Genomic DNA, 72089 nt, shown 5'->3' with positions numbered 1-72089 from the left:
TAAATGTCAGCGTCCTTTTGTGAGGATTACAGACATTCATTCCCACATCAGGGCTGGGCTGATTGTTCCATAAGGAATCGTGGGAGTAGAATAGAGCGTTTGATTTCAGATAATGTTGAACGAGACAAATGCCACTGGACTGGCAGGAGCCCTTTGTCTAAGCCTGGCTGGAGTTGGGAGACCTGAATCTGAGACAGTGTCAGTGTCAGCGAGTGCTTGAAGAGAAGAAAAATGGCAGCGCAGTGTGGAGTTCACTGACTGTTATAATACCGTTTGTCAGGTTTTATGATGTTTGTGACAGCTGGAATTCATCCCCTTAACCTTTTGAATTCCATCTCATTTACCATGCAAAGCCACCTAAGATCTTCATTTTTAATCATTCATCAGGCCAAGTTCCCTTCTTAGGAAAACTCTGTAGTTATAGTATAATTCCTCTGTGGTTGCACAAAAATTACAATCATGACTGATACAAAGCACAAATAAAAAATGTAGCTTGAGAATATGCCGGTCTTTTCACCTGTTCCACTTCTTCCTTGATTTTACACCATCAAAGATGCTCCCTCCAATCCTCCAACACAAAACCAAACGACTGCTAGATCCAGAGAGGAAATATAAACTACAGAGTAAGCTCTACAATGGCCTTATCTAATATTTTCAAGAGGATTTTCAAACAGCAATCTGTGTAGCGATCTCTGTGGCTAACCAGCGTATGGATCGGAGTTTGGTTGCTGGTCGTTTGTAAGATCACATAGAATACAACATATTAGCATTATGTACAGTTGAGGACGGAAGTTTACATACACCTTAGCCAAATACATTTAAACTCAGTTTTTCACAATTCCTGACATTTAATCCTAGTAAAAATTAGTTAGGATCACCACTTTATTTTAAGAATGTGAAATGTCAGAATAATAGTGGAGAGAATGATTTATTCCAGATTTTATTTCTTTCATCACAGTCCCAGTGGGTCAGAAGTTTACATACAGTCAATTAGTATTTGGTAGCATTGCCTTTAAATTGTTTAACTTGGGTCAAATGTTTTGGATAGCCTTCCACATGCTTCCCACAATAATTTGGGTGAATTTTGGCTCATTCCTCCTGACAGAGCTGGTGTAACTGAGTCAGGTTTGTAGGCCTCCTTGCTCACACACGCTTTTTCAGTTCAGCCCACACATTTTCTATAGGATTGAGGTCAGGGCTTTGTGGTGGCCACTCCAATCCCTTGACGTTGTTGTCCTTAAGCCATTTTGCCACAACTTTGGAAGTATGCTTGGGATCATGGTCCATTTGGAAGACCCATTTGCGACCAAGCTTTAACTTCCTGACTGATGTCTTGAGATGTTGCTTCAATATATCCACATAATTTTCCTGCCTCATGATGCCATCTATTTTGTGAAGTGCACCAGTCCCTCCTGCAGCAAAGCACCCCCACAACATGATGCTGCCACCCCCATGATTCACGGTTGGGATGGTGTTCTTCGGCTTGCAAGCCTCCCCTTTTTCCTCCAAACATAACAATGGTCATTATGGCCAAACTGTTCTATTTTTGTTTCATCAGAACAGAGGACATTTCTCCAAAAAGCACAATCTTTGTCCCCATGTGCAGTTGCAAACCGTAGTCTGCCTTTTTTTATGGCGGTTTTGGAGCAGTGGCTTCTTCCTTGCTGAGCGGCCTTTCAGGTTATGTCGATATAGGACTCGTTTTACTATGGATATAGATACTTCTGTACCTGTTTCCTCCAGCATGTTCACAAGGTCCTTTTCTGTTATTCTGCGATTGATTAGCACTTTTCGCACCAAAGTACGTTCATCTCTAGGAGATAGAACATGTCTCCTTCCTGAGCGGTATGACGACTGTGGTGGTCCCATGGTGTTTATACTTGCGTACTATTGTTTGTGCAGTTGACCGTGGTACCTTCAGCTGTTTGGAAATTGCTCCCAAGGATGAACCAGACTTGTGGAGGTCTACAATTGTTTTTCTGAGGTCTTGGCTGATTTCTTTAGCTTTTCATGATGTCGAGCAGAGGCACTGAGTTTGAAGGTAGGCGTTGAAATACATCCACAGGTACACCTCCAATTGACTCAAATTGTGGCAATTAGCCTATCAGAAGCCTCTAAAGCCATGACATCATTTTGGGGAATTTTCCAAGCTGTTTAAAGGCACAGTTAACTTAGTGTATGTAAACTTCTGACCCGCTGGAATTGTGATACAGTGAATTATAAGCTAAATAATCTGTCTGTAAACAATTGTTGGAAAATGACTTGTGTCATGCACAAAGTAGATGTCCTAACCAACTTTCTAAAACTATAGTTTGTTAACAAGAAATTTGTGGAGTGGTTGAAAAACAAGTTTTAATGACGCCAACCTAAGAGTATGTAAACTTCCGACTTCAACTGTACATCAGTACAAGGCATGTGCAGCATAAAAGATGGCTTGAAGAGATCCTGCATAACTGTGTTTTCAGTCACCAAGTTCAATAACTTCTTCAGTAATCGGTATATTGATTGTTAATGTCATCATGTGTTAGAAAAGAACCAGTCATGTGGCAGGCGGAACAATTCAAGAGCCTCATTGTTCATTCATCAGCACCCCTGATTGGGCTCATGTCTTGGTTAGCTGCAGGCCAGCAAGATAAAGATCACTAGATGATTGGGCACACACATTCTTAACATGGCTGACCCGTGACATCTCAGAGGCAGGCGGGAGCCTGTCATTATGTGTACAATGCACTGCTTTCTTCCCTCTTATCTTTACCGATGACATTGAGAGTTTTCGCATTAACTCATTAACGACAAGACTCATCATTAAAGGCATCAAGGGGACCATAGGCGTGGTGCAGAGACGGTGACACTGCAGTGAGGAATTTGACCAAAACCCTCCTGCACCATGATGGAGACTTCAATAATCCCTGAGTTGCAGTTACAGGTGTTGTTGGTCTGTCGCTGTCAACTCAGCCATTTTCATGTCATCAGACACTGGTCCACACCTCAGCATAGTAATAAACCTTCTCCAAAACACATGAATCACATTTTTTGTTTTGGATTACCACACATGTTACAGAACCATTACTGTTGCCAACCCCTTTAATGCTGACCATGCAAAATATAATGTTCTCTATCCCTTAGAGATCCTTACATCTTGGATTCCAAAGGCCAAAGTTCCTGTCCTTTATTTGAAGTTGGTCATATAGAGGCCTCAACACCTTGCTCTCTATTATTGATAGGCTATCTGGTTCCACTCTACGATGCAAGCACTGTACATAATAAAAAGGAATACCATCCTTTCCACAGATCTGTGAAAGCAGACTTTTCCCGGTGTTGTTTGTGGTTTTGTCACCGCAATTACACCAAGGAGGGAAAAGGTGTCTGTGAAAGATTGATAGCATTGCTCTTTTGTTCAATTGTAAATTAGAATGCAAGTCCCTCTGGGATACAAGGGCTCTATTTGTGATTAAGAAAAAGGCTCCATAATAGTCTGATTGTGAACAAGTTTGCTCCCTCTTACAAACAGGCAATTAGCTTGATGAAATGGCCCCTACCTTTTAGTGTCTTGGATATATAAACCGATATTATAATGACGTGTCTCTAGTTTATGCTAATTTTTCACCTTGAGCCGTACAGGAAGTGGTGTTATAGTTTATTGGGGCTTTGTCCTGCATTGTAGCATTGGCTGACACCAGCTCATGCCATGCACAGTCAATGCACAATGCTAATTGAAACAGAGAAAGAAAAAAAGCAGATGCTATTATGATGCTGGTGCTGCTGGCAACTACTGTGTAGGTGCAGATTGCCAAAGTGACAAAGAACTTTTAACAGCCTTGTGTAAGAAATGCTGAGTCCTGGCATAATTTTAGAAAAAGTCTTCATTGGTTGTTAACGAAGCATTGTTAGTAATATTTGACACAGGACTCACAAACAAAACGTAACTATTTTGTAATAAGAGCTGTCCCATTGCTGCAAGGTTTCTACATTGATGTAGAAAATATTGACAAACAACCATTTGTGATGTTGGTAGGGGTTCTAATAAGGTTGCGACACTACGCCCTTCCTTCAGAAAATGCTTCATTTGCGCAAGTACCTCACTTACTGGTTTTCCAGCTGCGCCATCCCACTTCTGACAACAATGTAGCTAATTCAGCCGTAGCCCGACTGGGACTCAAACCTGGGTGTCTGTGATTGTCAGTCCAACACCTTAGCCATTACAACAAAGATGAATGACTTAGTGAAAGTCAGATAAGGTTATCCCCTCCAGATACGGACCTAACTCTAGCTGTATTTATGGAGAACACCTAACATTGGATCATCTCCAGAATGTGTCTGTTCTGCTGTTGGTAAGCAAGAGTAAAGGGAACAATGCTGTACCCTGAGGTACCTCTTGTCAACAGGTGGAATTGGATAGAAGGATTGTAAACAAATCATAACACAAGTATGTATTTAGATATCAAAGGGGATGTGCTTGCAAGAAGGGTAGAGTGGGGTCTAATATGGAAGCAATTACATGAGTGAGGGTGACTCATTGCACAGGAATTCTGTACAACGTTTTTTTTTGTTCATCTACAGGTCAATGTAATTTACGCAATTGCAGAATACCACTGCTATGTCAGAATGGGTATTGTACACATTGTGCTTGACCAAGGTCAGCATGTCTCTTTGTTTAAAGACATTTTTCAAATATCCTAAGTCTATGAGGAGTAAAACCCTGTAATAAATCCTATATGCATACTGTTGGTATTCCTATTCATGGCCTTAATTTACATTAGTCATTGACACTAAATTCATAAAAAATGGAAGCTGACAAAGTCAAAATGAGTGATTATTAAATAAATATGCAAACACACATTGATAATAAGGTCATTGAGCTGTTTTGATGAGAATGACTTTGACTGTGTTCATTATGTAGAGTGAGATTTCATTAGAGAAAACCAATCTGACTTGTAATTTGAGTCAGGGATTAACATGGAGGGAAATATTGAGGCATTTCTCACAGCAGTTTGTGTTTGACTTTGCATGATCTGCAAATTGACACAAGGATCAATGGGAGCAAGAGGGCCATAGTCTGTTTGTGCTGAGACCTAAGCATGCGGGTATCAAAAGCACTAACTTTCTGTCAGGAGCTGTGCCCTTCTCCCAGGGATATATCCACAGCCACACCCTTCTCAGCAGTCAGCTCTGCTAATGTTTCATTCATAAAGGAAAGTCTAGACCATAGAGGGCCAAGTGGTGGTATTAGTTAACACTCTTGAACAGTCTACTGATCTTGTGAAAAGATTTTGAAAAAGCCTCATCCGACATAAATTGCATAAGGGATTATTTCATGCACAATAAGCAAATGGCTTGGACAAAAGCTATGCAATCTGCTGCTACTCATGTGTTCCCCAGTGGTAACATTTACAAATGTTACAACATGAATAGCGTACAACCTGAAGGATTAGCCAGTACATGACCTGATAAGAAGAGTTGTATAAACAAAAAGGTGTCTTCCTGGTCATTCACTACTTTGGTTTAGCCTGAAGGGTCTCACTGAATAATTCTAAGCCTGATGGGCCGTGGTGTAACAGATTCATTCAGATGATTATCTTGATAGCGCTACCATATAGAACAATGTGTGTGGAACTTTCAAGGATGGCTAGACAGCTAAAAAGACTCTTCTTTTGTAGCTTTACCTTTATATACATTTAGTTATACAGGCACAATACATTATCTTTCCAATGCATGGTACAATACATTTTTTACATTTATTTTATATAACTAAGCAAGTAATTTAAGAATAAATTCTTATTTACAATGACGGCCTACCAAGAGGCAAACGCCTCCTGTGGGAACGGGGGCTGGGATAAAAAAGTGTTATTTATATATATATATATATATATATATATATATATATATATATATATATATATATATATATATATATGTGTATATGACAAAACACACATCAAGACAAGAGAGACAACACAACACTACATAAAGAGAGACCTAAGATAACAACAAAGCAAGGCAGCAACACATGACAACACAGCATGGTAGCAACACAACATTACAACAACAGTGTAGCAACACAACATGGTAGCAGCAAAAAAACATTTTTGGGCACAGACAACAGTCGAAAGCGCAAGAAGGTAGAGACAACAATACATCACACAAAGCAGCCACAACTGTCAGTAAGAGTGTCCACGATTGAGTCTTTGAATAAATGATTTAGGTATTCAGCTTCATCCTATTTTTGTCCACATTTCTGCTAATTCAACTGGTCTAGGTGATATTTATGACGTGTTAAGCCAAGATTTTAGCCAACAACTGTGTTGAGGAAAGTTCTGTGGCATGCATATCTGGCAACGTCACAATCATTCTTTGCTCTGGTTACACAAATCTACCTAGTATTTAGTATATTACATCATCACACCCATAAAGGTTGGATGTCTAAAACTATCCCTAATGTTATCTCAAATAGCTAGCAAGGAGAAACATACAGTAGTTACTGCTAATTTAGCAATGAAATATAATAGCCAAAGCTGCTAGCATGCTAGCTAATGATTAGTCTAGCCAACAACAAACAATGTAAAATTGTTCATCTGAAGTTCAAGAAGTTTGAAAACGTTGTACTGTGTAGGCATGAGAAATTGAGAGAACTGATCTAAGAGAAACAAACCACTGGCCTCTCAAATAGATGAAAGAAGAATTCACATGGCGCATGGTTGGTCCTATCGATGGTCTGGTTACTGCAGCTGCTCTGTTTTGGAGGGATCATATAAACATTACACTACAATTGATCCCAAATCTTGTTTGACAATGTTTTTCCATTGCAGACACTTCACATGCTTCCTGAACATAGCTGAGGCTTTTTGACAGTGTTGCAAATACCACAACACAGAACTTATTACATTTTGTGTTGAGTGTGTGAGGTTTCCTGTCTTTAGTGCAGTCTGATCACACTCTAAATGCAATCGCCACACATGCAATAATGATGATTCATGGCTCATCCACACAAATATGGGTTTCCCCCTTTCTCTAGATAGAAGTTGGTTTACTTTTGAAGGATTATTTTCCATGTTGGCTTTATTGAAATTAACATATTAATTGAATTGATGAGCAAAAGGCAAAAGGGGGACCTCTGTGATGAGGTGGATCCTGAAAAAGCATTATGGTCTTCTTCTGGAAGTGAAGGTGAGCATTTTCTTGTGTCATGACTGAAAAGTGTTGTATACTGCAAGCCAATGACCTCAATTGTCCGTTGACACAATAATATGTTGCCTTAACATCCTAAACTCCCAGACTTTGGTACGGAATATATTTGGATTCTGGAAAGTTGTGTGTAGTTTAAGTTATGAAATGTCAAATCTACCAAACTAGGTATAACTCACTATGTGGCCTGGGTAGGAAAAAGGCAAGAGGCAGACAGGTATTTAACAACCTGTTAAAAGACTGTCCGGGGACACCACAAACCAAACATCAGCCCATGTCTCCAAGCAGCACTCATTAGAAAACAAGCTGCTTCCAATTACAGTACAATTCAATGGCCAAATCAATCTCTCTCCTGCCCTCACTCTTTGATTACTTCAGAAAATATTTATATTTCCTAATAACTTGAGTTTAGTCCAATGGCTCATGATTAAGTCCAGACTGAGACAATAAATGCAGAGAGAGAGAGAGGTAGTGTGTGGGAAATATTTTATTTTTTCTATGTGCTCCACATTTGCTTTGTGGAAAACTTGCAATTGTACACTATGAAAATGTCAGTCTCAGCTGTGTAACAAATACAGATTTAAAGCTTTGCACAATCAGTTTTTTAAATAATTTACACCATTGTTTCATGTTAAAGTTAAATATAAAGCATGCACGTTGACATGACAAAATAAGAAATTGCTAATTGTTTGCTAATGTAGCCAATTTCATCTAGCTGTCACAACGGACATGAGAATGAGAATCAATTGTTATTAAATTCAACATTATGAGATAAAATGAGACAAATACAGCTGAAGTTACTTTGTAGATTTTATTAATGTCTTAAATTTGTGCTCTAGAATCAAAGATAGTATTATTCATTAAGTAAGTGTCAATCTATACATTCTGCAACAAAGTAATTTATAATGCTTTTACAAATCTGTATATCCTCATCCATTATCTTTGATATACAGTACCAGTCAAGTATGAACACAACTACACATTCAAGAGTTTTTCTTTATTTTTTGTATTTTCTCTATTGTAGAATCATAGTGAAGACATCAACACTATGAAATAACACATATGGAGTCATTTAGTAACCAAAAAAGTGTTAAACAAATCAAAATATAGTTGAGATTTTAGATTCATCAAAGTAGCCACCCTTTGCCTTGATGACAGCTTTGCACACTCTTGGCATTCTCTCAACCAGCTTCACCTGGAGTGCTTTTCCAACAGTCTTGAAGGAGTTCTCACATATGCTGAGCATTTGTTGGCTGCTTTTCCTTCACTCTGTGGTCCAACTCCTCCCAACCATCTCAATTGGATCCCGAGTGGTGCAGCGGTCTAAAACACTGCATCTCAGTACTAGAGGTGTCACTACAGACCCTGGATTGATTCCAGGCTGTACCACAACAGGCCGTGATTGGGAGTCCCATAGGGCGGCAGACAATTGGCCCAGCGTCATCAGGGTTTGGCCGGGGTAAGCCATCATTGTAAATAAGAATTTGTTCTTAACTGACTTGGCTAGTTAAATAAAGGTTAAATAAAAAAATAAAAAATGTTTTAAAAAATTGGGTTGAGGTCGGGTGATAGTGGAGGCCAGGTCATCTGATACAGCACTCCATCACTATCCTCCTTGGTCAATTTGCCCTTACACAGTCTGGAGGTGTGTTGGGTCATTGTCCTGTTGAAATACAAATGATAGTCCCTATAAGCACAAACCAGACGGGATGGCGTATTGCTGCAGAATGCTGTGGCAGCCATGCTGGTTAAGGGTGCCTTGAATTCTACATAAATCACTGATAGTGTCACCAGCAAAGCACCCCCACAACATCACACCTCCTCCTCCATGCTTCACGTTGGGAACCACACATGCGGTGATCATCCGTTAACCTACTCTGCGTCTCACAAAGACACGGCGGTTGAAACCAAAAATCTAAAATTTGGACTCATCAGACCAAATAATAGATTTCCACAGGTCTAATGTCCATTGCTTGTGTTTCTAGGCCCAAGCAAGTCTCTTCTAATTATTGATGTCCTTTAGTAGTGGTATCTTTGCAGAAATTCGAACGTGAAGGCCTGATTCACGCCATCTACTCTGAACAGTTGATGTTGAGATGTGTCTGTTACTTAAACTCTGTGAAGCAATTATTTGGGCTGCAATTTCTGAGGCTGGTAACTCCAATGAACTTATCCTCCGTAGCAGAGGTAACTCTGGGTCTTTCTCATGAGGACCGACACAGGAAAGAGACAGTTTCATCATAGCGCTTGATGGTTTTTGTGACTGCACTTGAAGAAACTTTCAAAGTTCTTGAAATTTTCCGTACTGACTGACCTTCATGTCTTAAAGTAATGATGGACTGTCGTTTCTCTTTGCTTATTTGAGCTGTTCTTGCCATAATATGGACTTGATCTTTTACTAAATAGGGCTATCTTTTGTATACTTTTCACAACACAACTGATTGGCTCAAACGCATTAAGGAGGAATGATATTCCACAAATTAACCTTTTAACAAGGCACACCTGTTAATTTAAATGCATTCCAGGTGACTACCTCATGAAGCTCATTGAGAGAATGCCAAGAGTGTGCAAAGCTGTCATCAAGGCAAAGGGTGGCTACTTTGAAGATTCTAAAATATATTTCGATTTTTTGAAACTGTTTTTTGGTTACTACATGATTCTATTTGTGTTATTTCATACTTTTGATGTCTTCACTATTATTCTTCAATAAAGAAAAATCCTTGTATGTATTGTATGTGTGTCCAAACTTTTGACTGGTATTGCAATTGTTTTGCTTAAGGTCATCAAATGTATGACATTTACACCAAGATTTGTGTAGAATCATTCTGTGAGGTTCACTAATGAACATGATTTTCAGAATTTATTTTAGTCAATATTTGTTCAATGGCATAATCGGGCCTTTAAATAAAGACTTGACTGTATTCTATCTCTTTTGTCAGGAAGTGAATGTACATCAAAGCACCCTTTTCCCAACACTGGCAAATCATCTTCTCCATCACATTTCAGTAGGTGGCCACATCCCTACCATGTGTCTGACACCAGTAGTGTCTACTGTCTGCTGGAGGTCATCACTGTATGGTACAGCAGTTCTGGAAGCCTTTTACGCCTGGTGGGGTGTGTGTGTCGGGGTAAATTTGATGCTTATATTTGGATAGAGAAAGATGCATTCTGGTATTATTAATACACAGTAATATATGTGCGATAGCAGCATGGTCATACTATGGACAAAGAGCATAGCTGGTTGTTGGCTTCCAAAGACACTAACAACACTGGAACAGGTTAACTATTTTCCATTCTATACATCATAATCATCATGTACAGGAAATGTAGTGGATAGGAAAGAAAGCACCCTGGCAATCAGCCTAACTAGAGATCGTTGAAACAAATTAATCCTTTGCCGTTTAAATTGACACTATAATCCATCATTGGCAAATCGAACTCTGTGAGCTATCTTGAAACTGCCGCCTTCTTAGATTGCCCCTTGGGGCGAACAGACACAGAGGGCAAAGAGAGTAATCTAAGCTGCTAAATGAAATCCATAACCCCCCCCCCCCCCCCCAACACACACACACACACACACACACAATCATACACATGTACTGTACTTTACACACACAGTTTATTGAGCAGACCTTTAAAAACTATAATGTATTACTTCGGAGTCAATCAGTAGTGATATACAGTACTTGTTAATTGATTAAAAATGTGTTATACAAAACATCACATACCATGAAGCAACTATGTGTGTGCTGCTGTTGGTAAACACACCAAGGGGTTGAGATTTTCCCCTTTCATTATATTATATATACTACAACTGTGTTTTTATTACTTACCCCAAAGGAGATAAAACCATACCTACAATTTAATGTAAAGCCATTACTGTTCTGATTTCTTATACCACCAACGAATGCTCTCCTTCAAACAGTGTGTGATTATCCTCAGTATTTCAATTGGCCTGTGTACTAGGTTATTTACCTTTATTTTACCCAGTTCTTTGCCATTTTGGCATGTGTTTTACCCCCAGTCTCCTCCTCCACCTAAAACCAACAGACTATTCTACTTTTAATCTGATTTGTCCTAATAAAGATGAAGAAATCATCTGCCGACTATTAAACAATGGATATCCAAGTATCAACAATGGATTCATTGTAATGAACACTGCTTTAATGCTGAATTCACGAAATCAGTAATGTTTAAGATGTTTGCGTAGATAAGACATTGCTATACACACAGAGTGCCTCAACAAAGTACACATATTCACTATCAGTGTAATAAAATGTATCATTTGTAATCTCTTGATGCTTAATGTAGAAAAACATAGCCCTACCGATTATAAAAATCCTGACCTATACAATGAGAGTAGATTTTGTATCTCAAATATGCAGAGTCAATAAGTGTTCAATTTTTATGAACAATTGAAGTCAGATAGCATTGTGAGACATTGCAACTTTGTATGAATTCATGATAGCCATTTAATAGTTTGTTAGTGACAAACTTTACCTTAAATACTACAATAAGCTTCAGTTCTACAGTCGGCCTACGTAAAAGTCACACTAAGAATCCCTGAAAGTAATTATTTTGTAACTACTCAAAAGCCTATAATATCAGTTACAACCAGATGTAATAATTATGTTTTTATCCTCACAGAAGTCTGACTTGATTCCCAAATATGTTGTAATTTGTTCTACATAACTTTCAGCGTTAAGACAACACTGTTGCCTTGGGAATTGTGGACGGAGCAGTTTTTCACAGAACAATGTGCTCTCACAGGATGCACTCTACAGGAAAGCTTCAGGATTTCATGTTTCATGTTTTCATCTACAAAGTTACATTTCTGAAAAAGAGTCTGAGAAACATGAATATAACCATAACTTCACACTTGAATGGTCCACTATACACTGTATAATATGCATAGTGTGATTAGAATCCGATGTAAAACTATGACTATATGTTTCTGAAGAGAACATAAAGAAATGTTAATGTTGTTTTTTAAGGACAGTTGACATGTCACTCAAGGAAGACCAATAAAGGGCAGGGACGACTAGAGCTCTTTTACCCTGTCACAGATTAGTGGATGGAGCTCATTTGTGAGTGCTGTCTGTCTGTCTACCTGTCCATCAAACGGCTTCACTGAAGAGAGCCATGAAATCAATGTCAATTCTGTAGGAGGCAAATGTAGGTGTAAAATAAAAAAGTTATACCCCAGGCCAAATTACATTACAACACAGTTCATGACACTAGGAATATGCTCAGAAATTAGGTGAAAATAACATAAGTAACTATGCTATCTTCCCCAAAAATATTACTTGTTTCCATAGTACCTTAATTAATAACTTACACTTAAATACTTCACCACTAATATAATTGTTGAGGAGATTCAACAGGACATTTGTTTATGCAACTTCATGGATTGCTGATATAGATTAAAGAGTGAGATTCACACAGGCTAAAGTGTTGCCAGTGGTTGGCCTCTGGCTGTTTTTGGGGAGGATAGTTGTTTCCCCCTTGACATCTAACTCAATCAGCCTCTTCAAGTTGATTAGCCTGGTTAACCTTTGCACCCAGCTGGGTCTGGATGGGTTAATCAGGCCGGGATCTCAGAGGCCTTCAGGTCAGTATCCCTCTATCTCCCGCTTGAAGGACTTGGTGAAGGCAGAGATAAGATTAAAGTGAACTTTCATCCTTGCCTTGCAGCCTCACCCAAACACATAGAGGCTCACCTGCCACTGCCTGATCCCAGTATTGCCTACTCCTTTAATAAGCATGCATTTAACCATAGACATAATTTTTCAGAATATATCTCCTTTATCTATCAAATATGGCTATAGTAAGGAAGTAATGCATATTAGGTATTGTGTTTGAGTACCACTGTCAACAAGTAGGCCGATTCTTTAGGCTGCATATTTTCCCAAATGCTATTTTCTGGTCACCGAAAATGAGGTAGCCCTAGCTAATTATTGATAAATTAAAGCTAGAATCTTTAATTGAAAAAATAAGAGACCAGCACCCTGCCTGTGTTTTGGTAAAAAGCTGAGGGATGGACCTGGCGAAATGTAGCCACGCTCAAATTCATAAACAGAGCTATGAATGCACGGATTGATCATTAATGATATCCGAAGTATAGTTTTAAGCAGGGTTGTTTGTTTACATTTACAGTGTTTACAAACAGTGGAATAAAACATGATATGGTACTACAGTTGAACTAGGCTCATTATTCTTTAAAATCAATGGGTATATGATTCATTTATAAGTCCAAAATACATGTAGCAACTAAGGTTTCCAGCTTTAAGATCACGTTGTCAATTCATTTGATGACTAAACATAATTTTAGTGAACAAAGGTTGTACTGTTTCTTCATTTTTTAGCTTAACCTGTTACATGAGTGAAGTCTTTTTCAAAGCACGACCCTGAAATCAACCACTGACTTGGCCATTCACTGTCTATCGATTCACCTAACTGCGCTCATCTCGATCAGGGCACATCTTAAAGCCCTGTGTCCCAGAGTGCGCGCTTTGCTTTACAAACAATAATAAAGTGATTTACAGCTTTTCGGTGGACTGAGAATGGAAAATCGTTAAAGATCCTGAAAATTGTGTGTGATCAGTAAATATTTAGTGTGGCGACATCCTCGAGTCTCGTCCTAATCGATGTAGGTCCCGATGGGGGTGCGCTATTGTGTATGGAGGCTTGCTGTGCCCTATAGCCCATGCTTTTAGATTCTGTCTTGAGAGGGTCATTTTAGCCAAGAAATGCACCACCTAAAATAAAAGAAAATGTATTTTGTAACTGTAGGCTACTTTTATCATTGATTCATCATAGACATAAGTTTATCCAGAGAATGTGAAAAAGTATAGGACAAATCTGTTACTTTTCAACTGACGAAACTGCCCATATAGGCCTATTGCTGTCATTAGTTGTTATTCATTACTTGTCATCTCTATAGCTTTCGTTGTCCACACATAAATCTATAGGCCTATCGTGGCTAATCTACAAAAGTAGGCTAACGGTTTAAATGCGAATGTCTGGAAGGCTCTTAAAGGCCATATGAAAATATATACTTCACCCCCTGAACTTCACAAAGGACCAAAAACTGTGAATATATTCAACCGTATAGTCTCTCTCTCTCTCTCAGTACAGAGGTCAGGTCAAATCACACTCTCTCCCCCCTCTCTCCGTCCCCCTCTCGATGTCTTTCTCTCAGTGTGTTAGTGGAAGTTTGTTTGAAGACATATGAGGATGAGAACGTAGCCTACTATCAGTGAAGCTATCTCTCAATTGAAATGCGCCTATCTGAAAGCAAACCTCCCCTTGCCCTGTTCACTAACAACAGTTGTGGTTGTCAACCACATCAACCACAATGCAAATAGTAATATTAACATCAATAATTGGTCTACCAATACTTTCAAGTGTTACCAATAATAATAATAATATAGTTGTTACAACACACTGATATACATTTTTCAGCAACGAAGGGATATTTTACAATTTGGGGTTATCCACTTGTGAGCTAGACTATTGGTGTTATATGTTGAAACTGATTTACATCCAATATTCTGACACAAATTAAGCGATAATGTATAAAAGCATCACTACTTTAAATACAAACAGGTGTCTGTCTATATTCTGACTTCACCCCCTCCCTATACCTCTCATCCAGCCCACACAAAGCAGCGGCATACAGGCGCGTTTTTACCCATGCTATAGAACAGAAAACACGCACAGGAGCATATTGCTTTTACTTTTCTCCTTTTTAAAGACAGCCATATCAACCACTACTTATGAAGACAAGTCCATTTACATTACACGATTTAAGTTGAGCACATAAATTGAACTATTTCATTCCGTCTGGAAAGGACACCTTGCCTGTCTATTCTCGACATTATATCGAACAGAGAAGACTAGTAGATATTCTGATGAGAGAAGATGCTTCACGCTGCGGACGAATCGACGTATGCATTTGGTACGTTTGTGAGAATAGCCTATATACATTATTGTCTACAATAATCTCACGATCTATTTTATGAAACATATAGGTGGGTTTAGATGTAGCCTACAATGTGTTTCTGTTCAATATGTATTGCAATTAATGTTTCGATTAGACAATAATTATCTGGTTATGCGTCCTTGTATCTTTATCGTTTACCTGTAGCCTTGGTAAGACTCATTAGGTTTTAGCGATGTTTTAATGTAAAAAAATGTGGTGTTTTAAGACAAAACAGCTTTTTGATGTTTCCATTTTGATAGTCGTTTTATTTACGACCAAGACAACTACCTAATGCCAAGCATGCGCTCACATTCAAACATTTCATTAAGGAAACAAACATGACAAAATGTTTATACTCACCAATGGAGTGGCCATGCAGACTCCACAATACAACAATAAGATACACTGCAGACAGGGATATTATGTAGACCCTGGCGTTAACTTTAGCCATGACTGTTACGCTCAAGACCAAGTATTATATCAATCAACGAATAAAAGCCTATACAAACATTCCCTGTGCCTACAGAGCATATAGGATATGAAGAGCCGAAACAGAGACCTACACGCATACCTCGACGAAGTCCAAGTCAATTAGAAGACATTTTCTAAAACACTCAGTTTGAAATGGGAGCACGTTACTTTGGTCAACGTGGAAGACGAGAGAACGAGACATTTTCCATGTCGCAAGGCTCCTCGGAATTGAATCTCGATTTGAGACAGAAAGGATCCATACGCTAGGGGGCACCCAGATACTGTAATAGATCCCTTATTCTGTATCCCCCCCCCCCCATTGACAGCATATGCTCTGATTTAGCTCTGTAAATTTTTCACAAGACCCAACTTTGACAGCCCCATTGTGATTTTGAAAGTACCAGCTAACAATGCTCAGATTAGAAACTCCAAGGAGCATATAGGGGCCAATTTAGGCTAAATACTTCATAGATATGCTTGGTCTTCAAATGAAACACCATTCACTCAGGCCTATGCGACATATGTAGCATATGATAATAGATTAAGACATATACAGATATTGTTTAACAACCTTCAATACACTCCATGAATGTTGTTAGCTATAGCCTAGAAATCATGAACCAAAAAAAAAAACTAACAAAAGCTCACCATATCTCGGGTTTTCTGATTTGAATTGAGAGAGAGGTCCAAACTCTCATATAGGCTATGTCCATGGCAAATCATTGTGTTGTGGGCTACATCTTGGACGCTAAGGCTACCTAAAATAGGCCTACTTTATAGACTAGAATAGACTAACGATTACAATCCCTCGTGCTTGTGTTTAATTTATTGTAACTCTATAAAAAGCAATTGATCATATACTTGCAAATGTGTAGCCTACAGGTATTCATAATCATCACAATCAGAAGTATAAAAAAATAGAAAGAATTTAATAATAGGCCAATGCGTGAGTTGATAGAAGGAAGTCCTGGTGTGGCATGTTCTGAAATAAGATATATATTAGCTATTAGCCTATATTGTAATACAATGTACCATCACAGCATTGTGAATGAACATAGGCTAAGTTTTCTGATAATATGTCCTAATCAGTCTAATAAAACAACAATAATAGCCCTATTTGTATGCACCTTTCATACAGCAAATGTGTTGCAATGACAGGAACATTTTCAACAAGCAATGTTGTCATTTGTTTTGTACATAGCCATATCGTATAATAATGTTTAATTTAATCTAGATTAATTTATGATAGCCTACTTCTACTGCATTCTGCAATCTCTAATGTAGCCAAATGGTAGACTGAAGTTTGACTTTAATGCAGGAGCATGATAGGCTACTCCATCCCATGAAAGCATATATCAGATGTAAAAATACCATTCTCACCTCTCTCAGACTTGTAGATGTAAGGAAAAATAAACATCAGGAAACATTTATTAGGTTAGTGCTCTCCGGGATCCATGAGACGTCCATACCCTTAACCCTAACCTTACTCTAACCTTAACCATATCCCTTACCTAACCTAACAATTTTAAATGTAAACTTCAAGGGACACCCCAAGAAACCCTGATAGCAACGACCCACTGACTTAAGCTATACTCAGTCACATAAGAAACATTATGTGGTCATAGAATGTAATCATTGAACATGAATTTACATGTTTATTTAATGAAAAAATGTGAGTGAATTAGAAGCACGGTCCTCTCCTCTAAATCGTCTCCTTTTAGGACCAAGCATCTTCTCGACCCCTACCCAGCTTTGGCAAGGCACCAAGTAGCACAAGTACCGACTAGCCAATGGGGTTCAGGGGGAGCTCTGACCAGTCAAACACAGTCACTTTCCTTATATGGCAGCTCATCTCCATGGTAACATGTGCTAAGTTGCAGCAGTCGTGTCAAAGTTCACTATATAGAGAGCTCAGTGAGCTGATCAGAGAGAAAGCATTCTGCCAGCCAAGCTCCTACTATTCGCAATCACTTCCTAACCTCACCCTTTTTAACATATTTGATCACTTTTGATTCTCTGTTATTTTTCTTATTATTTTTCCGTGCATGAAGGAGGTTCTATAGGTTGTGATCTTTTTGTTGTATTATCACTTGCTTGTCGGAGAGTTGACTTCATATTTGACTAAAGCATTGGCTTCAGCTGCTCGCACCACCTCACAAGAAGAAAAGGGAGAAGCAGCAATATTTGTTTTACCAGTTGATGATTTTCATCAAGACTTGAGCTGGAACTTGATAGCGCTCTGCTGCTAGTGTGTAGCCTACATCAATTGTGTGTTTTATGCTGCTGTCACGTCGCCTACGTTCAACGTACTGCTCCGTTTATTGAATAGGCTACCTCATTTCATTATCGCAATCATTTGCTATTTTTTCCCCCTTGAAAGATATCCTGGATGGCTGACTGCAAGCGCCCCTGGACTTGGCCTCTAAGTGCAAGGCTGCGATTCAGCTCGCCATCACATCAGTTTTAAAACGTGTGCTTCGCATCGTCTACAACAGCAATATAATTTGACATTTTCGAAGATTCAACGAACAATCGACAACAGTAGGCTTTTAGCATTTTTGTTTTTGTTTTTTTACTATTAATTTTGATTACAGCGTGCTGCATTCTTTTGAGAAAACAAGCACCGCGAAACCAAAAACGGCAGACAAAAAGTTTCCTTACGTTGACTGATAGATATGGCAATGGTAGTGTGGAGAGGCTCCCAGGACGATGTGTCTGAGACCCAAGGTACCCTTTCTTCGCAATCTCAAGGAGGACTATCCCTTCCGACCCCTCAGATGAATCTGTCAGGCTCTCAGGTCGCCCCTCCGACCCCTCAGACAACCGTCCAAGGACCCCCGAACAACACTGTACAGTCTACGCCGACAAACCAGACGATGCAGTCGGAGAAACAGCAGCCACAGCACATAGAATGCGTTGTTTGCGGGGATAAATCTAGTGGTAAACACTATGGCCAGTTTACTTGCGAGGGGTGCAAAAGCTTCTTCAAACGGAGCGTACGAAGGAACCTCAGTTACACATGCCGTGCCAACAGGAATTGTCCCATTGACCAGCACCATCGCAATCAGTGTCAGTACTGCCGCCTCAAAAAATGTCTGAAAGTTGGCATGAGACGGGAAGGTATTGGGATTTTTATTTTCTTATTGATTTATTTGCGCTGTATGTAGTGCGCTGAATGAATTATGTAACTGTATGTGTTTCCGTCTCCCATATTCTCTCCCGGATTCTTCTTCCATAGGCTACGCGGCCGAAGCACGCTATGGGGCCGTCAGAATTTAGTGCTTAAGACCGATCGTAGCAAACCTTCCTTTTAGCCTTCAATTGAAGTGTTATATTTCTTAAACGCTATATTCATCATGTGGCCTTCACAAACAATAGTCAAAAGAGTTTGGATGGAGATTATTAGAACTGAATCGTCCTCTTGGAAGAGACAAAATGGATATGCATCTGTATTTGAATACAAGCGCATATACAACGTTATTATGGCGAGTGTGTAGTGAAGAGACAGCTTGTTTAGATCCCACGCATTACGTGTCGTGTTAATCTCGACCAGAAAACTGAGCTGTACATAGAAAATGGCATACGTGTATCATTAAAATTGTTATATTCAATGATCAGTCGAAAATAGTAGTCAATATAAAACAAGCCGAATAGATTTCTAAGTAGGTTAAGGGTTACAACATGCAGGGACTGCCTTGCCTTTGTGCTTCTAGTGAGCTCATGTTGTTGTAGCCAAACACCAAAATGAAAATGTAAAACCCAGATTTATAACTAGCCTAATTCGAAAATGTTCCATAGAGAACCATTACTTTTCTGGGCAATATGTTTGTATCGATCTCTACAGTAAATAACAGTCATTGTTTGTAAGTATGTAGGCTAGCCTATTTGTTGTAGCCTATGTACTTGTTTTAGTTTATAATGTTGGATCCATAGATTTCATCATAGCATTTGAAAAGCAAAAGTAATGTCTAAACTGGTACATCGCATGTGTATTCCTCGAACTGCTATAGTGTAACAACATTTGACATAGCCTCCTGGTCAGGAGGATTACAATGTCTCTTGATGTGTAGAATTCAGGCATCAATATCTGCAGTTTCTCTTTTTACTGCAGCGGTGCAACGGGGACGGATGCCACCCACACAGCCACACCATGGTCAGTTCGCCTTGACAAATGGGGACCCACTGCACTGCCATTCCTACTTATCCGGATATATATCTCTACTGCTACGAGCGGAGCCCTACCCAACGTCCCGGTATGGCAGTCAATGCATGCAACCCAACAACATCATGGGCATCGAGAACATATGTGAACTGGCGGCCAGGATGCTGTTCAGTGCCGTGGAGTGGGCCAGGAATATCCCCTTCTTTCCAGACCTTCAGATTACTGACCAGGTGGCTCTTCTGCGGTTGACCTGGAGTGAGTTATTTGTGCTCAACGCCGCACAGTGCTCCATGCCTCTCCATGTGGCTCCACTTCTGGCGGCGGCTGGCCTACACGCCTCCCCCATGTCTGCGGACAGAGTGGTTGCCTTTATGGACCACATTAGGATCTTCCAAGAACAAGTGGAAAAGCTGAAAGTTTTGCACGTTGACTCTGCTGAATACAGCTGCTTGAAGGCAATTGTGCTCTTCACTTCAGGTAAGCTCAAAATTGCAACAACAAAAAAACAATAGAATATATCATTTAAAGTTATGCGTTTAGAGAATGTGTTTAGGTCACGTGTGCTTTGTCTTTTCCTGTTGAAAACAATACTAGGCTAGGCATGCAATAGAATATATAAACAGTGTACATTTTCGCAAACGCCTGGCCTGTCCTAAAATCCCATAGAGGATAAAAACATAGGCCTGTGGCTATCAACTGCCTGTAGGCCTATATCACTGCACTGTTGGGCATTAGTCATAAAATGGCCCACCATTTTCATTTACTGCTTGGTCAGGCATAGGCACACTTGATTCAATTTGTGTCCACTCCCATTCATGAACTTAGAGATTAATACTGAATAACAAGTTTAGTCATATTAATTCCCCTTTCCCCCAATACAGCAACAGTTTGTGCCCCTTCATACAGTGTCCTAAATGCGCTGTCCCAAATATATACTCTGAATATAACTTTGACCCACATCATAAAAGTCACTCATATAAATATGTCAGTGGAGACATGCTATCAAAAACAAACTGTCGGTATTTTTGTTAAAGTTATACTTTGAGAATAGTTTGCTTTACCAATCAAATATTTTGTTTATGTCGTGAATAGATAACAACGTAGCATATTCTCGTCAGGGAGGGCCATAAATTGTAGGGAATAGCGTATTTTATTGACGGAATAGCTTATTTTATTGAAGATTTCATTAATAAAATAACAACTTTGCCTTTCTACAACATTTAGCCTGATCACACGACGGACATTACACACATTTCGGGGAAATACTTTCAATTTCCCTCTGTTCTCTTAGGAAGATCTAGGGATCCAATACATTTTATGGACTCCTTCCAGAACTGGGTCATGACCCAGACTACCCTCCTATATGATTACATTACATAATTAAAGTGGGGAATAAAGAAAAAGTGTGAAAATACACAAACTTACGTAGAAATAAGCAATTACTAATCTAACGTATAAGCCTTCAACATTTTATTATTTTTATGTAACTACTAACATTTAGCTATTGGTTTAGGCAAATTCTACAAAAATACCTGGGGATTTAAACAATATATCGTTGTGATAATGAATGCTTCATTTAGTCTATTTGAATCTTTATTTGATTGCATGTAGGCTATTATGTATTCCGTGAATAGGCTATGTAGACTACAAAAGTTTGCACTGCTAAGCTACATATCATTGATCCGCCATTTTTGGGGGTTATTACGGTGACTTGGTTAATACAATCGCTGTTTGTGGTTGTTTCGGTTTCGAGTCCTACTTCAAGCGAAATCACAACGCAGTAGCCTACAGAGGTCACCATGTCACAACTCTCACCCTGTCAGCGCGTGCGCGAGTGTGTATGTGTGTGTTTGTGTGTCTTAACCCAAACTACTATTAAAATGTAAACATTTGTGATTGAGTTCGATACTTGTCTAGTTGATTACAAACAATTGCCAGTTTCCAAATATAAGGCAACAAAAAAGGAATTTGCCTGTTCTTATTCACCGCACTACCGTGCCACTAATAATCACAAAGCATATTGATGATTAGCCTATGCACAGGACATAAATGGTGACTATTATTAGACAGTTTATCAATAAAATAATGTAGGCCTACTGAATATGATATTTATGTTGATATTAGTAGCGATAACTGAATGTTATGTTTGATTATACATAATCACAGTTGGATTGTTTTTTGATTGTTTAATCAATATGCAATATAGGTTGTTATATTATGGCCTACAAGCACACCTCAGCGGCCACAGTCAAAATCATTCTGATTTAACACCGCAAACAGGGTATGTTTTCTTTAAATTTACAAGCAGCCCAAATGACTAAACATTGTTTGTACTTTAAGCGCACCTGTCACCGTCATATATATATATATATATATATATATATATATATATTGCCAACGAGAGGGATATTATGCATTAGTAGTGTTCTGTCGTAAATATGTGTTGAATTTTGGGTCCAGCATGATTAATGTTTATTTTATTTTTTTCAGACGCTTGTGGCCTCTCAGATGTGGCCCATGTGGAAAGTTTGCAAGAGAAGTCCCAGTGTGCCCTGGAGGAATATGTTCGGAGCCAGTATCCCAACCAGCCAACACGATTTGGGAAGTTGTTACTTCGCTTGCCTTCACTGCGCACAGTGTCTTCATCGGTCATAGAGCAATTGTTTTTCGTCCGATTGGTAGGTAAAACCCCAATTGAAACCCTCATCAGGGATATGTTGCTTTCGGGGAGCAGTTTTAACTGGCCTTACATGTCAATTCAGTAAGCAGAAGGAATGAACAAAGGGGTTAAGAATGGTTAGTGCTTCTTTTGTAGAAGGAAAACGGCTGTTACAAGAGCTTGCTTTCACAAAGAAAGACATTGTCATAAATGACTGTGAATTTAAAAAATTGAGACATTCATCGAACTTTCAAAATGCAGATAAAAGCTCCCCGTGTCATTCGGAATAAGTTGCTTCTTATCCATTTTTTAAGAAAAATAAATAAAACGAAAACAAAAATAAGGAAAATGATTTTGGTAATCCTCAAATCGAAAATGAAACTATAAAGTGCATTTAAAATGAGTATTTGGAAAAACTTAGGAGAAAAGAAAAAGTAAGTTTTCTTTTTCCAAATTAGCCTACTTGTCCTGTGTCCATGTATCTAGCTATTTTTTGTACTTTTATTTTGTTCCTCCTTTCTGGTTCCAAACCGGCCTATGTGATTCTGTAGTACAGATGGTGTTCTTTTCTAAAACCATGACTTCTTTTGAAACAGTTAAGTAATGTAAAATGTTCTTCAAGAATTAAAACTAAATCCACAGCAATATAGGAAAGGCTTATAACTACATGCTTAATGCTGCAAACGCACTTACTCTTAGGATGACCCACACTAAACTGGGCAAGGGAGTTTCTTTTGGTGTTCAAGTTCAACTTTCTGATCCAGCTAAATCATTTCTCTTTCCAATTGAGAATATAGCCTATAGCCTAGGCTACGTGATGTTCCAGGGTTGCCCTGTTTTGCCATTGCTAAGTTGAGCCATTCGAACCACATCAGCTCTTAATATAGAACAAGGATTCTACAAGGCACTGTCGACAGTAAAACAGCTATTACAGAACAGTGAATTAAATAGCCTGCATACTGGCAACCTATGTTTAATGAACCCCTTTCTGGCTGTATTCAACTTTGTGTGTCCCCTCATGCACCCAGTTCGAAATGTTTGGCATTCATTTGCAGACAGTTCAACAAAATTATTAAAGCCTTGAGATATGGGCTACTGAAGGATGAGTGTGGCTTGTAAACGTAGATGCACAGCTATTTTAATTGTTATGTTCATTTAGATATGGTATTAACTACCAATCCATTGAACATTGTGTCTTGCAATGTATAGGCCGAAACATCAATCAAAACATCTAGTCATACAATATCTTATTTTGAAATTGGAAAGGTCAAGGGTCATATACCTTTTATGTAGGCCTACAGCTGGAATAGTGTTTAATAGCAGTATTATTACGATATCCCTGAAATGTCACCCTCTCTACACTTCAAGCATTAAGTGCCTGAAAAGTAATTTCTTATCAAAACGTTGTTTAAGTATACAACTTTGGGAACACTATTAGATTTGAAACTTCAGTCTTATGCTCATGTATTTCACCTGAAAAACATTAATTAGAGGCAGTATTGTTGTAAATATAGGTCAATTCATTTCAAAGAGTTTTCCTTTATACAAAGTATATGTGATTAAGAAAAACTGTGGTTGCCATTTTTTCGGTAATACAACGTCTTCAATTGAGTGACAGATTTAGCTAGTAGCACTGAAAGTTATGTTTGTAATGTATATACATATTACGACAAAAATGTTTTCTTTTTCATGTATTTAGACTGTGAATGCATGGCCACAGGTCGCTAACCTATTTTATCTTTGATATATATAAATGTAAATGTTTTTGACTGTATAGATATAATCTGTGCATTCAGTACACTAGCCCTTGTATTTAAAAAAGAAACAAAACGTTCAACAATAGGCTAAGACTAAACAGGGTGAGCTGGTTTGGAAAGGAGTAGCTATTTTGACTTAGTGTTCTGCTCCTTTGGTCTGTGACAGATGCCTTGTGTGTGTGTGTGTGTGTGTGTGTGTGTGTGTGTGCGTGTGTGTGTGTGTGTGTGTGTGTGTGTGTGTGTGTGTGTGTGTGTGTGTGTGTGTGTGTGTGTGTGTGTGTAAGCTAGCAATTTTGTCCTTGTTTTTGGGGCTTTTCTTCAACACACAAGACACCATGTTGTGGTTGGACATAAAGGGATCATATTATGTAGTTGATTGAACAGTGCTCTTTGGCTGTTCCCATGCCACATATGGACCAGAGAATGATACATGATTGTAATTATGAACAGTTTAAACTGACCCACGTTTTTATATAAATATATAAAAATATATGACTGCAGGGTATTGATAACGTATAGATACTTTTTTTATGATGATTATGATTATTAATTGCAAGTGATATATGTGAGTGTGTGTGGAAGTTTATAGTTGAACACAATTCTTGTTTGTTTGTGTTAGCTTATTGTAAACAAGCATTCTGCTGTAAATTTGTTCTTGGTATTAAATTATAATTTATGAATTGGAAAACAAAACGTTTTTTCATGTTTTTATTACTAAACAGTCAAAATAATGTGTGTGCATGTATGTGTGTATATAAATGTGTGTGTGTGAGAGGTGGAGAGAAAGAGAGACAGAGAGACAGAGGGACAGAGAGACAGAGAGAGAGAGAGAGAAAGGGGGGGAGACAGAGAGAGCGTGAGAGAGACTATTGGGCATATGCAATTATTGGCGTCACAAATTGAAGTGAAGTTGTCCTATGTGTATCAACATAAAGGAGAGGGCTGTTGGTATATAGGCTACTATATATTTGCACAATGACATTTGAACAACGTTTACTTTGGTGCTTTAGCATGTCATATCGCATTCCTTTTGTGAACGTATATCTCGACGTATGGCAACACTGCAGGTACAGGCATGTCTGACTTGAATTCGTAAATAAAATGCCACAGTGGACTTTGGAAATATGTCTGAGGAGCCTTGGCTATAACTGCCCTACATTTTCAACGGCAGCAGCAAACAAGCGTCTGCTAAATTACTAAAATATCAATGTAAGAAGCAAACAAGAGAGACTATCAGTCGTTTGATTTTACTCAACTAAATAACAACCCTACTAACCCTCTAGTTGAGTATTAGTTGAAATGTGTGTTTTCTGTAAAGGGAGATCAAGCGTGCGATCCCCCAGCCTTAAAGCTCGCCTTTAACTCGGTGTCCTATTAGTTGAGTCAATATGGCGTCTTGCAATCCAACGCATGCTACGGCTCCCCGGAGCAAATCAGTGTTCCATAATAGAAACCACATTGCTTAAGAAATAGACCTCCTTCATCGAGACCCAGAGCCTCAATAAAACTATTATCAGAGGTATCCAACTATTTCTACTGTGGTTAGTAAGCAAACACTGAGTATATTGCAAAATCGTGAATTACGATTAGCCTATTTCATTACTTTGATCATGCCCATCGTCATCCCAATAGCACTCTCAAAATGATGAGTCTATTCTGTGGACAATTTCTGTAATGAAAATAGCCTACTAAAATATATGTAATACATTTAGCAGTGCGATATTATGTTGTAGCACAGGGCATTTCATTTTTCACATTATCAAAAAAAAAAAAAAAAACGTGGCCTATAATTATATTTCATATTTTTCAACTACATTAGAGATTATTATTATTATTCCCTCTATTCCCTCTAGGCCTACTACTACTACTAAGTCTACTATTACAACTACAACTGGACTACTACAGGTTACTAGTATAAGCAATATGCAGCCCATGGGGCTAGGATATTAAAGTGTAGCCTACACCAGACTGTGCAACACTTTGTCAGTGTCAGAATATGTGTAAGTAAATCTCACTTCAGCTGACTTCCTCCTAATTCTCGGATTTCAAAGACATCCCACCATGCTCCTGTTTAATTAATTGTGAAAGTGAACTAAATATAATTATGCTGTAATTAATTATGTTTGCCTTTGCGGTGATGGTGTAACTAAATTGTGACTAGAATGATAGGTTTATTTATGATTGGCCATACCCGAAATGTTTCAAATGTTCTTGATGCAGTCATTACACTTTTCAATTTGTCTTTACAATCTTCTAAGATCTGGGACCACAGGCCAAGGTACACTGAGTGTATTAAACATTAGGAACACCTGCACTTTCCATTGACCAGGTGAATCCAGGTGAAAGCTATGATCCCTCATTGATGTCACCTGTTACATACACTTTAATCAGTGTAGATGAAGGAGAGACAACAGGTTAAATAAATATGTTCAAGCTCAGAGACAGTTGAGACAATGATTGTGCATGTGTGCCATTCAGAGGGGGAATGGGCAACACAAAATAATTAAGTGTCTTTGAATGGGGTATGATAGTAGGTGCCAGGCGCACTGGTTTGAGTGTGACAAGAACTGCAAACGCTGCTGGGTTTTTCACGCTCAAGAGTTTCCCGTGTGTATCAAGAATGGCCCACCACTCAAAGGACATCCATCCAACTTGACATAACTAACTTTTGTACACTCAGTGTATATCCTGAAACTTTGCATGTCACTAAAACTCTCATGTAGTAGTAGTAGAGCAACTAAAGCCATTACAACTCAGCAATGTCATTAAAAGGACAATATTAGTGTTCCTATTTTCTTTCGATCTTTATTTACTTTGCGCCAATAGGAATACATTTGAAGTCATTCATGACTACACTCAATGATTTTAGTTGAGTTGACAGAGCATGTGTTGAGGTTGAACTCTATATTTTGCACTTCTGTTCTTTTATTAGCGTTGGACAACGAGCTAATGAGGTCTCCCTCATGTCACTTCCCACTGGGCACAGACGTCTCAACGTTCGACGTCTTATTTTGAATGACAGTTGTTCGAGTTGTCAACTAACGTGAATTGAAATCAACTAAACATTTCACAATGTCATTGGATTTAGGTTAAAAGTTGGGAGAAAAAAAAACGAAATGCCCTTATTTCGATTACTTTTTTAAATCAGATTTGGGGGGTTGAAATGACGTGGAAACAACTTTGATTCAACCCGTTTTTGCCTAGTGGGTTTTATTTCCTTGTGAAAAAAAATAACTTTTGGATATGCCTGTGCCCTGCATGAGCACTGAAAATACTGCATGAGATCTGCAAAACGAACAACCAACACTGATTTGAAATCACCACAGCATTGATTGGGACATTCCTACAGTAAATTTGTTTATTTTCGCCATATAGGCCTAGAAAAATGTCTCACGCAAGCTCGTTCAGTCAGCAGGTGTTTTTGATGTTTTTAAATGTTACAGGCTACGTGTGCAAGGACATTCAGGCCAGCAGAGGCATGTGTATGTATGTAGGCTATGTATTCATGTAGGCTGTGTGTATGTATGTATGTGTGTGTAACCTTATGTGCATGTGTGCGTGCTCTGCGCGTTGAGATGTAGGCCTGCAATGTATACATTTGCAATTTCAATGAGTGATGAAAAACGTGGGAACATTACGTCAAGGCAAAGTACCCAATGATGACCGCGTTTGATGTCAAATTACAGCATAATTTATAGGCTTAACTGTGTTTCCTACTATTAGTATCACTATCAAAGCATTATCAATGTGTTGCTCGGAAAACGTAGGTCTAATCTACAACGCAATTGTCCAGTTCCAAACGCTCTTGGACAAAATGTAAAAGATCTCGTGACCATAGTAGGCTAAGCTTATGATTTCGTAATCATGCCCGTCCCACTCTTTTAGTCTGCTGTTTCTTTTTACGTTTCTTTGGATTGGAAGTCATTTGATAAAGTAGCCTACACATTAAGTGATGGTGACTATTGCGACCCCCAGAGAGCGTAGACTACATCTGCCACTGACTTGATTCTGAATCAGTCTCAGATATAGGCTTGATGACAAAGAAACAAAGAAAAATAGGTCCATTTAGGCTATATATATAAAATGGTTGTTTAATTTCTGTAAGTGCCGTGTCATTCACTTGGCTGCTCCTCTGGCCATATCTCCAGTCACTCAGAGCCTGTGCGGCCCAAATAAATCTTATATCGTCTCCCATACAAACCTAGGTGAGCCTTCCTTTCACTATCCTGTTGGTAGTAGGCCAAATAGAAGTAATGTCAAATAACCTGCGAGAAACCTTATTACATTTATACATGGAAATAAATTATTGTTAGGCTATTCTCTATTCTTGTTATTACTATTATTATAAGGCCTATTATTATTTTAAGGCCTAAACCTATTGCAATTACGCCGATGCCATATGCTTTTTCTAAATAGGCCTACTCATTTGTCAAAAACCACTCAACTTTTAACATGCGCTTAGTTCTACCGTAAACATTCCTATATTATTAAAAAAAATCTTACATTTAAAAATGTGTATTACGACTGCCTGTCAGCTATCTTTGTTATTTTTAATAAAGTGCTCTTAAATAGACTTGGTGCTACCGGCTTCCTGCGTTCTCTCTAAATGTTAGAAAATTGTGCCATCTACCCGCTATTCACAGAACTGTCACTTCCAGGACCTCCGAAGACCTCGAGCCAAATGTAACACAAAGGGAGAGACCGACGAGGCTGCTGAGAGCCTTCTCTTTATACCATCACCTTAATTGCAATGAACAACTTTTAATAACATTGGACATCTAGTGCGTTTATTGATCTTGTAAATATTCCCGACTTTTATATTCCCGATTTATAAGATCTCTCATAACAACACCCAACACGTTAGCGAATGGGTTCATTTCTTCATATTATTAAAATTATTGTTTTACACATAAAGGTCGAGCTCTGTGGCAGCTTACACATTGACTATCACTGGCATGTTCTCCAAAGAGTTTTGACCGCCAATGTAAACTGTGTAGTGGCACAGGCCTATCTCACACTTAATAGCTGAATGACGATTTATTTTGTCCTTCAACGATGTTGATAGTCTACAGCAATATCATTATACATGACATAGTTGCTGGGCATGTTGCATATCAGTCCCGTTATTAATAATGTAAACGTGCTTCTCTGAACTATTTATACACTCACTTCTGTACGAAATCCTCTTCCAAGCATTAAAAGCGAGTTGTTAGAGAAAATGCAAAAGAGAGGGGCCAGTCGACACCAAAATGGCAAAGTTCATCTCGAAAAAAACTGCACAGACTTACAAAGGGGCACAAGGCTTTGTGATTATAGAAAGGAGGGAAAAGAAAGACAACTGCCGTTGAGGTAGGAGTGTGAGAGTGTGTTTTGTGTGTATGTAGCCTATATCTGAGTGTTTTAAAGATCTTCTTTGAGGTGCTTTGTGCTGACAAGGCACAAGCTCTTGCCAATGCAAGTCACGGTGGGCAACTTTGCTACCCTCTTGAAACGAATGAATATTTTCATTTAAAGTCCAATAAATCTCCATCGACAGCTATCTATTGTTGAGGAGCTCTGTGATCCCGTGCACGTGGAACAATGAAGACAGTACAATTATTTGCAGTTATAAAAATACGATAGGACATACATAAAAGTAACTGTAATAGAGGACTAACAAACAAATGTAGGAACAAGAGTGAATGTGGCAAACCAGAGAAGAACAACTGGACAAGTAAGGCAGAATTTTGTTATTTCAAGAACAACGCACACCCTAATGTTGTTATGGAGAGAAGCATTTAGGCTACCTTTCCAAAAGTATAATAATTGTATGAAGTATGGGCCTAATTTACTCCGAGCAAAAATGAGATATTACATCGACATCTCAACAATAATGTTAATACTTCTTGCTTGCTCAACGAGTAGGCTATTACGATTTGATTATGCTTTGGACATCATGCTCCTATACCTACGTCCACCCTTTATTTCTATTATGATAGGCCTTGAAGTAAGGTGGGCTAATTTGCTGTTTACGCTCTTTCAAAAAGGCGTGCTGAGTAGGCTACTGTTGCTTTGACGTAATGGCTAGAAATTGCAAGTGACCTTGAACTGTGTCTGGGTCCGTGTTTGAGTTGGGGGGAAAGGCCTAGGCACAGATTAAGGTATATTGCTAATGCAGGCAATCCACTGTGCACAAACTGGTCGAATCAACGTTGTTTTCACGTCATTTCAACAATAAAAAAAACAATGTGATGACGTTGAATCATCTTAGAAAACTGATTGGATTTCTATCCCAACGTTTCATCTAAATCCAATGACAGGGTGAGGTTTTTGGTTGATTTCACGTTGAATTCACGTTAGTTGAGAACTCAACCACATGTTAATCAAAACTAGATGTTGAACTGACTGATTGGGATACACAGCTTGAAAATCAATAGGCTACATGTAATTGCGACATCATTTTGAGAAACCAGTTCAACGTCGTGTCTTTCTTTTGGAGACCTCACCTATACAAACAGCTTTGTCCCTAACTTCTGCTGATCGAACTGTTGTTTTCCATATCACTCTCAAAGCTGATTTAGGCCCCTCCTTGAGATATGCACCACAACCCGGAGAGGGAGAGGAACACCTTGCGCCGACCATGAGACTTCAAACGCTCACTTGGTAATGCTCCTTCATATCCACTGCGCACTAACCAGGCAGGAATTGTACAAATAATAGTAGTTACAACATTATGTAAAGTATGCTATACCTGTTTTTAAAAAAAAAGAAAGGCATGTCATGACTTAAATAGTTTATAATTTTCACTGATAGTAGCAAAAAAAGTTAATTGATACAGTCATTATTTTTTAAACTATCGTGGTGCATGTGCTTGATGGTTTATACACATTACATCCCCTATGTTTTCAATTCAATTATTTTATTAGCCTATCAAAAATTAAAAGAGAATGTGTTTGAATTTGAAAGTAGACCATTAAAAATGCTATAATCAACTTAATGCCCGTATCTCTTCAACAAAAAAGGATATCACAAATAAATGCAGTCCTATCGTTTTTGTCTGTAGAAAATTAATAGACATTTGTATTTGGAGGCCAGTTTCACAACTTTGAACAAAAACTAATTGGTTGAATGAAAGCAAAACCTAGAGAAGTGTGAGTATCCTGACTGTATCTTACTCCAACTAGGCCTAGCCTACTATAGGTCCTACTAGCCTACTGCTACGTCTACTACTATTTTGCATAGTAATAATAATTATAATAGTTATAATAATAATAATAATGAGGTAGACGTTATTATTGGTGGCGGTGATGGTAGTGCTCAAGCTGTATTGGTTTAAAAAAAACTATACTATTCCCTTAAGGAGTTGTATCCCCTTTTGTGATAACAGAGGCAGCTCCGTGAGGGCAGAGCCATGTCGACAGCAACACCTAACGCCACCAGTGTACCTGCACATCAAAGAGTTGTAGTCTACAGTTTGATGGCCTGCTTTGAAAGAGTAAGCGGATACCGATAGCATTCGCTTTGATAGCGAAGGAAGCAACTGACAATTCCACGGAAGCTCATTCCTCCTTTCTTATCCTGAAATCAGTAGCAGGCACCTCGAGCAACATGTTTAGCATGGATATAACAACTGTACATAGTTGCTCGCGCTTACGCCCCCCTACAACCCGCCGTACATGTTGAGGTGGGAATGTTGTTGATTATGGTAGGCTACTCCTTCACACGCCATCGCCCAATCTTATCAAGTGCTGAACGAAAAGTTACACACTGACACATATGAAGTGAGAATCAACTGCTTGTAAACTACTAATTCATAGATGTTGAAGTATGCCCACTGAACGTAATAAAGAAGGTACATTGGCAATTTAATAATCAGGGGAATACAGCAAAGACAAAGTGAACAAAATTCTGAATTAGGCTACAGCTTTAGGATATGACATATCAACATGGTAAATTTATGCAGATGAAGAGAACACAATGGTCACTGATACAAACGACGATCCTTTCAAATACACACACATTTCAACCAAACAATGAATGTAACCTTATCGGATATCATCAAATGTGTAATAGGCATAAATACAATCTCTATATCACTTTGGTAGGTTATTGTTCAACCTATGAAAGAATATATGGAAATCATACGTGGTCGTTTTCAATGAAGGACCGAGCACAAAACTATTGTGAATTTCTCCCTTCAAAAGCGAGATGGCGCTATTTTGCAAACCAACCACCACCATACACGCACGTGGGGACTTCATACACCAATCCAATTCTTTGTTTCTAGATGGTCAGTGTCATCCGTTGATATTTAGACTAATTAAATATCTAACTAAAGGTTAATATGACATATAACCATAAAATATAACTTAACCAAAATCAAATAATAGTGGTTTATAGCACTATGTTGTTGACATAATAAACTGTACTTAAAAAATGCTCTCTCCTTATTCCTCCTGAGAGAAACCAAGAGGACTTTTGAAAGATATTCATATCGATGGCAACATATTTGAGACTATGGTGCATTAGAGTGAAATACATAATTTTGAATAGTGTCTTATAATAGTACCCTACTACTAACAAGTATGCTAATAATGGTATGTTTATGCATTATAGATATTCTTTATAAGTACAATACATGTCAAAAGTTTGGACACACCTACTCATTCAAGGTTTTTTTTCTTCATTTTTTACTATTTTCTACATTGTAGAATAATAGTGAAGACATCAAAACTATGAAATAACACATATGGGATCATGTAGTAACCAAAAACGTGTTAAACAAATTAAAATATATTTTAGATTCTTCAAAGTAGCCACACTTTGTCTTGATGATAGCTTTGCACGCTCGCATTCTCTCAAACAGCTTCACCTGGAATGCATTTCCAACCGTCTTAAAGGAGTTCCCACATATGCTGAGCACTTGTTGGCTGATTTTCCTTCACTCTGCAGTCCAACTCATCCCAAACCATCTCAATTGGGTTGAGGTTGGGTGATTGTGGAGGCCAGGTCATCTGATGCAGCACTCCATCACTCTCCTTCTTGGTAAACTAGCCCTTACACAGCCTGGAGGAGTGTTGGGTCATTGTCCTGTTGAAAAACAAATGATAGTCCCTATAAGCACAAACCAGATGGGATGGCGTATCGCTGCAGAATGCTGTGGTAGCCATTCTGGTAAAATGTGCCTTGAATAAATAAATCACAGACAGTGTCACCAGCAAAGCACCCCCACACCATCACACCTCCCCCATACTTCACGGTGGCAACCACACATGCGGAGATCATCCGTTCACCTACTCTGCGTCTCACAAAGTCACAGCAGTTGGAACCAAAAATCTCAAATTTGGACTCATCGGACCAAAGGACAGATTTCCACCAGTCTAATGTCCATTTCTCATGTTTCTTGGTCCAAGCAAGTCTCTTCTTATTATTGGTGTTATTATTGGTGTACTTTAGCAGCAATTTGACCATGAAGGCCTGATTCATGCAGTCTCATCGGAACAGTTAATGTTGAGATGTGTCTGTTACTTGAACTCTGTGAAGCATTTATTTGGGCTGCAATTTCTGAGGCTGGTAACTCTAATGAACTCTGGGTCTTCCTTTCCTGTGGCGGTCCTCATGTGAGCCAGTTTCATCATAGGGCTTGATGGTTTTTATGACTGCACTTGAAGAAACTTTCAAAGTTTGTGACATTTTCTAGATTGACTGACCATCATGTCTTAAAGTAATGTAAGTAATTGAGCTCTTCTTGCCATAATATGGACTTGTTTTTTTTACCAAATAGGGCTATCTTCTGTTTACCACCTCTACCTTGTCACAACACAACTGATTGGCTCAAGAAGGAAAGACATTACAAGGCACACCTGTTAATTGAAATGCATTTCAGGTGACAACTTCATGAAACTGATTGAGAGAATGCAAGAGTGTGCAAAACTGTCAACAGGGCAAAAGGTGGTACTTTGAAGAATCTAAAATAACATTTTTTGGTTACTACATGATTCCATATGTGTTATTTCATGGTTTTGATGTCTTCACTATTATTTCACAATGTAGACATTAGTAAACACAAAGAAAAACCCTTGAATGAGTAGGTGTGTCCAAACTTTTGACTGGCCCTGAATGTTTTCCAGTATGGTGGTCCAACATTAGCCTACAATATTATGTATTGTTTGGTGATTAAATTGAAATACTATTCATTTATGCTATTAGTTCATATTATGCTAATAGGCCTGCATCGTTTTTACATTTCATTCTATCCAGGTTTAAGGTGGCCCTTTTGTTTACAGAGCAATAGCCTGTAAGTATTTGAAATTAAAACATCTAACCCAAGTAAGTAAATAAAACGCCATTTCCCCACACACACGCACACATCTCACGAGTTCCATGCATATTGGGCAACAGCATCGTTGATTCAATGCAGCTCGTATCTTCTTATTGCTATACAAATATTTGCTTAATCTTTTCAGGGTTCATGTAGGCCTAGTTTGAAGAACATCCAGTCCCAGATTGAAAATATATCACACAAAAAACCCAAACTATCTATCGCACTTTTGTAATTTTGTCATTCTTATCATCTTAATATTTTACGATTGGATTATTCTTATTGAAATAATAATAATAATAATAAAATACATTGGACTATATTTATTTATATATGTATTTATGTCCCATTGTCTTAACATTGATTTGTATTCTCAACAGGAATACAAGGAAAACAGCAGATAAAATCAGAAAACAGTATAGTTTTTTTTCACATGATTTTATAAAGGACTTTTTTGGATGAGACTGGAAACTATAGAAGCTAGTTTAAATATACAGACATCAAATCTAGCAAATAAACCTCACTGCAATTTTATTTCCTAGCCTTAGCTCCATTTATTGAGAGGGAAACGTGATGAAAATTGTTTTCATTTCAAATCCTATGTTCTACCCTGTTCTGCACTCTACCCTGTAATCAAAACTTTCCTTGACAAAACATACAGCAATTTGAAGCTGTCAAAATCGATTACAGGAAATGGTCACCGACATCTCAATAACATTGATGCACCTTTGAATATTTGAATATTGAACATGCATTGAGACAAATTATTGTTAATTAATTAAGGAAAGTAACGACAGTATGGCGATACACAAGTTGCAGTTGAAATGATCAAAACTACTTAGGCTTACTTAATGTGCATAAACAACTTTTCAAACTGAGTAAATTATATTTTATATTGATTTCAATTTTATATTGAAATTCGAACACATGGACGAGCAAATTAATTTCCCCAAAATATATGTAAATTACCTGCATTATTGACTAATTTGTTTTTAGAATAATAATGCCAGATTCTTCATATTAAGTGCTTACAATTCAATATGTAGGAGCTTTTGGACATTTTACGTACCATAAATGTCATATGTATCATCACATGCATTAATAACATAATATGATTCAGTTATCAAAAAAGATGTCTATCCATTCTAGAATATCTTAATTACCTGGACACAAAGGTAGAGACTGGACCCTGGTCTGAAAAATAGGACTTAAATCTAGTCTTTTATATGCTTCCTTTATTATGTGCTGGACTGAGTGTGCAGCCTCTAATCGTGTCCCCTGAAGTCTCATCCAGTCCTCTGAACTTTACAACTATATGTAAACAAGTTGTCAGTTTGGAAATAATCTTCTTAGCTTTTTTTTGGAATGAAAATTAAATCTCCCAAACAGACGAGATTTTTTTCATTCCTTGTCATTGGTGGGGCTGGACTTTGGTGGACAATAATGTGGCAATTGTTGATGCTTTGTGACCCATAAAATTTGAGGGTGGCTATTCTGGCTTTGGCATGTAATTATGCAAAACACTTTGTATAAAGACTTGCCATTCGATCTAATGATAGAGCCTGCAGTCTCATTTCAAGAGCAGGAGGGACTAACAGCACATACACTACTAGAATGAGGGAGGGGAAAGTGACATTCAAATAAAATCAAGGAAAACTGCAAATAAGCATGTATCTGATTGTTCACAAGATGTGTGTAAGTGTGCATGTGTTTGTGTTTTTCATAGTATTTACTGAATGTAAGTGTGATCATGTACTTTCATGTACATTTAAATAGACCTACAATCAAACTACATTGAGTACCCTTTTTTCAAGGTGCAACCTCATTCACATACTTCCCTGTATGCATTCTTGTGAGTCAAAATTAAGAAAAAGGATTCAAATTAGTTGGTAGTGACCATTGAGTGATGACAGTTGCACAACAAAATTTGTTTCAGATATGACAAATGAACAATGTAATTTTCAATAAAAGACACCATGATAAATTCAGAGTTTTATTACTTTATTTCCCAGGAGTTGATATGAGAAATGTGAGTGTAAAATGCAAAACAACGCTAACATCTATTCTAGTTAATGGTTCACCAAAAAGTGAAAGGCCAGATTTCCCAGCCCCTTCTGGGCTTGCAGGCATCAGAGGTCTGCTTAGGTAACTGAACAGAATACTAAGTATGAGACTTTGACACATTTATATGGAAATATTGGTGGATTCATTGGAAGAGAACAGGACAGCATAACAGAAAAAAGGCCATCTAAGGAGATGGTATGTAGTACAGTTCAGTCGTGAAACAGCACAGGATAGTTATGATATAAAGATTGCATGCTGCATTTCTTTGTGGTGTGCACTATGGGGTATTCTGTGTGTATGCACATAATAAACACTTGCGCTGTCTGACAGAGGTGTGAATCTGAGAGCTTTTCTACCAAATGAAGTGCCGGCAGAGAGAGAAATAAAGAGATCTGCAGCTGTCAGGGGTCAGCCAGTCTGAGATTGCTTCGAAAGATCTTTTGAAAAAAATCACACGTTTGAAGGCTTAGTGCTTTGCTGTCTTCGCATTTCAAGCTCAGATCAGTGGAATCACAAAAAAAGAACAGGGGTTGGAAAATTGTGATGTTGGGATGGCCATAGGAAGAGTGATTTGGGAAGACATGAGACAAGCCTTTACCTGATCCCCCAGAGGAAGGCGTGGAACAGAAAATACCATTCTTACTTTTTAAACATGGATCACACAATTAAATAAACACTGTCTCAAATGATGTCTCTTTGTGTCTGTATGGGTGTTTGAAGGGTATGAAAAAGTGTAAAATAGAGAAAATAAGCTCTACATACCCACTAATTTGATTCACGGCAAAAGCAAAACTTTATTAACTGAAATATTGTGGATAAATGTGTCAAAAGCATAAGTTTGCAGTAAGATCATCAAGCAAGAACTAAGACCACAAATGGCTTGATAATTAGAGCTATATACTTGAATAGCACATCACACATAAGTTAGCAGTACTCTGGTATACTGAACAAAATGAAGTTTCTTTTAAATGGTTCTTCCTTTGGAGAACTCTTGCCCGATAAAGACCCTTTGAGATAAGTGCGGGGTTTTTGACGTGGCATGTACAGGTCTTCAGAATTCTTGAAATGTATGGAAGGTTCTTGATTCTTGAAATGTATGAAAGCCTGCCAATGTTTCCGCACAGAAAATTGGCCAGTGTTAACTAGTGTTGATTTTTCTGTGTAATGTTTCTGGTGTTGATTCAGGAGTTAAATTAACACTGTAAATAGTTAAATGAACACTCAGTTGTGTAATAATGTTGCTCTTAATTACCAGAGATGAACCAAAACCACTCCAATCCTTATTATATTTCCCAGCATTTTTCAAACTGTTTCTTCCAATATCTCAGTTTTTGCATTTTTATTCACCTGCAACCTGCATTCAGAATGACTTCCAAGGTAATGTACAGAACGTCGGTGTATATCCCTTACATTTTCCCCGGGTTCTCATTCCTTATTTCTTAAATATATACTCTTAAAAATAAAGGTGCATGTTGGAACCAAATAAGGGTCTTAAGAGTGATGCATAGACCCACGGCAAGCGGTACCGGAGCGCCAAGTCTAGGTCCAAGAGGCTTCTAAACAGCTTCTACCCCCAAGCCATAAGACTCCTGAACATCTGGGTGGCCATTTTACTAGATGTTCAGGAGTCTTATGGCTTGGGGGTAGAAACTGTTTAGAAGCCTCTTTTGGACCTAGACTTGGCGCTCCGGTACCGCTTGCCGTGGGTCTATGCATCACTCTTAAGACCCTTATTTGGTTCCAACATGCACCTTTATTTTTAAGAGTATATATTTAAGAAATAAGGAATGAGAACCCGGGGATAATGTAAGGGATATACACCGAAGTTCTGTATATTACCTTGGAAACAATGGATGACGCAGTGGGACGAGGCGGAGCCTAGAATAACATCAAAGTAGAGTGTGCTATTGTCATTAATTTGGATACATGCATAACAATGAGCTGATAATGCTCGATTTTGCCTGGCATAGCTAGAAAAGCTTGCCTTCTCGTCAGGACACTGGTCAACACTGATTGTTAATTACGTGAAGATCGCATTGCATATCAACACTAGGCTAAAATCTAGCTAAATAGTTTGTTGGCAGCAAACCTGCCAACATGACAACCGAATTCCAACAAATCAGTTGCTGAAAACAGCTGTAGGGGGGAGGGGACTGGAGAAATTCAAGTTCATCACTCACCAAGTTAGGTCATCAGACGCTCAAAAAAAAGGATGTCTCTGCAAAAACAAATCAATGCTAGCTAGCTAAGCTAAACCTAGCTAGCTAAACCTGTATTTACAATGAATCCTATTTCTGTTTGTGTAGTTGCTAGTTAAGCTTTCTGTAACTTTGTAGCATGTACGGTCTGCATGTGTCGGCGCATATTACGCCATGATTGCACGGTGTCCCGATATTACATTGCATATCAAACACTAGGCTAGAAGGTAGCTAAATAGCTTTTTGCTGACAAACCTACCAATATGACAACTGTATTAAAAAAGTTGCTGAAAACTGCTGGTCAAACTCGAAACGTGTGGGTTTAAGAGGGAGTTATCACACAATAATCCATGGTTCTAGGGCCTTGTTTCTTTTATACAAAGGTTGCCAATATTTTTTTTAAAGAAAAAGATGAATAACATGTTTTCATAAAAAAACGTTATTTTAATGAGTAAATTCGTTTTATTTAATCCTTTCACCATAATATATAGTCCGTGTAAAAGCCAGTTGTTAGTTCTGAGGTTCTGAATTTGCTAAACAGACAGGCTGGTCTTGAATTATTTTGGGGTGTTTTGACCCAGTTGGTCATCCTATTAATTCCACGTTGCTAACTAAACAAATCATTGGCATCTTACCTATGATGGCAAGAGACAATAACTTCAATAAATAGGCCTAATGATTTAATAAATAATTAATAAATAGTCAACAAGAACTTCAGCAAATAATGATTTGATAAATAATGTATATGTAGGGAAAAAACGTCTGATTGTCAAGTCAATAATAAAGTTATGGAGGATAGTTTGGCTAACATTACTTCTCCTTTGCTAGCTAGCCAACTAAAGGCAAGCTAACACACAATAGCATCAAGCAGCTGAAATGACAGCGAACTATGTGCATTTTCGTTTGTTTTATCTTCGTTTCTATTTCACCATTTCTTTGGAGATATCCATTTATACTGATCCTGATAAATTCATTAGCCTGTCTCAGAGAAGCTGTCCTTCCCGTCACGTTCATATGCATGCACAGGTCAGATGGTCACACTGCTTGGTTTGTATTAACCCACACTGTACCAAACCAAAAGCTAGTCTAGTAGTATGGGGAAGTATTGTCTTGACGCTTTTTTCTGTGGGAGATTAAGTTTGTAAATTGAATGGCTGGGCTGTGGAACAGTGGTTGCGCATTGATAAATCTAATATAACTGTTAAAAAGCATTACCAGTGGAATGTGTGGATTGTGGTTCTATAACTCACTGCTATCAACCAATCAGCATCCAGGATCCAAACAACTCATTTTATTAAAATAAAATTCTGCATTCCAGCTAATATGCATGCATGCATCCCACTGCTAAATTGCCTCTGAAGCTCAGCAGGGTTGGTCCTTGGATGGGAGTCAAGATGCTGCTGGAAGTGGTGTTGGAGGTCCGGTAGGAAGCACTCTTCTGATCTAAAAAAAATATCCCAATGCCCCAGGGCAGTGATAGGGGATATTGCCCTGTGAAGGGTGCTGTCTTTCGGAAGTGGCGTTAAACGGGTGACCTGACTCTCTGTGGTCACTAAAGACCCCATGGGCTTAACCTCAGTGTCCTGGCTAAATTCCCAATCTGGCCCTCGTACCATCATGGCCATCTAATCATCCCCATCTTCCAACTGGCTCATTGATCCCCCTTCTTCTCCCCTGTAACTTTACCCAGGTTGTTGCTGTAAATGAGAATGTGTTCTCAGTCAACTTACCTAGTAAAATATGTATTAAAAATATATATAATAATATCAACCAATTCAATAGCACATTTTCAACCAACTCACAGTTATATAATTGCATATTGTTTCAGCATTTGTAACTAAGAAAGAAATGTAGCCTATTTGTATAAAAAAAAAAAAAAATATGGAACCAAAAGCCTTGAGACATAGCCTATCTGGGGACACAATTTAGCCTAAGATCAGTTAAAATTGAGTGAGATAGGAGAACAGAGTGGTAGGCTACTTGGAGGCATATGTCTCTTTCTTTGATTTATGACCTGCTTCTGCGTTGCCATTAGTCTTTCATCTATTTTATTAACATTCTCTTGAGAAGAAATCGAATAACCAAAACGAAGTAAAGGTATTATGTTGTCTGCATCTGATTTACTTTATTTTTTTCATTCTAGGCCCAGGACATGCCTGTAGTCTAATTATTAACTCAAATTAAGTTAAATATCAAAACATTTCAATAACGTGACAATAACAGCATAGTCACATCTACGTGATAAACGAACAATATGATAGTTATATAACTACTTCTGGGGATATTTTGAGAGATACAGCCATGAAGCAATCTCAAAACTTTGGTCCCTCTTTTGGGATAAGAGTTTTTTTTATTGTAAATAGTTGAGTACCTATTAGTATGTCATTAGATAAAAAACGGATAAATGAACACTGTTTCCCAAAACTGTATAAAGTTAAATCAACAAATTGATAACCAAGCAAAATCAACAGCTGCTTTGGTTCAAATTACAAATGTAATCAAAATGGCATTTTCGAATGATGTTGTCACAGAAATAAATACATATGTGGAAAAAGTATTGTTCGAACGCCCCATGTTACCTGAATGAAGTGATAAAACAGTTACAGGTCCAACATCTAAAAATGTCCAATACAATGCTCGACATGACACAGTTAAACATTTTACGTTTTATGAATGTTGTAGGCTACACATTCGATTGCATATCGTTAAGAGTAAAAAAAAAATTCAATATGATTACATTTAAAATCTCATTTTAAAAAAGCAACTGCTGTTTTATGCCCCCCTCCCCCATTCTCCAAATAGTTTATAGCCTATAGGCCTATGATAATGGCTACAATATGTCCTCGAAACACCAGATATGCTCCAACAAGAGGCAGTGGCATTGGTTGACAGGTCTATTTGAAGATGACAGGACTGGAAGGCCATTTACACTAGTAGTCTCTAGGCAGGACCCATCATACCAGATGTGAAGATGGAGACATGGACCCTGACCCTTGTCATAGCATGTTACTTAATATTGATATTTTTATCAGAATTATTTTTGTAATGCTGCGTGGTTGATATTATAGCATCCTCCGATGATTTTGTCTTTCAATCTACTGTACATTTGTCATTATTTCTATTGATTAACTCAGCGTTAATATTCACATTGAAAATTGACACACAATGCTTAAAAACCCACAAGCTACATGTGAAAGACAAAGACAAGAAGAGTTACAATTTTATTGCAGAAAAATGTATTTGTCTAATTTATTAACCCCTTTTCTCAAAACTGTTCAATAAATAGCATGTTAAATCTCTGACTCCAGCATGTTTTTATTGTTGATATGTTCATGTTCTATCCCCTGCTTCCTTGTAGGGAAGGCAAAATATGCAAATCCCATCAGATTGATAATCATCAGTGCCCTTCAATGTTTATGTGTTTCTGCACTGCTGTATTACTACTTTCAAGGGTTCTCAGCAAGAAAGTAGAGTAGGGACTAGAAGGTATTCTTCAACTTGACAAAACACTTTATTTTTCCTCTGTTTCAAAGATTGAAAAAAATATATAGTAGTAATGACGTTACTTATTAGCTACCGTTCAAATAGATGACGGAGAGCTGTTTGATTTTGACAGTTTGCAGCAAAGCAGAAAAACGAAACTAAACAGAAAATGACAGAAAAAAATATTTATGAGTAGAAACAGAAGTTGAGAAATTCCTTGATGTGACTGATCACGTGCTCATTAAATTACCAATGTAAAGGCAGAATATAATATGAACCATTTCGTTAAAATAATTGCATGCTGTACCATGAGATTTCATGAATCTATAACTTAAAGAATGTTACCTTTGTGGAATAAGGGGATAAATCAGACTTCAGGGTTTAAATCCTTTGAGGAATGTGACACTCCATTCTCATACGCTCAGGCAAAAACTTTTATTTTGTCTTTCATGTTGATAATATGCAGAGTAAGTGGAAAAAAAGTTTTCAGTGTGTTTGCCTCTTGAAGTATTATTTCCATGTCATATCTTTCAGTAAGTCTCTGACAGCTCTGAATCCATACTTGAATCATTGTTTGTGTTTGTGTATATTTCTGTCTCCTAGCATCTCCTGGAGGATTCCGGAGGGGTCTACCTGTTACTAGAGCTACATGTCCTGATTAAAACAAGTGTACAAAAAGAGGATAACTTATTTCCTCATTAGGACGCCAGGTGGTTCCAACATACAAAATGACCGGGTAACCTACTCTAACAATATTAGACATTGGTCCAACTGTCACTTTCAATTTACACATGACCCCATGACCAAAAATGGGGGAGAAGTGGCAGAATGTAGGACTGATAGCTGCTATTATTGGTCTGACAGCTTCACTCATCTGGATGTAATGCAATATGCAATTCATATTTAGAAAATGTGACCTTGTGCTCAAAGAGGGGATCTGCTGTATTTACATTCTGGTCACCAAGGCAAATTGTTATGGAGAGGATAATTACTCAGAAGGAATTAGTCAGAAACGTTTGTGAACTTAAAAGGGAACATAAGTACAGTAGTGCTGGTGGAAAAGCCCAAAAGGCTCCTAAATATGAGGCTGACATTGTCTTCACAGCAGTAACAAAAGAGTTTGACAAAATGCAGCATGAACTCCAAGACATCAGAGACTCGTTTGTGCTGAAGGGAAATATCTTCATATGTTTTATGGCATTGAACAGTGGGGTTATGTATCAGGAAGCTGGAAGAGGAAGGAGATCTGTCTTTTAGGGATCTTTTTCATTAACTTGAGTTTGGGCATGCTATTTTTGTGTGAGAAATGTAGGCTATATGTAAAAACAGAGACATCATTGCAGTTAACAGAATGCAAAATGATTGATGAGGGGTTTCTCTGTACAGGCTGGTAGGTACAAACTAATTGATAATGCACTATAGCATACCTTCCACATTAAAGGGGCAGTCTGCAGTTGCTACATTCATTTTGGACTTATAAATTAATGATATACACCCATTATTTATTGAAGAATTGAACTTATAAATGCCTCATGAGCTTAGTTCAACTGTCATACCACATCAGAACCTATCTTAGCATGTTTTACTCCAATGTAAATATAAACAAACACTGTATAGCCTCAAAACATGGTTCAAAATAAACATTTTGTATCATGGATGGCCAGTCCTTGATTCCGTAGCTCTGGCTATGAATATGAGACTGGTCACATTTCTCCACCGTGATCCCTCAGCTTTTTACCCAATAGTGCACGGTAATTGCTTTGTTATTGTTTTATTTTTCAGATTACCCCTTTAATAAACTTACAAGACACCATAGACACAGAGTTGAACACATGGTCACTTCTATCCCATCAGAAAGTTAGATAAACAGAATTGATCACAGTAACCTCATCAACACATGTCCCAACTTTTGAACCTTCTCCTGGGTGGAGTAAAGATGACTTATTGAACAAGTGCAACATAAGGGGATGTTGTCATTGTGTGTGCAGGTGTGACACATTAGTATTTACGTCTGGTTGCAATGCCTTAAATATACAAAAGCAACACTTGTTCTGCATATAAATGTTGTACACACTGCAGTAGGAAATCAATCTATTAAGCTGTTAATGTGGGCCATGTTATCCCTATGCATAATATGTTACAGACAGCACAGTGAGTTACAATTGCATTTCTGAGAGCTTAGGTGATTGGATTGGGCAAATTCTCTCCAGCGATTTACTATTGTGGTAGGAAGTAGCTAGTATGATACCTGAAACACTGATTGTTTTTATGTTTTTTTGAATGACCATTTAATGATGTTTGGGTCAAACGTAATGTGAAATGTATAAGTTCTAATGCTGTTTTTTTGGGTTAAGGAAAATAGTTTACTTACATGTAAATAAGTCCCTAGACCATATTCAAGCTGCACAGTTGTCTTCTCACAAATCTTATTGAGAATTATATGCATATATTGATTGCATTAACATTCGTAAATTGTGTGTAACTCATGCATTTCCATGAAACCATAACAAACCCATCTTAAACTAAAGAGTTTTCCCCCCGTTTATAATCCACAGCTCTTGTCCCCTGCCTGCCCTTCTAATCCCCTGGCATGTGTGTTAGTGACATCACATGGCCGCTGGCTCCAAGTTCTCGTCCCCCTGCAACTGTCATTAACTCTGTGAACAAATGAAAAGCGACTGGGAGACTCACTGGCTCCCACCACTGACCTTGGGTATTATTAGCGTGACCTCTCTTTGGCTTGACCAAAAAACCTTTTTGATATCATTGCTGGAAGTAGTACACACTGGGAGTGATGGCCTGTCTGCTAGTGGGGGGAAAGAGAGGATTACACAGGAGAGACCGAGGCAGGCTGAGCAACCAATGCAATGTAAAGTAGAGACTTGCCTTCATTGCTGCTTTATGAATACTTGACTAGGGGACATAACCTGAACTATTGTGTGCACACGTTTCTTGCCCCTCTTTACCAACAATGGACAATATTTGGGTTTAACATTGTGACAGGTTCAGATTAAATGTCATACTGTAAAGCATTGTGAAAGTCCATTTGGGAATTGGAACACTGTTTGGCAGTGTGATATGATTTCTGCTTAAGAAACGAGCAGCCAGGTATGGTCGTGGGAGGCTTATCCACATGAGGCATTACGCCCCAGATTTAACCAGACAAAGAGATGCACTTAGTTTGTTAAAAGGGCAGTGTATGAACTAGGCAGAAAAGCATTAGGGAATCGTTGTCTGAGAGACAGAGTCTGGCTCAGTGGTTGACTGTCTAGGAGGAATCATGAGGGTCACAGGGTGTGGGTGGGAACCCTCACACAACGTCACAGTCACAGATATTTTTAGCACTGGGATGGGGTGCACAACATTAGTGCCAGCTTATAGAAAACTCCCTCCTCACTTGACCATTGTTTATGTTCAATGAGCTTCCTCATTTAAAAAACAAAACATTATTATATTGTAACACAGTATCATTTTTAAAAAGAAAGAAAGAAAGATAAATAAATAAAGAGACAGGGATTCTAGCTAATTGTTGTCATTCCCCCTCATAATTTGAAGTATATGAAAGACAGGATTGTTAGCACCGACTGATGACACCATATCCATGGATTTGCTGGGAGGAGTCTCCTGCACTCCACATCTCTGCGGGATGGGGCCATTATGTCAAGAGGAGGAGAACACACTGGCACACACAGACACACAGTTCATCACACACTATGCTCTGATTCCATGAATATAATGGCATCAAAGGGTTCATTTCAGAAGAAAGAATATACATTTGCATAATATATCAGGTCATAAACAGCTCTCAGATGCTTTTTTGAAACATATAAGTCCGAAAGATGCTAAAAGTAGAAATGGGAAGACAAATTGGTGGTCTGGAGAAGAAGGGGTCAAGCGAGAGGGGGGCATACTAAAGGTTGTCCCACATTATTTTTTTGTGGTCAGTTTGATATAGATCTGATGTCGTCTGGACTTTCAACGTTTCACAAAATAATAAGCAATTTTATTACAGGTTATAACAGCCTGACGAGAGACACTGGGAGCACGAGGAAATGACAAGTGGAATAGAAATACTCGAGCTATTTAGGAAGCAGACTGAAGAGGACTAAAGATTACCTGAGATGATAGGTAGAAGCGGGGATTATTTAATGTAATCAGCGCTCTGGGACAGTGCGTTTTCAATCATTACAATCAAGTGGGGGTAGATTCCGATAAACATCGCCAGTATTGCTTTGAGAAACTCAATCCGATCCAACACTCTACTTGCTCCAGATATCGATCCAAATTGAGACATCCCGATAGAATGTTTTAGAATTGAGGCCTATTCAATGAGTGATCATGATGATGCCTGTAACTCCACCTCGCTCCCTCACATGCACATACACATGCACGATGCAGAAATCGAAAGCGATACAAAGGGTCTTTAACCAAAGGCAGATGTGTTGGTTTATTTCGAGTGGGACCAAGGATCCTGTGAGGGTCAATTAATCCGCTATTACCGAGCACCAATTAGCCGTTTTGTTAGGCCCCTTCTATCCTGAGATGCCCTTCAACGCGGAAAACACGTCTGCGAAATATGAAGGTTTGTTGGATCGATTTTATTCCGTTTTTTCAATATCATTAGCACAGTAACAAACATAGTTATATTTCCTTCACACTCCTCTATTTCTTTTACTGTGAAGGTTGACGATGCAATAATGCATTTTCCATCACAGATGCAGTGAGAAAGTATCTGTCTATCTGGATGTAGCAGCCAATTAGACAGGTCATCTGCTGCCTGTCTCGTGAGTCAGGAGGACCTGACAACTCCACTCTCTCCAAACGGGTGGTGTCAATGGGACAGCACACATATTACACAAACAATGAAGCCGTTGGGGATAAGTCCCAAACTGTGCACATTCATCAAGATCGCTATAGTATAAAAATGTCCACTTCTGAAAAATATATAACACTTCCATGTTAATTTCATTTCAGGCACTAATAGCACAGCTCTATTTGGAATAATTCCACATTACTTTTGTGGGCTTTTTGCCAAGACATGTTGGGTGATATGCCTACTTAACATTTGTTACAATTAGTCCTCTGTTGATGAGAATACAATTTTAGATATATGTGTATTATTCGATAAATATTACGGGCCAAAACTGAGTTATTTCTTTAATTTTCTTTAATTTGTGTATTTATATATATATATATATATATATATATATATATATATATATATATATATATATAGACCATTCCAATGTATCTATTTTGGGGTTCATGAGGACATTGGTCTTTGTTTAAAGGGCAAACCGATCAGAGTGACTGCGTCGATGTTTTCCCCAGCTCCCACCTCTTTACCTCCCTCTCTCCTTTCCTTCATGATTCCCAATTTGTCCTTTATTGAACCTTTGTCTCCAGTGCATCTGCTTGCAGTTAATTAAAATTTGAAGGGGTCACTGTTATGACTTCAGACTGCTTGCCGCCAGATGAAGAGTGCTTTCTCTCCTGCAGCCTCCACATTAGCAAACTTCACAGGTGTAATACTGTGCGTAACAGATGTTCAGGGACGGAAAGTGGAACACCTACAAGCATTTCTTTTCACAGCCTTTCATATAAACCCGCAACAATTTAAATAAACATACAGTTCATGCTTATAACCCGGCTCAGTTCACACATTTTCTAGTATTATATTGGTTATACACAGAATATAGCCATTGTTTGAAACATATTCACATTAGGTTATAATTTATAACAAACAAATATTAATATTGCAAACATTATAATAATCGTTACAGGCAATAAATAGGCATAAATTATTAATTAATAATAATAATATAGTAATAACTATGGTATAGTGCACACTTTAATTTAGATATAACGGTATAGTTTATGACAGAAAATGAGTAAAATGATCTACTTCACGGAATAGCATGTACATCCCCTGAGATTAACATTAAGGTGTCGTCTGAATCTCTAGAATGAAATTACATTTGAGTTTAGTTATCTTTGGCCATCATGCCCGAGTTCCGAGGGACACTTTCGGAGAAAAATATAACACAGCAACTGGAGGAAATGAGAGACTGAGTACCAGCATATACGCAAACTCATCCAATGCCCTTGTTAAAGACATGCTTGTCAGATACATGTAACGGTACAACAATGGCATGCTCCATGACATAGAAATAACAAGTAATATCAAATAACATAGAGCACAGGAGGTTAAAACAGATTTGAGATGAATTTCTAACCGCTTTTGTTAATTAGACTTTCCAGTATGGGCTACTATACGTTTTCTATGCATATTTTATGTGAAATGGTGCCAACTTTTAATTTGTGTCGTTTTCTGTAATATCCCACTAATAAAGACGTATTATTGTGAGGGGGGTGCTACGTATTTTTTGGATAATTCCATCATTGTGCTTGTTTCGATGGTAGTTTTGTTACGTTGTGATTGAAAAATGGAGTGTCTATATTACTGTACAATGCTGTACTGTACATTTACTGAAAATAAAATATTTTTGGTGACAATAGCCCACAAGAACGCACGTAATATTATGGGGAGTTTTCATATAAGCTGATAATACATAAATAATTATATAAAATAAATACCGCAATTCAATTGTAGAATGTATTATTAAATTGAGAATAAAGCTTGTACATAATGAATCATAGGATTTTTTCGTTTATCTTTTATAATGTCACGTTTCAATTTCTATTTGGGAATAGCTTATTCATGATCTTACACCAACATCTTGAGTACAAGTACATCGTTTTTGTTGTTGTTGTAGAACAAACCTCGAAGCTTCTGTAATGGTACTTTGCCTGAGTAATGATTCTGTGATCCTGTATCAACTCCATATGAATATACTCTGGCTGACAAAACTTTGTCTCACGTTTATACTTAGCAGACATTACTATACAATGTACAGTATAGATAATGATGATGATAATACTATTTTTAACAAGCATAAGGATCCTACTTCTTTCATTATGTGAAGCTATATTAACAGATGGATATCAGTTTACCTGTCTAGAAAAGTAATCAATGTATCCAATTTAAAAGATGATGACTACTAAGGTGGTCAGGGTGATAAAACTGTCTTGATCAACTGCAGAATAGGAATTGTGTGACTGCCTTTGCCAAAAAGACAGTAATTGAATCATCTCTTCAATTTTGCTGGATAGAGCAGGGAGAGATGGCTTGGATGACAGAGGGAGCTCTGAAAGCAGTGATGGATACTATTGTCCAAAATGTGACCCTCTATTAACACCGCTTTCCAGCATCTGGATCCTGTCACCAATTCCAGACATGGAGGCAGACAGGGCAACTCATTTTCTGAACATACCAAATCCCTCTCCTTTTTAAGTGTATCCCCAGCATCACTAAATGGATGGAGAGGAAGACCCAGGCTACCATTCTCTTCCTTCATCTCTTTCCACATTATCAGCCCTGTACTGGTGCTTTTGTTTTGCAGGTGCCTTCAATTTGCTTCTTATCTTGCCAACATTTGTGCAGCCTAATTTTTCTTACGTTAATGCTAATGCTTGTGGGCTACGTCCTGGAAATATTTAACCTTTTCTAAATTAAAACTGAAGTACACACTTTAGTGACCATAAAAATAGATAATGCATTATTTTACTATTTGGAGTAGAGATCATATAGAAGTATAGATTATAGTCTTGGGAAAAGATAGAGTTGTGGCTTTGGGTGATAGATGCAGGTTGGAGGTGATATTATATTGTGAGTTTCTTGGTAAAAACGAAGAAAGCGAAGGACCAGTCAATTTCACACAGAGACCAAGAGAGTAAGAGTGTTGCTAAGAGACAGGCCATGCTGCACAACTTCCATCAGGAGGTAGGCTCTGACCTTATGCAAATAGGGTTCTGATCAATCTTTTGTGGAAAAAGAGAAAAGACTCACTATGTCACTAATACCTGCATTGGGAGACTTTGCACAGGCTATTCTCAACATAAAATAAACAGAAGTGGTATATGCAATATAAACATTTAGCAAACATGTATTTTACATGATTGTATAGCCATTACATGATAGGGTTATATACTGAAAATATCAAAAAGCAAATGTGCTGTATTTTTGGGTGCAGCATGACTATGATGGCATTATCATAGCATCATTATACTTAGTAATATTCCATATCACTTTCACCATCAAGTAAAACATCTTTGTAAAACAGCCAATATGAAGGTCTATGAATACTCATGGAGTGTGATAAAGGCAAGGTGATGTGATGGTCACAGTGTAGATATGGCAGGCCGCGGGCCATCAGGGCCGTCGCTGGTCTCCAGTGGGCTTTGTTACATCAGTCCACACAAGCCGCAACCCTGTTTGAGCTCTGCAGCTGAGGTTCAAGGGTTATTTGTAACTAAAGTCCCAACACCACATAAACAAGACACTGCTAACCCTATCTAGTCAGACTCCTTTCTGTCCAACAAGCCCCCAGAGAGACCTGTAGGCGACTACACAGGTTGGAGCTGTGGAGCAGTGCTATGATATAATTCACAAACATCAAAGTTAAGAAGTTGCTGCCTGATCTGCATTTCATTTCAATTCGAATAAGACAGGAATACTACGGCAGAGAGAGTGGGGAGGGAGAAGGAGAGCGAGATGTTAAATAATGATGGCCAGAGTGGGCATGTAGGTTACCACCTCCTGAAAAGGTTGTATCGGGTTGTATCAGGTTATCTGAAGTGGTCACAGATAATAGCCCTTCGCACATGTCAGATCTGAACCCTTTCACTTGCTAAGAAAGTGAGCTAATCAATAACGTGAGTGGCTCAGTGATATGAGGTTACTGTATGGCCAGCTTGGAAGTTGCAAAGCAAGATCAGTTAGCTGGCTAATTGAGATTTGTCTTTTCACTCGGTCATCCATTAATCTATATGTGTCAGAGCAAAATCTATTTCATTCTTGAAATCAAAAACAATTGATCACAAGTCCCGTCAGTTAAAAGCTAAACTTCTGTGGTGACGTGTTCTAAGAACATATGCAAATCAGAATTAAACACAATCATTTGTATAGCAAATGATCAATGTGGAAATAAAAGTGATACGGTGGTTATGTATATTTTCAAGATAATATTATAGGTCCAAAAAGTTCAATACATGATCATAAAGTAGTCATTCTGAATGATATAAACCCTGATCCTTGTATGCTTTGATATGAAAAGGGCCATATTCCACTGTATATGTACTAAAGCTGTTTCTCCACTATTGGTCCTTGGTTTTTATATTTACTTCTGGTTCCCACATTGCCCACAAAGAGAGAGCGGGAGAGAGTGTCAGAGACTAATACACCATCATCATGTTTAAAGCCAACTTTGTCAATATTGCTCACAGTAGCAAGGGGAGTGTAGCAGCACTTTCCTGATTCTACATTGATAACATATAATCCAGTGTGACCTGTTTCAGGATCACATTTATCTAATGTGCTTGGGGACAGAGCTGGGTGGGCAGTGTCCCTGTTGCTTGGAGAAGATACACTACACACTGCCCTATCTATTCTTATTGATTAATCCCAGCTGACGGCCCATGGACCATAATATACACTATATATACAAAAGTATGTGGACACCCCTTCAAATAAGTGGATTTGGCTATTTCAGCCCCACCCGTTGCTGACAGGTGTATTAAAATTGAGCACACAGCCATGTAACCTCCATAGACAAACATTGTCAGTAGAATGGCCTTACTGAAGAGCTCAGTGACTTTCAACGTGGGACCATCATAGGATGCCACCTTTCCAACATGTCAGTTGGTAAAATTTCTGCCCTGCTAGAGATGCCCGAGTCAACTGTAAGTGCTGTCATTGTGAAGTTGAAACGTCTAGCAGCAACAACGGCTCAGCCGTGAAGTGGTAGGCCACACAAGCTCACAGAATGGGACTGCCGAGTGCTGAATACTCGTAGAGCTATAATCGTCTGGGGCTCATTTGTTCGGGCTAGGCCCTGTAGTTCCAGTGAATGTAAATCTTACAGCTACAGCATACAATGACATTCTAGACAATTCTGTGCTTCCAACTTTGTGGCAACAGTTTGGGGGAGGCCTTTTCCTGTTTCAGAATGACAATGCCCCAGTTCACAAAGCGAGGTCCATACAGAAATGGTTTGTCAAGATCGGTGTGGAAGAACTTGATTGGCCTGCTCAGAGCCCTGACCTCAACCCCATCAAACACCGTTGGGATGAATTGGAACACAGACTGCAAGCCAGGCCTAATGCTCTTGTGGCTGAATGGAAGCAGCAATGTTCCAACATCTAGTAGAAAGCCTTCCCAGAAGAGTGGAGGCTGTTATAGAAGCAAAGGGGGGACCAACTCCATATTAATGCCCATGATTCTGGAATGAGATTTTTAACAAGCAGGTGTCCACATACTTTTGATCGTGTAACTCAGCAGGCTCTACTGGGATACTGGAATTCAAGCATTCCATGAACACTTCAAGAGGGAAAATAATAATTGACACTTTAAAAAAGTGCAGCACCTTTCTTAATGGAATCTGAAAGGGAGGGATTTCCTCTTCCTGCTCCATGACCCCTCCATTTCTCTCTATCCTATCAGCGCAGTTACCCATGTATGTTTATTCCACCAAATATGCCAGGAAAATCACATTAGAATCAGAGTGCATTACATGAGAAATATGGCTTTGAGCAATATGCTTTTTCATTTTGCGATGACCGCTGACCAGGTACCAAGTGCAGGTGTGAGGAAAATTGCTGATGAGGGGCACACCTGTGTAGGTCTATATCTATTTCATAGGAATGCACATAACATCACGATAGGTGAAAGAATATGTGGTGGACATAGTAAGACATGCCATCAATAAGATCCACATGTCATTCACAGGGGAAATAACACAGACAGTATTGCATGGAATTGAGATTTTGTTTGATGCAGAATATATTTGTTTGGGATATTTTTAGCCAGAGCGTGTGCCGGCTGACATCAAAAGTTGCTCAATCCAGGCTCTGTAGGCATTGGTGTATTTATGAATACCCCTCAATACCAACTGTTCAATCAAAATATTTCAAAAATATGTCTAATTTGATGGCAAAACACCTTTCCATCACCTTGCTATATAATGCAACAACAAGTGCCTCTGGCAGTTATGGGGTGATATCGATTTGTATTTAGTACCCTGACAGTATATGTTGAGATGACTATTTCAAAGTTGCAAAATATTTCAGTATTGTTGTTGTTTCTTTTTACTTCATCAATTGCACATTCACTATTTAATTTCATTTGTAAAAAAAATAAAATATATGAAATCCAGCTCAAGCAAGTGCTTTATCTATTTGAAAAACGAATAATCTAATAAGTGGAGAAGTAATTAAGAAAAATGATAGCCATGAACCTAAAACAACTGTTATGATGGGGGGTAGTTTAGGGAAAACATAGACAGTTATACAACTGAATGCATTCAACTGAAATGTGTCTTCCGCATTTAACCCATCCCAGCCCAACTCAGGGATTCGATCCAGCAACCTATCGGTTACTGGCCCAACCCTCTAACCACTAGGCTACCTGCTGTGTTAGCACAGTTAGGCAAAACACTCTACCAGGATACACTTCCACACTCCATCCCCCAGGTGTCAGCACCAACCGAGTCAAGGGCTTTGCTCTGCCTGAAAGCCTTGATAAGCGCATGAGGTGCTGCCAATTATGTGAATGTCAGTCAGTATCCCAGCTGGAAAATCCGCAAGGCTGATGGTTTTCTTTGCTGGCCATGAGGCTTTTTGTTTGTTTTTGAGTCTTTAGTTTGGGCCTGCCTTTGGTATTTTTCTTTTTTGTACATATTTATGTTTCGTAACCATCTGAACAAATATTTATCCGCTTGGGCTAGGTGACCAAGAGGCCAAGAAGTAGTTGGGCCTGGACCTAAGGTAAGGTGGCTGTTTCCTGGTTGCATGTACATTCAACACCTGGTCGCATACGCTTACTTCTCATATTAATGCACACATTAAATCAGGTAACAGACCAGTTAACTAGTCCTAAGACCCCTAGACTTAGCAAGTGCAACAATAGTAGCAAGCTAGTTATTGGTTTCGTAACACAACCTTAGCCACACAATACTATAGATTTATTGTTTAACTTCTCATTGCCAGCAAACTGACTTACTGATAGAAAACAACCTTGAGGGCAGATATCCGAAGCACACTTTAGGTGGCTACCTTTTCATCGTGACTTCATAGCTGGACCCCAATGCTTTGTTGATCATTCACAGACTTGATATCAGCAAGATAACGACTTGAGAGTATTGAAATCAGCACTTTAGCCTAGTTAGTTCATATCACTGCTCTTTAAAGATAGCCATGTTCATGTTTGCCTTCTGGCAAGTCTGTTTACTTCCATGTGTCACCAGAGAGAATAATGTGTTGGCTATCCAGAAAGGGCTCCAGTCAGGAAACACAGACAAGGGCAAGCATAACCCTGACACAACCTTACACCCCATTTCAAGCAAGAGTATAAGATTAACAAGGCAAACTGACATCATATTTTTGCAAGACTCGTCAGGAAATATAGCTGTGAGTTGTAATGAAGTCTTCATAATGGCACTATGTTGCACTATTACAATGCTCTCAGTGGCTTCATAGGATTGGATCACTGCCACTACCTCGCTTTCCAACCAAGGTGCATGAATTGTGGAGCAAACTGAAGTAGAGAGGAGAAACTCTTGGAGGACAATGGAATGAAATTCAAAAGCTTATTTATTGTTAAAATAAACAATGGCTCATTGAAGGTGTTACCCAGCAGTTTGCTTGAAACAACATTGTATGGCACACTTTGTCAGTGACTTATTTTGCCACCCACCCTTCCTCTGAACTTGACCCACATCGCATTAAAAACAAAAAACTGTGTTTTAAGTGATGTCGGCATTGGTCTGAAGCCGAAAAAGACAGGAATTTAACATGAGCACCACAATGCCTTCTCCACCCATGCTCTACCAAGGTTTTCCAGCACTTACTTAAAATTGAACTTTTTGTTTATCGTTTCCATGTTTTTACACCAGAAGGTGATTTTCTGTTAAAGGTACATTATACAACACTTCCACATGCAAAATAATTTGCATAACCTGGTTTTGGGACAGCATTAGCCCCCTCCCACCCACCTCTAGTGCCGCTCACTGGAATGGCCGCGCACGGCAGAGTTGTTGCCAACTTTCCAACACATGGGCTAGTCCAGCATCCAGACTGGAGCTGTAAATACAATCGATGGTCAAATGGCAAAGTTGTTAGTTTGATCAGCACACATTTAGATTAAAATGTCAAGACAGGAGAAGGAGCATACCGGAATATAATCTGGATGTTTGAAACTGGTGAGTTTTTTTCTGATGCTAGCAAGCATGCATTTGCACACTGCAGTGAAGTGCACTGCTCAACCCAGGTGTTTACATGTGCATTGGGGGTACATGTTCATGTAGCTAGCTATTTGTTTTCTCAGCTACAGTTTGAGATTTGTCCTGTCCGACAGTGAAATATGGCACAAAACGGGACATTATTGTGGCTAAATGACGACACAGATAATGTACAGTTGGCTGGGATTTCCTTGCATCGGCAGGACAGAACTGCTACGTCCGGTAAGACGAGGAGTGGTGGTGTGTGTCTATTTGTCAATAACAGCTGGTGCACAATGTCTAATAATAAGGAAGTATTGAGGCATTGCTCGCCTGAGGTAGAGTACCTCATGATAAGCTGTAGACCACACTACCTACCAAGAGTTTTCATTTTTTTTCGTGGGCCATCTATTTACCACCACAAACCGATGCTGGCACTAAGACCACACTCAACAAGCTGTATAAGGCCATAAACAAACAAGAAAATGCTCATCCAGGAGAGGCGCTCGTAGTGCTTGGGGACTTTAATGCAGGCAAACTTAAATCTGTTTTTACCGAATTTCTACCAGCATGTCACATGTGTAACGAGAGGGAAAAAATACTCTAGACCACCTTTACTCCACACACAGAGACTCATACAAAGCTCTCCCTCACCCCGCATTTGGCAAATCTGACCATAATTACATTCTCCTGATTCCTGCTTACACACAAAAACTAAAGCTGGAAGTACCAGTGACTCGCTCAATACAGAAGTGGTCAAATGACACAGATGCTAAACTACAGGACGGTTTTGCTAGCACAGACTGGAATATGTTCCGGGATTCATCCAATGGATTTGAGGAGTTTACCACCTCAGTCACCGGCTTCATCAATAAGTTCATCAATGACGTCGTCCCCACAGTGACTGTACGTACATATCCCAACCAGAAGCCGTGGATTACAGGCAACATCCGCACTGAGCTGAAGACTAGAGCTGCTGCTTTTAAGGATTGGGGCATTAATCTAGACTTATAAGGCATTGTGCTCTGCCCTTAGACGAACCATCAAACAGATAAAGTGTCAATACAGGACTAAGATTGAATCCCTACTACACCTGCTCTGACGCTCGTCGGATGTGACAGGGCTTGCAAACTATTAGACTACAAAGGGAAACCCAGCCACAAGCTTCCCAGTGGCACGAGCATACCAGACAGGCTCAATGCATTTGATGATCGCTTGAGGCAAGCAACACTGAAGCATGGATGAGAGCACCAGCTGTTGCGGATGATTGTGTGATCATGCTCTCTGTAGCCGATATGAGCAAGACCTTTACAGGTCAACATTCACAATGTCGCGGGGCCAGACGGATTACCAGGACTTGTACTCAGAGCACGCGTGGACCAACTGGCAAGTGTCTTCACTGACATTTTCAACCTCTCCCTGACCGAGGCTGTAATACCTACATGTTTCAAGCAGACCACCATAGTCCCCCGTGCCCAAGAAATTCAAAGTAACCTGCCTAAATGACTACCACCCCTTAGCACTCATAAAGGTAGTCATGAAGTGCTTTGAAAGGCTAGTCATGGCTCAGATCAACACCATTACTCCCCACACTGCCCTTTCCCACCTGGACAAAAGGAACATCTATATGAGAATGCTTTTCATTGACTTCAGCTCAGCCTTCAACACCATAGTGCCCACAAAACTCATCACTTAGCTAAGGACTCTGGGACTAAACACCTCCCTCTGCAATTGTATCCTGGACTTCGTGACGGGCCGCCCCCAGGTGGTAAGGGTAGGCAAAAACATCTGCCACGCTGATCCTCAACACGGGGGTCCCTTTTATCAAAGGGAATTTGTGCCAATACTTTTTCTCCCCTAAAACGCTGGGAATATGTACAAAAAGTGCTGTAATTTCTAAACAGTTTACCTGATATGGATGCATATATATAAGAATTCAAGCGGACAGTCTGCACTTTAATCTAAAAATTCCCTGAGAACTCAATTGCAAATGGCCCTGTTAAAAATCCGGTATGTGGTTCTCGGTAACAGTCGGACAGCTCATGACGAGAGGCAGGAAGTCTGGTGTGTATCTCCAAGTGGATTTGTACATTGTTATCAACATTAGATATGATGGTAGGGAGACTTTAATTTAACATTGAGCTTCAACCAATGCCATACTATTGTGTGGGCGATAGCTGAATTAAGCACACTATTTGATTACCTCAATTTTTCAAATTGAGGCCCTGTGGATGTGCCCACAAATTCAGGTAACGATCAAACTTGCATGTTTGAAATTAACGATTTTGAAGTCCAACCAGCCATACCATGTTTTAAAAAAAAAAAGCTAACATGAGCATCGGTCGGGATTATTATGCATTAATTAAATTCCCCGTTTCCTTTAATGAGGGAGAAAGGATTTGATGTTAATGCCGCTGATCTCATGGAGGCTTCAATCCACCTAATTAACTGGTATTTTCTCAACAAACTAAAATAATCAACAAAAATATATTTAATTACTACCAGTTACTACTACCAACCTAAGAGTGACAAGTGATTAGAGTAAATATATATTTTTTAGCCAGGGAATGGAAGACAAATAGATATGAGTCCCCATATTCCCTCCATTCTTTTCCTGCAATATCATTTGCCCTCTATTGGTATATGAAATGTCACTAACCCTTTGTTAAATGTGAAAAGGCAACAGGAAGAGTGAACACATGTAAACTGAAACAATAACATGCAATTAACCATCAAATTGTGCAATCCAAAGATTTATACTTAAAACGCTATAGTAGTAATAACTATCAACTACTCATGGCGCTAGTTAGTTGTCTGTTGCTAGGTGACATACAGCAATAGTCTAAAACAGACATGTAGCCTTATAAAACACTGTTCTTTTCTATTTTGCCTTAAAATTCATTTTCTAGTGTTTCATCTTTTTGTCACACTTTTATGTGAGTGTTGGCTGAGAAACTGTGCACCTGTGTGCTGTATAAAGATAGGGTGGCTGTGGAGTGCCAGGGAACACACTCCAGAGAATCCATCCATCTCAATCTGAGGCTGCAGCTGACACCTTACAAAGAGGTACAATTAATAAGGACATTATCCGCCAGTAGGTAACAATGGAGTCCTAACGCAGAGACAGCAACCCCGGGAGGCCCAGAGAGAGGGAAGACGAGGGGGGACTGCCGAGCAAGCCTCATTAGGACCAATTTCTTCTGAAAATAAAATAGTATCCCATAAGAAGCATCTTTTAAAACTATTACCAGGTCCCCTGTTAAGATGGGTCATTCTCAGGGATCAATACAACATTCATCAGGAGCTCCGACTATTTTGATGAGCTCTGTTTCAACCCTAAAGAAAATGAAGTGAGATGAAAATGTTTTAAATGTTGCTCTGAACAAAATGTTGTTAGTTCAATATCAGAATCACATCGTCATTTGATAATTTGCACGACGATACAGAACTTGACTTGAACAATCCCATGTAATAAAGTTCCAGAAAGTGACAGCTAGAGCCAGGACTATTTTAAATGTCTTCAATAAGAATATATGAAACATCTAATGCGGCCATTTCTTGTTAGTGTTTGATTTAATGGTGTATTTTTAAAGAGCAACAGGGAAAGTGACAAATCAGACAGAACTGATAACAGAGCTCGCATGAAAGCCTCCCATTTGTGCAGTTTGAGTGCAGCCCTATAGTTCACAGGGGAGAGGGCGGAGACACCACTGCACTGACATTTACAGCAATCCAGGAGTTGTTTGTGGTCATTGGACTGTAGACAAATGTTGAACCCCAGAGGTTTAAGGTCCGGGCTAAATTTCTTCAACAGAGGAGGTCACTCAGTTGGAAAAGAAAAACAGAGAAGACAGAGAGGGGTGAGGCGCTGGTGCTGTCTGTCAGACTAATCGTATCAATCAAAGGGTTCCAACTTCAGATGTACACTTACACACAAACACCAAGCAGTCATACAGATAGAGTTAAAAAGTTTAAGTGAATAGAATACCACTGCACAAACAGGCATGCACACACAACATTGACACACAACAAAATCCACATGGCTTTCCGGTCTGCCATGGTAAATCAAGGTCAAAATGTAGATGACAGTAGCAATGGTTTTGGAGTATAACAATGATCACTTCTATGATCACGTATAACTCTAATCACTTCTAACTCTCTCCCACTGATTTATAAAGTCAAGAGTTTCTCCCCAATGTTCTATTTTATTTTCCTGCTTGTTCCATGGGGAAAGGATGAGTTTGGTTATGGATTAACAGTGCGATCAATAGAGATTGAGTCGGGCTCTCTAAGCTAATGAAAATTAATTCGAAATGCAGTCAAACCATTATCGAGTCAGGATTTGCTTTCATTGCAGGCTGTTAATAACCCACCAATATTGTGATGAGCAGCTAATCTCTCATTTTAAATACAACCGTCACCCCTCACATCCTCTGCTAGGATTGGCCATTTTATTTGTTGCCCAAGTGCTTTATTTGTTCTCCATATAGATAAAATAAACGTATAAAAGCTATGTTTGCAAAAGGGTTTTGTGAAACACTGTCTGGTCTAAAGTATATTCTTAATCTTAGTTACATTCCTTTTTTTTGGTAGATACTTTTGATCATAGTCAGAAAGGCACACCAGAGTGGGGAATATCAGACTTGACTAGAAACTCATTAGCTTGATGGTAAACCCAGTGAAGCCCTGGAGCACTGGGATGTCAGCCTCCTCACAGCATGGCAGAACTCCTCATATCAAAGACTACATGTACGTCTCAATATAGAGCTGGCAACACATTCATTACCTCCTAACAGATTGACTTCAGAGGACTACTGGACTCTACATGTATACACTTCCATTACCTTACATAGCATTACCTTGCCACTTAGGCTACTTTTTGATTGGCACCTAACTATGACTGCACATGGTGTTGACAATTAATTTATAGGCTACTTGGAAAAAATACATTTAAAATGTGTGGCTTGGTAAAAACAAAAAATTAAGATATACGACCTGTTCGTATTTGTTACACGGGTAATCATCACTTTAGACATGCGACTTTGGTATGAAGCAAAACTTTTTTTCCTCACAATCAATGCATACAAATCACATTGTATCATTTCCATCATTCAAGGCTTCAAATTGCAGGCTTGGAAAAGGGGCCAGGAAGGTGGATTCTATTCAAGTCATTTAATCTATCACATTGTATTCTTAAGATTCACTTCATGCCTGACAAATCACATAATTATTTGGGAAAAGTGGTGATTAAAAGCAATTTAGTGTGAATATGTAAAACAAAGAGAATACTGATCTGATGGATTTTTTTATTATTAAAAAAGCCAGCATAGTGTATAATAAGTGTATGATTAACAAGCGATTACTTAGGAAGACTAAATTGGAAAACACAGCTTACATTTAAAATCTCTGTAAAGACACCATACCAGTTCACCTTTTGGGTCATCTAATGTAAAAGTCTATTGTATATGGAATCATAATCAAGGAGTGCTGAGAACACTGTAATATAATTTAATCCTGACCATCATTGTGAGTATTTCAGTGATTTGAACAGCCATTACTCATTATCGTGGAATGGTATTAGCAGGAAGTTAAATTCTTCTCTGCTTCCTTTGTATTATCTTGCCTGTGCTGTTCCAAATGGAGAGTATTCCATGAGGATAGGTCAATATCCTGAGGGTTGGGACACCAGAGAGGGCGATTGATCTCTTCATATCTATTTCTAAGGCTCTGATTCAGGTCACATGATACAAGCTATGGTCTTTACCCCGTTATGTTCAAAAGGCTGCTCTTTCTCTGTCTGCAAAGGCTCCGGTGGCATTGCTCTGAAATCAAATCAAAAGTCATTTTAGTCACATTACAAAGTTTTGTTTCACAAGACACCAATTATCATTGATTTAGGTTCTATTTGCCAACATAGAGCCACATATTGTGGCTCCCGAGTGGTGCAGCGTTGTAAGGCACTGCATCTCAGTGGCAGAGGCATCACTACAGACCCTGGTTCGATCCCGGGCTGTATCACAACTGGACGTGATCGGGAGTCCCATAGAGCAGCGCACAATTGGCCTAGTGTCGTCCAGGTTAGGGGAGGGTTTGGCCAGTGTAAGCTGTCATTGTAAAATAATAATTGTTCTTAACTGACTTGCCTAGTTAAATAAAGGTTAAAAAAATATATATATATTGTCCATAAACTGTCATCAGGAGCAGAGAAAAGCCAATGTTCTAGAAGGCCTTAATCAGAAAGAGAACAAATCAGGTTAATTGGTGATCAACAGAGTGTTTCTGACTTTAATGAGGCCCTGTTGCCCATGGCAAGGCCCAGTTTAGGTTAAGGGACTTTCTCCTGGCTGCTTTGTCTCCTTTGATCTTGTTTGCTTTTCCACTGCTGAGATTCTCATTGTTGTTTTTAATTACTTTACCACCAAATGATACAGATGAAAGATAGGTGTCTGTAATTAAGAACATTTCCATAAATTAGAATTGCTAACCAGTCTCATTAGTAGCTAGAAGCTTTTGTTTTGACTAAAGTCTCAAGCCATCTTTTTCCATTCAATCTATATATATATTTCACAGAGCAAGAAATCACTTCGTATTCACCATATTTTTTGATAATCAAATTTCACTGAGTAATTAAACACACCACACATTCGAACGATTGGGGTCAACCTGTAGAAAATGCCAATTGCTATATTAAACCTTAATAAAATTGGTAAGTCTATTCAATTAGTCAGCTCAGAAACACTGCCACCGAGCATGCAGTTTTCACTCAAGCACAAAGACATCATCAAGTAGTTGTACAACACTGCATCTTTTGTATGTAATGAGGCTCAAGCAACTTTATCTTGAGGCTTTTCACTGAAGTTGTTTTGTGTTTTTGATGGTGGGCCATATGTTAATGAGAGGTTTTTGTTCCCATTACCATCAATAACTCAACTACAGGAGGGGATACAATTTGAAGGTACTTTATTTGAAAAACACCTGTCAACCTGATAATAATACTCAACCCCCAGGTTTGTCTGTATTTCACTGCCGCTCATGCTTGAAATGTTATACATCAAGGAAATATATAATGTACAAAGGCCCAACATATATGCTATGTCAAATGGATGACTACTGGCTGGTCCTCAGAGCTCAAAATGAACCATTTAGAAGATGGGGCATTCAGCATTAGTGTCTGTGTGATATCAAATCCTTATTTTATTTAACTCAGTGTTGATTGTATTGAAATGGCATAACAGAATTACATAGAAATAGTTGGCCACTGTTACACTTTCAATAATTAATTACTTTGTAGCAATTTTTTAAAATAATAATGTAACACATTCCATTTGGTAGACACTTTTATCCAAAGTGATTTACAGTCATACATGCTATGTATGGGTTGTTCCGGGAATCAAACCAACTACCCTGGCATTACAAGTGTCATGCTCTACTAACTGAGCTATAAAGAACCACAGATAATTTGAGAGGAATGACTCCCTCGGTCTAATATATTCTGTTTACCTATAGTAAAAGGCTATTTACACTGATCACAAAACAGGTCAAACAGAGATTCTACTCTTTGTTGCTTGAAACAGAGCACTATAATCTGCCAGGGGACAGCCTATCATTACCAGAGAGTGGGGTAATAGACTGACATGGATGCTATGGGGAACAATTGGTTTTGCTGCATCAATCAGTTCACATAGAAATTGAGCTAAATAATTAGGGAGAAAAGGCTTTTGTAGTCCCTTACGTCATCATAAACGACAGCATGAACACACAACTGTGTTGCCGTATTAGTGTCAGTACCTAAAGCAATCGGAATGGTTGTCCAGCCAACATTGTAGCATCCACTACCTACTGTTACGTTTCTTTCAGTAAAGAGCATTTTAGACTCAGTTCTGCTACACTGGACTCTCTTTGATATTCTTATACTGATGCTCTAGAAGAGGATCCTTCCATACATATGTTTGTGTGTATGAGTAAGTGAATCAACCTACTAAAACTAGCAGTGTCTATTATGTAGAGTGGGCTATACTGAAATTAATCAATTAAATTATCACATTTAATTAATAAGTTATCCTCTCTATTTTTGAGTTTTAGACAGCCTCACTGAAGTGATTTTGTTAATAGACTGGTGGCTGTGCCAAAATGTAGAGGTCAAAGGACTTGGAATGAGTGTTGGTCAAGTTGTGTCATATAGGATAATTTTCTATGATCAAAACGAATAATGTGCAAGTATAACTACAATACTAGTCATATTACACATACCCCTCTCAAAGTCATATTGAACCAAAACCTGTCACTCCACAATAAACAAGCACACAATACAAGCACACAATACCAGAAAAACAATCTAACAACCTATTCTTCCCTGGAAGTCTGTGTTTGGAACTTCTCCCCTCCACATCCCAGTTAGTAAGATGTCTTACTCAACCCTATAAAGGAAGGGTCCCATCTGTCAATGTGTGGCCTGATTAAAAAGGGCAGAGGAAAGGCTTTGGCTGGCCAATAGGGGAGGTCAAGGACAGAGGAGGCAGTTCCACTCCCCCACCACATAATTTTTGTATGACAGCACCACCCCTAGGTTGAAGTTCACTGAGGCTTTTCATGAACACAGTGCTTAACGTCAAACACAAGATTAAAGCAGGGGTGTCGCATCTTGGCAGGCCCAAATGAAAATATCAAGCGTTAAGCCAGCCTCTGCAAAGCCAGGGGACAGATATCTAATATTAGAGAGAAGGCCTAGTTAGCAGACTGCCTGCTGCTTTCCATGTTCTCAGAGGTGGTCAATAGGCCATGCTGGAGCTGTTATTGGTAAAATATATTACAGTAGAGGTCTGCAGAGCTCCCTTATTAAGAGGTGTGGGCATAGAAGAGATGCCCTCATGACACTTTTCTGGAACTGAAAACATCTCCATATTACTGAATAAATAACTAGCCAAGATTTTATTTCATTACCAGATAATATTAGGGTTATAAGGCAAGTCAATAATGGATTTATTTGAACTAAGCTTATTGTTAAGGAAATGTAACTACATAATGAAATGGGGGGAAAAACAATTACAGCAAACTTCAGCTTTGGAATTTCCATAGATCTTAATTTGATCACCCTGTTGCAGGATAACTTTACTGCAATAAAGGAAATGTAAAACTTGTACTGTATTCAAGGTTTAAAAAGGCTTCTCAAGTTTGTAATTTCCACTTCTACTTTTCCCCTTACGATCAAACCCAAATCTCCATGAATTATAATTCACATATTAATTCACATTTCCTGTTGCTGCAGGATAATTTTCCTAAGGTAGCAAATAGGCTCAAATTAAGGTCCTACATATGTACATGGTTTATAACATGTAAATGCAGATTTAAACGTAATCATCACATCAGTACCACTGCATCAGTCATCAGCAGTACCTTAACCCAAACTTTCTAGAATTCTAAACAACCAAGACAATTCAACAACAGTGCTATCATCTCTTCCTACTGGACACGTTCCACAATCTCTTCCATTTAGTTCTTCCCCTTTCAGTTCTTAGTGTTGCAATTGCTTTTTAATGCTTAACAGATGCAACACGAATATCCCTTACTGTCTATTTTAACAGGCTCTCTGCCTGATGACGATGGGAAAAGCAGAGGGTAGCTTTAAGGAGAGTAGCTAAAGCTCATTAAGAACTCTGAAGATCAGACAGCAAATGAAACCCAGTGCTTAATGAAGAGAAACTTGGGGTCACATATTGATGCAGATATTACAATCCTCGCAGCATAGAAAAATAAAGCCTGAGACTAATATGTAGTCAAAAGTTTATTTTGGTAACTTGCACTCTGTTTTATCAATAAAGGATTTTTACATGATGGTTACATTTGCGTTTAGACAAATGCTTTACATTTTGCATATCTGCTTAAAATTATTCAAATTTGCAAGCTTATTCAATCAGTGGCTTATTCGAACATCAACAGTTTGTTAGAAAAATATTATTCCACTTTTCCCCCTTAGGAAATGTACTTCTCATCCATGAATTCCAAAAGCCTTCACTATGAGATCCTAACCTTGACAGAGACACAGCATAGCCTACGGTGGAAGGAGTCTGGACAACAACAGTCGTGCCTATGTGCTTTTTAATCAGTCCAAACCTCTGATATATCTCATTGTCTGCACCAGATGTTGCAGCTATCTGGTATGACATGTGGACCAATCACGTTGCCCAAGCCCTTTGGTGGATAACGCCAAGGATAATGCCCGAAGCCATTCTTCCCCAATCGTATTGCCCACATTGCCCACCCATGAATGGCAGGACATCAAAGAAAACATTTGCTGTCCAAAAAAATGTAAAACAACAGCTCTGACACACCAGCTCTGATGGAGACTTCAGTGTAATGGACTTCAATTAGCCATCAGAAATGGACGAGTAGCCTATGGGTACCACGCAGCAGAGTTAAACATTCTCTCAATAATATTGCCCTGGGCATCCTGTTAACCATATTACTGCCTCTTTTCGCTTGTATGGAAATGTTTTGCTTGAACGATGCTAAGCTGGGAGGGAGTTTTTTTTCCCAGGCATCTAATGAGCCAAAATCGACCACAGTGTCCCATATTTGGAGAAGCGATTAGAATTTTCACTCTAAATAACTCAGAGTTGGACAGTTCAGGGTAGAGTAAGACATTTATATTTAAGAGATTTGAGACTACAAAAATGTACTACACAGTATACCTTTGGTGTGATTGTTGACAATATACATTAGCTGTACTATTTCCTCATATGCCTAATGTTGGGAGTGCCATGTTCTAAACCCCAAAACATTGTATTCCCCTGACATAAGGCCCATTGTTTCAGCATGCATTCGTGAAGCTATTTACTGGTCTTCAGAAGTTGCACGCATATTCAGTAACAGCATAATGGGGTTCAGGGAGAATGATCGTGTTGCTTTAGGGCATCAACAATGCCGTTGCAACTGCCATTAAGACAAATCACCTGTGTTCCATGTAATATATACATTAAAATCTGCACCAACTGGAATCAACCCTCCTATTGTCTAAAAAGCACCATTGGCTGAAATATTCTGCCCAGACATACTACAAGACATGCATGCTAGCCTGGTTATGTGGTATGTACCGTAGACTAATTTAAATGAACAAGTTTGAGAGAGAAGCCATTTTGTATCACAACGATGGCTTATTTCTTTTCCCCCTGTATTGCAACAGAAGCTGGTGCTTCAGACCTCTAAGAGGCTTGGGAAGCTTAAAATAGGCTTAGCTGCCCTTCTCATCCCTTCACAGCCATACATTGGCTGAAAACTCTATAGAAAGAAACTGAAAAAAGGAATACAATTATACTGAATGTACAAAACATTAGGAACACCTGCTCTTCCATGACAGGTGAATCCAGGTGAAAGCTAAGATCCCTTATTGGTGTCACCTGTTAAATCAACTTCAATCAGTGTTGATGAAGAGGAGGAGACAGGTTAAAGAAGGATTTTTAAGTCTTGAGAGAATTGAGACATCGATTGTGTATGTGTTCCATTCAGAGGGTGAATGGGCAAGAAAAAAGACTTAAGTTCCTTTAAACGGAGTATGGTAGTAGGTACCAGGGGCACTGGTTTCAGTGTGTCAAGAACTGCAACGTTACTGGGTTTTTCACGCTCAACAGTTTATCATGTACATCAAGAATGGTCCACCACCCATAGGACATCCAGCCAACTTGACACAACTGTGGGAAGCATTGGCGTCAACATGGGCCAGAATCCCTGTGGAACGCTTTCAACACCTTGTAGAGTCCATACCCTGACAAATTGCGGCTGTTTTGAGGGCAATAGGGAGTCAAACTCAATATTAGAAAGGTGTTCCTCATGCTGTGTACCCTCAGTGCCTACTTGTGTAAATTCAAATTCAATTCCGTAGCTAGGATCAATTAGAAATTAAATTGTGAATGAAATTAACAAATTAATGTTTTGGAGATTACAGAGCGCAAAAATAATGCAAATATACTGAATCCCTCAAACAGGGTTAATATTACATAATAACTTGCTAGTTTTTTGAAGACTGATAGTATTGTATTTGTAATTGAACAAAAAGCAATAACACTGTTTTTTCTTATTACTTTCTTTAGGAGTGAGCAATGTCTAGCATTTTGGTAGCACATAACTATTTATGATGAAAACTCCGGAAAGGCATGAAGCTGATCTTTAAGGCTTTTCTCTAATCCCTCCCTTGGATGCGGTCTTAACTGGGAGCCTAGTTTGTGATGGGCTCACCCAACAGCACAATGTTGCATGGGATACTACATTCAGCTTAAGCCAACTTATCAACTACATTCAAAGCACATCCATTGAGCTATATGGAAGGACTTTTTTGCAGATCTATAAAAAATACTCTTATCTGTATTTAGCATATGCTGTGTATGTCAGTGTTGGCAGCTTTAGACGGATTCGCACTCAAAACACCTCAAGCCATTCTTGAGCTGGAACTACTGATAACATTCTAAAACTTCCTCAGACAGGCAGGTTTTCACGTTTAGATAAACCCATTCAGTATCCTGTTGTATCATTTTATTTATGTATTGTCCTTTTAGTGTCTACAGTGCAGGATTTGGAATGCCATTACGTTTTCTTTGTTGCTTTCCCAAACAGAACGTATTCATTTTCAGAATACATTTAGCCATTTGCCTCACAGTAAGAATGCAGAAACAGCATGTAGTAACAAGGGTTAATCTACTTTAGTGTAGAAGCACTACTCTATTGTGCTGATATCTTTAATTGTTAGTCCTTTTTATTGACATACATTTCTAACTTGTTCAATTCACCAATTTGCCAATGATTGCAAAAATACTGTGATATATTCACTTGTTTATTTTTTACATAGAACCCTACAATTAAATGGACAACGTAATGTTCTTACACTCCTCCATGCACAGTTTGTGTAGAAAACATCTGATGTTTGAATATATTGTGGTCAACTTGAGGGTGTAAAACCACCCCTCAAAAATGAAAAGAAGCTTTCATGTTGCCCGGCAGAGGCTGAGTCACACCACCACTAGAGAATCTGGAACGGGTCCAGGAGTAAGGCTGTCTGCGGACCACAGTGGGACGTCATTCACAGTCAGATGTTTTCTAGCTGAAGTGCTAGGGTTGGAAGTTAAAAATGATGCATTCCACTCACATTTTCATAATCAGAGTGGTCTCTCACTTTCAGCAGTAGACAAGTCCAAGCAGCCATTATGAAACATGATCATCAATGATAATGGTTCTATGAGCAGACCATCAAAGATTGACAAACTCAAATTTGAGCAAAGCTACATGTGAATTTACCTATGTATCCAGTTTATAATTCTGTCCTCTTATTACATTTGCAATTAAAATGAATAATACTTTTTAATCCAATACTAAGCTAATTTCTATGAATGTATGTAGGCCTAATCTCTACTCACTTAAAATATTGTGTATCATGTGTACTTTGAAATATGGTCGAACATCTATTTTTCAGTTTGCGTTGAGTATTACTGCCGTATAGCTTTCTTGGGTCTGTACATTTGAAAATTGTCTGGTAAACATGTATTTAATTCGGCTCTCCACATGATATTAGCACAGAAGCTTTGCCTGTGAAGCAGTTGTGAAAGAGAACTGTGATATTTCTGTATTAGTACTCAGTGCTGAGCACTGAGACTCAGAGAAACAGCGATCCTCTCATACCTGTTAAGAAGTCTTTCATCCTTAATGGGCTCATTAGCCACATTGTTAATTGAGTGCTATTCAGGGCAACATCAAAGCAAATAATAAGAGTGTTCAGTTCCTTTATTTATTTTTGTCAAAATAGAGACCCAACAGTGCACTAATGCTGATTTCATGGGGGGTGTATGCTTAAGGAGGCTTATTCCTTTTAGGTTTATTGTGCACCATTACAGTAAGAACATTGGCCACAATAATATTATCACCACTGAAGGCATTCTACATGGCAGCATCTCCCCTACTTCAGAGAACTTCACTTCTATCTTTTTTCTTTAGCCTAGAAAGCCTCTTCACCGTGGGATTCTAGAGCATTGCAATGCAGCAGGATTTTTTTTGCTCTCTGTGCAGCTAATTCCAAAGAGATTTTAGACAATTTACGAGAGCATTCAAGCTGGGTGGTATAGACCTTAAATACATGGACACTCAAAGCTGACAAATTCATCAAAGACTAAACAATAATGATGAAGATAGGGATGATATCTCTACTGAAAGGGGTGACGTCCATATATCTGGATCCTATGTAGTTCCTAGTGTTATGTCATTATTTTGGTCTCTTTTTACAAGATACACCCTTAATACTTTAACCAATAACAGCAACAACAATAGTGCAGATGGTGATGATGATGATAATAATACATGTGCTATATTTTGTTTTGTTTTCAAAGGGAAATGATAAAGCCAGTTGTCAAAAACATAGTATTGCCTTTCCTATCACAAGGAAATATAAAAACACATTTCATTTATTCTGTTCTAAAATATTTATATCAGCTAAGTGGTCTTCTCCCCATGATGCAATATTGGTGGGTAATGGGATCTGAAAATTGAAGCTAACTCATTGGAATTACATTTATCAGCATGTGCTCAGAGGTAATAAGCTGTCAGTTATAAAATGAAGATTTGTATATATGATAGGGAAGAATAATGAATAGGCAAAATGGATGAAGCTGCTTTACAACTAAATTTGTTATTTTGAACCAACAGACCAAGAAAAAGAATAATGATAATGACAATGATTATGGCAGATAATATGTTCAGTATGGAGGAGAAGACAGTGAATATGAAATCATTCTGCTGTGCAGAAGCATACAACGTTAACAAGGTGATATTTGCAGATATATTTAAATAAAAGAAACCAAATCTAGTGTAATCATCAAACATTTTAATGAAGGAAGTCTAATTAGGACAATGGGAGGCGTTGCTCCATGGAACATTGATCAAACCCACACCCTGTGAACTGGCATCCTTGGGGTGAGGGGCTGCACAGGGTGTGGGAGAAAGCAAAAGCGTAACAGTCAAGTAAAAAAAAAAAAACATGTCAACAATAATCATGTTCACAACATGATTGTTATTATTATTAAGTTGTTGTCATCATTCATCTAATCAGGTTGGCAAATTATAGTAGCTAGTACTATTTTCTAAGAGTCCTTGACGTCCATAAAACACAACAGGGAATTACTCTGACACGAGGAACGGATATGGAATAAATAACGCATGTTGATCCAGCAGTTATTTAATGATACATTGTATAGTATAATTTTGTGCTATTTCTGAGTTGGGATTGTCATTATCTGTGGATTCAACACTGTTTCAGAGGTATACAGATGCCTTTGCATTATTGATATGAAGAGGAACAGAGGTAGGTGGCTGCTTGAGTTGGTTCCAGTCAATCTTTGAGGCAAGTTAGTGGAATTTCTATTTAATTTGGTACCTATGAAAGTTTGTCTCTATGACATCAAAGGCAAAACATTTGAAAGGAAGTAATCTCTGTTGTATGCCTGAATACAATAATTGTGACAGGAACCAAATAATAAAATCAGATGAGAGAGCCATGAATTGCCATGGAATAAATAATGATAGTACTAACTTGTCAAAATCATAACTAAAACAGCAACTGATAGCAAGTGTCCTCTGTGAGCATATCCTATTTTTAGCATATAAACACATTCATTATACTGTATTGTTACTTTTCCAGGTTGTTGAATTTAGCAAAGAAAGAAATAACCTTAGAGTGAGAAGTTATTTACGTTGTGGTTATTGTTGATTCTACGGTTATTCTATAAAAAAAGATAACTAATTGTACTGACCAATATTACAGTATTATCAAATTCTATATTGATACATCATTTGGTGTATTTGGTAATTCTACATAAAAGGTTTGTTGTAATTTTGATAGGCAGACTCTTTCACAAAGGTAAATGTGTCTTACTGGAATTGTGAAGAAAGTAAAAAAAATATATATATTATTGATTTTAATTCCAAAATAAGTGTTTTGGAGCCCAGAAACAAACAATACATTTCATAATATAATGCTCTGTATTTCCAATGACACTGAGTACTTAGCAGATGGAATACAATACTTAATTCCATGCATTAAAAAAGCTTATGAGTAAGAATAGCATCACATTGAGATGACAGACCGTGCTGCGAGGCTAGGTTTTAATATATATCACATTCAGAAAGAGAGATGGGGGCAGATATGTTCAGTCTTCTGACCTGCTCGGTGTAAACAGGCAATGACATGAAGAAAAGTATATTAAAAAAGTCCAGCGTGTCTGCAGGACTGGCGTCTGATGCCTGTCAAATCATTAAAAAGGAGAGGTGTCGTTATCAATTCCAGTGGATCAGCGATACTGGTGGCACATGGCTGTGATCGGGTATCTTCCACAGGGGCACTCTAGGGGCCTTTTGTGAATTTATAAAGTGAGATAAAATCGGCTTCATATTTCTCCACCAAATCACCTGATGAAAGCAGGCTGGGTGAGAGAATTACATGGCAGGAGTTTTGTCACTAACCCCA

General features: G+C 38.5%; 1 protein-coding gene across 3 annotated transcripts; it reads left to right on the top strand.

Annotated features, from left to right (window-relative positions):
- The first annotated feature begins 14864 nt into the window (after positions 1-14864).
- On the top strand, positions 14865-24908 carry nr2f2 (nuclear receptor subfamily 2, group F, member 2). Of its 3 annotated transcripts, none has more exons than XM_021598193.2 (3): positions 14865-15142; positions 19749-20276; positions 22290-22776. In XM_021598193.2, exons 1-3 carry the CDS (start codon positions 15106-15108, stop codon positions 22562-22564), a joined length of 840 nt encoding a protein of 279 aa, XP_021453868.1. In that variant the 5' UTR covers positions 14865-15105; the 3' UTR covers positions 22565-22776. The 3 variants fall into 3 exon arrangements, with proteins under 3 accessions (XP_021453868.1, XP_021453854.1, XP_021453860.1); XM_021598179.2 differs by lacking the exon at positions 14865-15142 and adding an exon at positions 17538-18757 and having other exon boundaries at positions 19731-20276; positions 22290-24908; XM_021598185.2 differs by lacking the exon at positions 14865-15142 and adding an exon at positions 17542-18757.
- Positions 24909-72089: the final 47181 nt, after the last annotated feature.

Source organism: Oncorhynchus mykiss, chromosome 1 (genome assembly GCF_013265735.2).
Source record: "Oncorhynchus mykiss isolate Arlee chromosome 1, USDA_OmykA_1.1, whole genome shotgun sequence".
Lineage (NCBI taxonomy): Eukaryota > Metazoa > Chordata > Actinopteri > Salmoniformes > Salmonidae > Oncorhynchus > Oncorhynchus mykiss.
The sequence above is the reverse complement of the archived record's forward strand: the minus strand, read 5'-3'. Positions and strand labels throughout refer to the sequence as shown.

Excerpts from the sequence above, each read along its gene's own strand:
- nr2f2 (XM_021598179.2), top strand. The coding sequence starts at position 18,313 with ATGGCAATGGTAGTGTGGAGAGGCTCCCAGGACGATGTGTCTGAGACC. Across the intron at positions 18,758-19,730 it reads AGTTGGCATGAGACGGGAAG|TTTCTCTTTTTACTGCAGCG; the intron begins GTATTGGGATTT and ends CAATATCTGCAG. Across the intron at positions 20,277-22,289 it reads AATTGTGCTCTTCACTTCAG|ACGCTTGTGGCCTCTCAGAT; the intron begins GTAAGCTCAAAA and ends TATTTTTTTCAG.